The sequence below is a fragment of the Glycine soja genome, chromosome 13 (genome assembly GCF_004193775.1).
Source record: "Glycine soja cultivar W05 chromosome 13, ASM419377v2, whole genome shotgun sequence".
Lineage (NCBI taxonomy): Eukaryota > Viridiplantae > Streptophyta > Magnoliopsida > Fabales > Fabaceae > Glycine > Glycine soja.
In genome coordinates, this window is record NC_041014.1 from 1,436,544 (window position 1) to 1,508,632 (window position 72,089).

Sequence of the window (72,089 nt, forward strand, 5' to 3'; positions counted from 1 at the left end):
AGCCCACTTCGAGCACTCAAAGAATTCCTCACTGGACCCCAACCAGTTAAAGATCTAATTCTATACCTAGCAATATCGGAACATGCTATAAGTTTGGTGATCATGATAGAAGAAGAAAAACATCAAAATCTTGTTTGTTACATCAGTCGAGTCCTAAAGAATGCAAAGACTCGATATCAAATGATAGAAAATTTAGTCTTGGCACTATTAACATTTTCTAAAAAAACTAAGACCATATTTTCAAAGTCATCAAATTGTTGTTCGAACCGACCACCCCATCCAAACAATTATGAAGAAACCAGAACTCAAAGGATGAATGATGGCCTAGTCGATCAAATTGTCCAAGTTTGGGCTAAAATATGAATCAAGGGGGTCAATGAAGTCTCAGTGCCTAGTAAAATTTGTAATCAAACTAACAAGCAATACAAAATTGGAATTCAAGTGGTGGAAGCTCTGTGTAGATGGCTCATCCAATACAAAAGGGAGTGGGGCTGGAGTCATCCTAGAAAGCCCAAATGAAGTAATTCTAGAGCAATCCTAGAGGTTTAAGTTCGAGACGACAAACAACTAAGCCAAGCACAAAGCCCTTTTAGGTGGCATTGGAAATATGAGCTAAGTTCCTTAAGTGTTGGAGTGACTCCAATCTCGTCAAAGGTCAGTTGAATGAAGAATATCAAACCGAAGATCCACACATGACGAGATACTACCATATGGCTACTTGGCTCAAAAAGGATTTTTCCAAATTCAAGCTTTAACATGTTGGTAGAGAGAATAACAAGAGTGTCGACTTGCTATCAAAGTTGGCTAGTACAAAGAAGAAAAGCCAACATAGAACATTCTTCCAAGAGACAATCTTAGAACCAAGTCTATACAAGGTTGTGGTGAGTGTAACTCTTGTTAATCGAAAATGGATGACTGAGATTTGGGACTTCCAAGAAAGGCTCACTCCCAAAATCTCTAACAACAAAAAGAAGGCTAAAAAAAACTTCCAACTATTATGTGATAGATGGAGGAGACCTATACAGAAGAGGCTTCACTACCCCCCTTTTGAAGTGTTTAACCCAAGATCAATCTGAATATGTAATGAATGAGATGCATAGAGGGATATATGGAATGCACTTAGGATCATGATCAATGAAAACCCAAGTCCTCATAGGCAGGTACTATTGGCTGACAATGAGAAGAAATTATGCAGAATATGTGAAGAAGTGCAAAGAATGCCAAAAAGTTGGCAACATTTCTCATCTCTCTACCAAAGAGTTGCATAGTATAGTGGAGCCATGGCCCTTTTCCATTTGGGGAGTATATATACTTGGATCTTTTTCGCTATTAAAGGGACAAGTGAAATATCTCCTAATAGGCATTGACTATATCACAAAGTGGATACAAGCCAAGCCCATAACCACCATCTCGGAAACTAGTTTCAAAAATTCATTTGGAATAGCATTGTGCACTGATTTGACATTCCTAACACCTTGATCTCTCACAATGGAACACGATTTGTTGACAAAGGAGTTGAGAAATTCCATGAAAGTTTGAGGATCAAACACAGAAACTTTAGTAGAACACCCACAAAGCAATGGGCAACTTGAAGAAACCAATAAAGTCATACTCAGAGAGTTAAAAAAGCGAGATAGAAAGGCCAAAGGCAACTGGGCCAAGGAGCTTCCTACCATTCTATGAGCCTATCATTGCTCTCTATAGTAAACAACAAGTGAAATCCCTTTTTGACTCATACAAATCAGATGCAATGATCCCAATAGAAGTTGGTGAATCTTCTCTTATAAATATGAACTTCATAGAAGAAGGTAAGAATGAAATGCTTAAGGAAGCACTTGATTTGGCTTAAGAAACCATCAAAGAAGCCCATATAAGAGTTGAGTTGTACTAGAGAAGGGCTGAAAAAAGATATAATAGTCGAGTCAAACCAAGAAATTTCCTAATAGATGATTTAGTGCTAAGGAAATATGGAGAAGCCCAAAAGGAGCCTAGAGAAGGAAAACTTGCCACAAACTGGAAAGGACCTTTTAGAGTTACCAAAGCAATCGAAAACAGTGCCCATCGACTAGAGCACTTAACTGTCAAGGCAATTCCAAAGACATGGAATGTCACTCATCTCAAGTTTTATTACAATTAAACTTGTAAGTGGTGATGTACTCTTTTTCCTACTCTAACATTTTTCCCTAAAGAGATTTTTTGTTAGAGAGCTTTCAATGAGGCACACCCAATTTCCACATTGAGTAGAAGCATTATTTCCATCATTGATTAATGGCTTTGTAGATCCAAGTAGAACTAACAGTTCCTCCGACTAAATACCCAATTCGAAGCATAGATAAGACCGAATAAATATTTGGCTTACTAACTATAGACCGACAGTTGTAGTCAGCTAAACATAAACCGTAGATAACTAAGAAGTTTGGCTAAAAGAAGACAAAAATGTTAAGTTACTCAGCTAAAATTAGACTTAAGATAACTGAATTCAATTGGCTAAAAATAAACCAAAATGAACTAAGTTATTTGGCTAAAAATAAGCTAAAACTTATAAAAAAATATAGGTTGAATATAAACCAACAAAACGGTTGGATCAAGTGGCCTCAGAATAATTAAGAAGGGGGGCTGAATTAATTATTCCTAAACCTTTACTAATTAAAAATTACTCTTCTAAGGCTTTTACTAAATTGTTAAGAGAATGAGGAGTAGAAGAGAAACTTAACAGAAAGTAAAAGCGGAAATTAAATGCACAGCGGAAAGTAAAAGAGTAAGGAAGAAGGAGACAAACACACAAGAGTTTTTATACTGGTTCGGCAACAACCCGTGCCTACATCGAGTCCCCAAGCGACCTGCGATCCTTGAGATTTCTTTCAACCTTGTAAAAATCCTTTTACAAGCAAAGATCCACAAGGGATGTACCCTCCCTTGTTCTCTTTGAACCTAGTGGATGAACCCTCCACTAGAACTGATCCACAAGAGATGTACCCTCTCTTGTTCTCAGTCAGCAACCCAAGTAGATGTACCCTTTACTTGTACCACAAAGTATGTACCCTCCAATGTGTTAAGACAAAGATCTTAGGCGGTTAAACCTTCGATACTTTGTGAATGAGGATACAAAAGAATTCTCAGGCGGTTAGTCCTTTGAACACTTTTGTATTAGGGAAAGGGAAGAATCAAAAGAATTCTCAGACTGTGTCGTTTTGAATTCTTTGACAAGGGAGAAGGGAGACACAAAAGAATTCAGGCGGTTAGTCCTTTGTTCTTTTGGTAAAGGGAGAAGAGAGACACAAAAAGAATTCAGGCGGTTAGTCCTTGGCGAATTCTTTTTGGCAAAGGGAGAAGAGAATGAAAAGATGAATAGCACAAGTTTTCAAGGTTTAGAAAACCAGAAAACTTCAGAAAGCTTTTGGTACAAAGAAGAAGAAGAAGTTCAAAGAGATTCAAGGCTTGTAAAGGATTGTAAGAGATTGATTGGAAAAGTATTCAAGATGCTTGAAATGCAAAACAAAGCCTTGCTTTTATAGACTCTTCATGTCTGGTCAAGACAATCATTAGAAGAGTTATGACTTTTAGAAAAACTTAAAAACCAATTTGAAAAAGTCAAAAACTATTTGAAGAGTTACATCTTTTGATTTTATTCAGAAACAATCACTGGTAATCGATTACCAAATCAGTGTAATCGATTACACAAAGCTTTTATGTGAAAGGATGTGACTCTTCACATTTGAATTTGAATTTCAACGTTCAAAGGCATTAGTAATTGATTACCAAAACATTGTAATCGATTACAACTTTTTGAAATTAATTGGAACGTTGTAAATTCAATTTGAAAACTTTTTCAAAACAATTTTGCTATTGGTAATCGATTACAACAATCTGGCAGAGAGTAAAAACTATTTGGTAAACATGTTTTGAGAAAAATCATGTGCTACTCAATTTTTGAGAAAAACTTTTCATACTTATCTTGATTAAGCCTTCTCTTGATTCTTGAATCTTGAGTCTTGAGTCTTGAATCTTGATCTTGATTCTTGACTCTAAACTTTCTTCTTGAGTCTTGAATTCTTCTTGATTCTTATCTTGAACTCTTGAATTGTTCTTGATTCACTTGATTTGTTCTTTGATTGATCTTTGATTCACTTGAGTTGTTCTTTGATTGATCTTTGAGCTTTTTGTCATCACCTTTGTCATCATCTTTTTTTATCATCATTGTTATCATCAAAACACCTTTGAATCACCTTTGATTCACCATGAAGCTTTGCTTCTACAAAAACTAAGTTTTTCGACTTAAAGATATAAAACAACTATTAAAAAATAATGCTCAAATGAAATTAAAATTAAAAGCTTAGACCAAATGCAAAATAAAAGCAATTTGGCTACAAATTAAGTGATTATGTTGTGAATAATTCCTTAGAGAATGAAAATTGAACACAATACAATATAAATACTCGAAGGTGTACCCTATCTGATGGGTCGAGTCCTAAGCCTTTACAAAATGAAAGATAAAGCAAGTCAAGCCAAATTAGCTAGTTCCTTTGCATGCATATCAACTTCGCCGACTATTAAGGTTTTATTTCAAGTTAGATTCAACTTATAGGTCAAGTGTAACCCAATCATAATTTAGTAACTGAACTATCACCCAGGTCGCTCCCAAAGGAATAAATGAGGGATTTCATATAATTATTTAACTAAGATCTAGGTTTTTGTATTTATCTTGTGATTGTCATGAAATAAATAACATAAAATAAATTGCAATAAAAATTAAATGACAATAAAATAATTAAGTGAAGATAGAAAAACTAGACTTGGATAGTGACATCAATCTTAATGAATGAATGTTTAGGTTTGCACTTGGGATTCGCTCGATCCACCGTAACTTCACAATTCTTTACTCATCTCTATTGCTCATCCCCAATTCACTGATGTATTCTACCCAGCTCTTGCATGGTCGCAGATTCTAAACTACTTGCCCCATACACAATCCCTTGAACATACCGACACAAGCAATCAACAATAATGGTCAAGCATTAGCTAGACTTAACCAAGATGTGGAAGCAATGCCTTCCAAGATTATTTTCATGATGCCAAAGAATCAAGAGTTAAGCAAATTCCAAAGTTTCAAGAATCAAGATTCAAGATTCAGGAATCAAGTTTCAAGAATCAAGATTCAAGAATAATCAAGACCAAGATTTAAGACTCGAGATTCAAGAATCAAGAGAAGACTCAATCAAGATAAGTACTAAAAAGGTTTTTCAAAACATTGAGTAGCACAAGAAGTTTTCACAAAATCATTACCAAAGAGTTTTACTCTCTGGTAATCGATTACCAGAAGGAAGTAATCGATTACCAGTAGCCAGCATTATTTTCAAAACTGATTTACAAAGCTGTAATCGATTACCATAATCATGTAATCAATTACCAATGTTTTAAAACGTTAGATTTCAAATTTCAAGAGTCACAACTAGTGATAAAACAGTTTTAAATCATTTTAAACTTGTGTAATCGATTACACAATACTTGTAATCGATTACCAGAGTTTCTAAACATTTTAATTTTCAAAATTTAAACATGAAGAGTCACATCTATTGATGTGTAATCGATTACACCTTGATGGTAATCGATTACCAGTGACTGATTTCGAAAAATAAATTTCCAAAAGTCACAATTCTTAAAGTGACTTGTTTCTGAAGATTTTTTCAAAAGTCACAACTTTTTAAATGATTAGTTTTCAAAAGAGTCACAATTTTTAAAAGGTGACTAGTTTTAAAGAAATTGCCAAGAGTCACTAACTTTAACTTGAGTCATCAAGAGATTATAAATATGTGACCATGACATGAATTTCATAACATCTTTCAACGCTTTTCTACAAAACTTTCTAACTCATTTCTCTTCATCTTTCAACAAGTTTTCAACAAGTTTTTTTTATAGAACTTTCTAATTCATCTCTCAACTTCTTTCTAAGAGTTTTTGTTTAAAACTTTCTCTTCCATGAAAAGTTCATTGTTCAAAAACTTGTGCTATTCTTCTTCATTCACTTCTTCCTTTGCCAAAAGAATAGAAGGACTAACCGCCTGAATTCTTTTGTGTCTCTCTTCTCTCTTTCCAAGAGAATTCAAAGGACTAATCGCCTGAGAATTCTTTTGATTTTTCCCTTCCCCTTAAACAAAAGATCTCAAAGGACTAACCGCCTGAGATATCTTTTGTTTCCCCTTACAAAGATTCAAAGGACTAACCGCCTGAGAATTCGTTGTCCCAACACATTGGAGGGTACATCCTTTGTGGTACAAGTAGAGGGTACATCTACTTGGGGGTTGTTATACTGAGAACAAGAGAGGGTACATCTCTTGTGGATCAGTTCAAGTGAAGGGTATATCCACTTGGTTATTCAAAGAGAACAAGGGAGGGTACATCCCTTGTGGATCTTTGGCTTGTAAAGGATTTTACAAGGTTGAAAGAAATCTTAAGAACCGTTGGTTGCTTGGGGACTGGATATAGGCACGGATTGTGGCTGAACCAGTATAAATCTTGTGTTTGTCTTCTTCTTCCCTACACTCTTTAATTTTTGTTGTGTACTTTTAATTGCCGCTTTTACTTTTGGTTAAATTTTTGTTTCTGTTCTTTACTTTCTTAACTTTGTAGTAAAAGCCTAGTTGAATCTAGTAACATTAAGAAGGATAATTTTTTAACTTCTCAAAACACATTAATAATTAATTCAACCCCTCCCCCCCTTCTTAATTATTCCGAGGCCACTTGATCCAACACAAGATTCATGTTCAAGTTTCAACAAGACTCACCAAAGTGCAAGTCAATTCCTGAAATCATCTATAAGATGACCAATCAAATAAAAGCATTAAGTACAAAAACAAATAAAGAACTTAGGATGAAGTATTGAATTGATAGAATTAAAGCAAAACAAGGTTCATCATTTCTTCTCCTATGTGGAAGGAATTGTACTCATAAAATAATACGATGAATCATAGAGTGTATAATGGAATAATGGAGGTGTTTAGTAGGTGCAAGTCTAAAATATAATTCTAAGAATTGCTCAAGACTTCTACATGTTACAATGAATACCTAGCCTCTTATCTATAGAATTATAGCTCGGTTTAATTAAGGAGATAATCACAAAAAATTACAAACAAGTAATATCTCTAATTAATTCAAGTAATTATCTTCTTCTTCAGTTGATTTATTCTTGAAAAATATCTGGCTCTTGATTTTCCTAGCTTTTATCTTCAATTTTCGAAATTTCCCCTTCCAGAATTTTCTCTTAATCGTAGGCCTCTCGAGCTCTTGCCAGAATGACCTTTTTTTGCTAAAAGATCATTAAAAATAACTAAAACATAAAATTCTACCTAAGACAAAGTAAAAACTGAATATGAAGTTAATTTGATTCAAAACAAGGCCTAAAGTTAACTAAAATGTCAAATAAACGTTACAAAATGCATATGAAAAATCTGGTAAATTTGACGTTTATCATCGACTAATTCTCGTTGACGAGTAACATCCTTGTTAACATCAAAGAGGGAAGTGTCGGTGTGGCGTCCCTAAATAATGACTGGTTTAATAGTAATGATTTAAATATAAAAAACCATGGGAATTTCTTTTTCTTTTTCATTTCTTTCTCTTTTTCACAGTAATTAAGTTCAGAAGGAAAATCATCACTATAGAGTCCTGAATGGCCAGTTCACAACTCTATTCGGAGTCATTTCTTTCTGATCACTCATAACCTCTAAACTATTTTGCTTTTTCAAAAGGAAAAGTATGTCAGCCCTTACTTTAGGTCGTCACGTGAAAATAATAAAATAAGATACGGTCGGTGAACTCTCTTTAAAATAAAGTTTGTTAACACATTCTTTTCAAATAACAAGATTAAACATAAGTACATTCATCATCTAAAGCTGTCCAAAATATGGGAGTTTTGCAAAATACATAGTGACATCCAGAGCAAAGGTATCCACTGTGGTGGCTTCAGCCACATGTATACAATCATCAAATTCTTATACAATAGGTCTACCCATAAAAAAACCAAAAGAGTAAACCTAACAGTCTGTACTAGATACACCCACCCCCAAAAAGTATATAAACCTAATCTAAGGAGTCGTCTGCTATGATGAAGAGTCTCCACTAGTCACTATCCCTCCAGGGCCGCTCTCCTCCGTAGAGTCTGCCTCAGATGCTGACATGACGTCCTCTGGAGAATCCACATCAGGAAGTGGGTCCTCATCACCCTCTGGAAAGTCAATGGCATCCACAGCAGGCTCAGGAGGTAACTCCTCTGGGTCCTCCTCAGGGTCTTCTTCAAATGACGACACCTCTATCACTTGGACGGGCTCCACTAGTCGATATGGAGTAGGTGTAGGTAATATCCACTCCACAGTGCACTGAAGCGTGCGTGCGGGTTCCTCTGGATGTACCAATGAAGTAGCCGTGAGTCGAATCCTGCCACGGAATCGACACCTCGCATTGCCTTCGAGGGTCTCCCAAACTCCCTCTAGGCACTCCATCTCCACTCGGTCATGGATTAATTGCGCTGCCATCGCGATCTACAAGAAATAAAAGAAAGGGGGTAGACTCTTTCACGAGAGATCTAACTACGGTAGCAACACAATGCGTCCCATAACCACTACATGCAATTAAAAGGTGTGCCTCAAGGCTTTTCTTCTCTGGTAATCGATTACACAGCATTGGTAATCGATTACCAGAGGCCAAACTCGAGTTACACAGCTTCAGAACATGGAAACCTGCACTATACACTGTGTAATCGATTACACATGACTGGTAATCGATTACCAGTGGCCTGTTACTCTGTGTAATCAATTACATAGCATTGGTAATCGATTACCAGAGGCCACCTGATTATCCCATTTCCATTTCTAAGCTTGGTAATCGATTACCAGAGGCCATCTCAACTTCCTGACCCCATTTTTAGGCCTTGTAATCAATTACACACCCTTGGTAATCGATTACCCGAGACCATCTTAACTTCCTGTCTTCATTTTTAAGCCTTGTAATTGATTACACACCCTTGGTAATTGATTACCAGAGTTCATATTCCAAATATCACTCAAGATCCATAGTTGGCCAGCCACCACACAAGCCTCCTTGCTTTGTGGTCTTTGTTCTTTTATCGGTTGACTGCCAGGAGCTCGCCTGTTTAGGTACGTCACAGGTTCTCACTGACTGACTATGCCCGGGTTGGGTCGGGATTGGTCAAGCTTGGTTTTGGGAAATAGCACCCCACCTGACGTCCCCAAGGTCTCCTGACCCCCGCGACATATCTCCAGGTACCACTCTGTGGTCAACGAATAAAAGTAGGAAGACTGACTCTTCCACACTTTCTCACTTCAAGCTTGTAGGATTATGGGGTACCCGTCATATGTGGTACTAGGTGGCGATCGGGCGATGGTGCAAGTCGACTCTCCACATCCACAAATCACACATAAATCCACCATCCCCAGTTGTCCACCTTCAACTAAGCTCACGTACTCCCACGTAGCCCTTATCCTCGTTCCTCTCAACAACGGGTTCCCATCAATCCCACCAAGCTTCCACAACATCCAAGAAATTCAATATCCGAACATCATGAACTATCCAAAACCAAGAAAAACAGGGCAGAGGCAGAAAACTCTGCCCAAAACACATTCCAATACCACACCTTTCCTTACTCAGATACCCCAGTAACATTCTCTTCGTTCCGATTCGTTCACCGTTGGATCGACTCGAAAATTTTACTGGAGGTCCCTAATACATAAATATACATTTTTACCATTGGGATCTGCTAGAAAATGTCCAGAACCCAATATGTACTACCCTTTCCACCACCAGCAATACACAACATTTTCTGCACAAGCACAATTTTCTGCTGCACAAACTTTGACAGCTTTTTGTTGTACAAATTGGGCAGATTTCGAAATCACTCTTGCCCTCATCCAATTTTGCCCAAATTGGATCCTACAAGTCCTAAATCATGTATAAACCACATCTAAACCAAAGGCATGCTTTAGACCAAAGCAATTCAAAATCTAGGTATCTAAAACCCCTCAATTTAGTGGATTTTCAAGGTTTGAGAAGTGAAAATGAGAATGGGGTAATTTTGGAGCAAACTCTCATCTCACACAAGTCTATAACATTAATCTAAACTTGCTCAAACTGGTTTTACAACTAAAACTCCACCGAATCAAAATTTGACCCCTCAACACCCAATTTACCCTAGAAATGGCTCTTGTTTTCACTTTGGTCACTCATTTTCCTCATTTGTTCAGTCCAAGCTTTCCCACAAGTCCTAAATGACATTTTACACTAGGAGTAACTCACTTTAACCTCCAATTACCACTAAATCCAGATTTAGCTTTTCAAACCCTCAAAGCCATACACTTTTCCATTCATATCACTACCATTCTCACTTTTAACCCTAGGTTAACACTACCCTTCATCTTTATCAGCTTTCTATCAGAAATTTCAGCACACAAACATCACAAAACATCATCATAAAACCCTAAAACAGAATGGGTAAGCTTGACTCACATCAAACATGACAAGTTTAGCATGCTTTCAACAAATTTCTTCACAAATAACTACCATAAGGCATAAACCTAGTAAAACTACCCATCATATCTCCCAAACACCCCATACCCACGAAATCATGTGAGAAAGAAGTCTACCCAAACCTGAAATTTGAAGTACCACAACGTAGAGGTGCGCTTCACGACTCCAAAAATGGCTTCCTTTTGCGATTTGGAGCAGAAATGGTGAGCAAAGTTTGGAGCTTTGATGGAGGCTTCAATGGTGGAGGAGAAAGGGAGAAAAAGCAACGTGAGAATGAGGGAGAAAAGCTTCTGAATTCTTTTGGCTGAGTGAGGAGAGAGAACGTGGCTTTTTAGTTTAAAAAGGCTTCCTCTTTTCTTTTTTTTTTAAAAAGGTATGCCACATGTCTCCATTTGAGTGGAGCAAAAAGGGACCCACTTTTTCTCTTGATGTGACTCATACTCAGTCACAAGAAGAGAAAAATCTGACCTTTTGAAATGCTAAAATCCTGCCTCGGTTTGCATGTCGTTTCTCTGGTTCCAGTCCCTCGCATTTCTCTGCACCCGTCGGGGCCAGTTTTCAAAAGTAAGCAATATATATATATCAAAACACTCAGAATGAAACCCCGAGCGTGGTTCAGAGGTTGGTTTTGTTAAATTTTAAGTTGCACGCAAAATGATAATTTTTAGACTAATTAATTGAGAATTAATCTATAACTATCCAGTTATGGATTTCTCTTCGTTAATTAGCCTAACCCACGTATCTTTCCCCCAATATACCTACTTCTACCAGGAGTATATATATATACACTGAATAATACTTATATATATAATTATTCAAAATGCATCGTTTACAAAATTCCGGGTAGAAATTTCCAGGATGTCACAGTCGGCATCTTTGAAAAAGTACTTAACCTGGTGGAGACTCATGTCAAACCCAACTTCGTGGGTCTTCGGCATCTCGGCTTCGGCTTCACCGAGATCAATCTTCATTCTTCAATATTTTTTGGACCTTTTTAGCATTCACCTTGAAAATAGTGAATTCCTTGTTAAGGCGCTCGATCTCTTCTTGGAGAGAGCCTTAGTGAATGCTTAGCAGTAGCAAGCTAGGTCTTTAATGCCTCCTCTCTGGATTCAGCCTCTTTTAACTTGGTTTTTTTTATCCACAAGAGACTTTCGAGATTTCTCTGTTGACCTCAGCACATCTCATTAGAACGTGTGGCTTTAACCAAGGCTTTTTCAACCTTGGCACAATCAGACTGTGCCCTCTGACACTCGACATTTGCCCTTTCAAACTCATCGCCCCAGAATTTGGTGAAACAAGCAATGTAATCCATTGGCGTGCAAGGAACAACCTCCCTTAACATGTCTCAGTCAAATTGACTAAGCATGGATGATTGAATAAGAGCCTAAGGGTTAAAATCCTTGACCCACAAATAAGGCACTCTTCTTTTCATAGACAAGAAGGCGTTGAGACTCTCAATGACAGAAGGAGTGGCAACCGGCATCAACTCCACCCTTTGCCTCTTTGAAGGCCCTCCACTCAGAGGCCCATGGCTTTCTTGGATGGAAATTCTAGTAATAACAGAAGGAGGAGGAGGAGGAACCTAGTCATCTTGAGGATTCTATTTATGCTTCTCTTTGTCTTTATCCTTCTAAGCTTTCTCGGCCTTAGCCCTTTCAACCTTCTCAGCTTGAGCTTTCTTGATAAATCGATAGTCAAATTTTCCCATTACCTCTAAAACAAAAAGAAAGGCAGGGTTAGAATAATAAACAAAAGAAAAGTAATAATAAAGAGGTTGAACGAAAGACTCACAATCCAAATCCAAGTCTACATTCGGATTCTTGGAAAAGGGAAGATCCACCAAGGCTTTGCAGTGAAGGCCTTTAGGAAACTTATAAAGAATGACCATGTCCTCTTGATCTGAATCGAACATGTAAACAACAAGCTTTTTAATGAACTTTGTAGGTGACAAAGTCCATTAGAAGGGAAACCTATGAACCTTCTACCAAGTAAAATAAATAGGTAAGGACTCGAGTCTAAGATTTACTCGAAAGAAATGACCCTTGAAATTCTTATAAGAGGTGGTGTAGGGTCCGACGACTTCCTTAGTGAAGATGACAATAAAGGAGATCTAACCACCCTTTTTGTTTTCCTTTATAGTATAATGATGAAGGAACTTGGGGGTAGTCAGAACAATAGAAAAAAAAATTGCACAAAACCCTGAAGGCACATATGGTCGCCCAGGCATTCAGATGCAACTAAGTAGGAGTGACATTTAACTCTCTCAACACATCAACCTCAAACTTATCAAAGGAATAGTGAGATTAAGTATGGAGAAGAAAGATGAATACATATACATAAAGTGAGTCTCACATGAAAAAGCATGCATGAAAACACACTCATTCTCCCAGCAAGACTTAATAAACATCATATCTGAGCAATCAATATGACAAAACTCGATCAACTCAAGAAACACGATAATGGACTCATAAGTCAGGGCACTACTTTCGTAGAATCCAACTTCCTGATGAACCCAGGAGTAACCTAAAAAGAACAATGGAAAAGTGCTCCTTGGCCACACTAGGCTTTCTAGGGGGGAGGAGTGAATGGCTAACCCAGAATCACTTGGATGGTCATAGCCTCTGAGTCTAAGTCTATGACATTTTGAGGAGGATTCAGCTGAGAAGACTCGGCCTCATCCTCCACGGATAAGACACATGCCAGAGTAAGGGTGAGGCCTTTCCTCAGCAGTGATGCCACCCACAAAAGCGACGACACTTATGTTAGGGTGAGTGATGGTGCAACTAGCAACGACATCACCAACACGAATGCTAGAGACTTGATCACTAACATGGGAATCTCCACAGGTGTAAACGAGGTCATCATTGAATCTCCTTTCGAAGAGTTACAAATCAACGGTTGGGAAGAGACGTGACCTTTGGTCATCCCAACAACGTTTCAAAATTCAAAGGACACAACCATTGTGCCTTTTTTGAAAACACGTGAAAGCATTGAATGCGTTAGAAACGAACATAATGGTTGACAACATGCCACTTTGACTGTCTTGCTACTCGAACTTGGCACTAATGAACGAACCCTTTGTGCGACAGAAGTTAAGCAAAAGGATACACTTCTCGGATTTGACTATAGTCAGACCGACACTCGGCTACTAGACAAAAAAAAACAGATAAAGCTCTTACAATCAAGTTCAGAGCTTGGGGACATATGTCCTACTCAGACTCGACAAGCCTCTGTACTCGCAACCAACCAAACAGGATACTTAGATTCAGAGAATATAGAAAATTTAAATAAGGAAAAAGGAAAACTCAATCTTTATACCAAAAGATAAGAGATGGCCTCTAAAATCCAAAAACTATCTATTATTAAAGGAAAGATAAGATAAGATCATATCTTTTCCTAATTACATTATCTTTGTGTTTGGATGAAGGAATTTAAAATTCTGAGAAATTTTAAATTCTAAGAATTTCAAATATTTCAATTGAAATTCTTTTATTTTCAAAATTTCGTGTTTGGATAAAAGAAATTAAAATTGTGAGGGTGAAAGAAAATGAATGCAAAGAGAAGATATGTTTGGTGTGCTTTCAAAGAGAAGAATACTGATGCCGCATGGGGTGTCGTAGGGGAACCGGGACACGCCGATGTACACCCCCACACCTGACCACAACATTCATTCAACGACACAAGGCATGGCCTAGGCCCTCCGTGCCGACGAGCACCTCCGCCGCGTGATGGGTAGCGACGACTGCTCCCCTGACTGAGGGGGGTGCAGTTCTATGTATCCCTCTATGCCCACACCTGATCGATGCTCAGCGAGTTCAGACGGTGTTTCTTGAAGAAGAGGATCATCAGCATGAGGGAAGAGTCGCGAGTTCAAAAATGGGATTTCGAGAACTTTCAGGTGGAATAGAGGATGAAGGTTATAAAGGATGAAAAGAGGAAGGTTTTTCTATCAAGAAAAGAATTTCAATTTCTCACTTTTTAGCAAGAAATTAAAATTTCACATTTTTAGTTGTTTAAAATTCTAAAAAATTAAATTCTTTAAAAAAAACATCCAAACAATGAATTTTAGATTAAAGAAATTTAAATTCTCTGATAAATTATTTTTCTCAGTTAAAATTTTCTATCTAAACGCACTCTAAAGGGAAATTGAAATCCAAACATCCAATTTCACCTCTATAAAAAGGGTTCATCAAGGTTCAGGTAAAACTATTTCATTCTTCCCATACGCTGATACTTGTTTATTTCAATGTTAGTAACTTGAGCGCTGATACTTGTTTATTTCAATGTTAGTAACTTGAGCATCAAAGTGTCATCCCAGAATGCTCCACCATCGTTTCTGAAAGAGCTTATAGAAGATTGCTACCATGAGAAAGTTTTGTCAAATTTGATAAGAACAACTATTAAAGAGAAAAAATAGAAAAAGAAGCTTACACATAACTAATCATGACACTTGAAAAAATCTTCATATTCATGTTTACACTAATTTATATTTGGTTGGTATACATCCTGTTTGTAAGGGTTTTGTACAGTAATTTACTAATATTTCAATATATCAACATATAACATTAGAAAAATATAAATAATACTATATTAAATATGAGTAATTATCACAAACATTTTCAATAAAAAATGTATACAATTTAAATTTTTAATTTATTTTATTTTAAAAAAAGCTGAAATATAATTTTGGTTCTCCTATTTTACTTATCCTGTAATTTTGATTATCCTATTTTACCCATCCTAAAATTTTAATTCCTCAATTCTAAAATAAAAACATTTAATCTTTTAGTTTTTGAATATTAATAAATATGGTATAATATTTAATTTTGTATAACCTTAGAAATTAGGCAAAATAGGAGAACCCTAGTTAATATTTTGTCCTTTTAAACACTTATAATTAAAATGTCAAATTGAAAAAAAATTAAATTGACAAAAATATGTTAAATTCACTTATTTATTGATTGTCACTATAAATCATCATTAAAACTTGTGTCGCATAATCTTACAATAATACAACTCCTTTCTAAACTTCACTACCACTAAAAAATATATATTGATCCTTCACTCCCGCTAAAAAATACATATATTGATAAAAAAAAAAAATTATGGCCGAACAAAGACGCAAGACACGTACAAATTCCTATTTTCAATGGATCTACCGCGGTCGATGCTGAGATTTTATAGATCCTGAATGAAATAATAAATTTAGTATCTTTTATATTTAAGCATTTCTATCGCAACAGTGGTTGCAACAGATCGTAATCAGAGACACGACGATTTAAAAATATAAATATATATCATATAAAAAAAATAGACACCTCATTTCATTAAATTAAAAATGATATTTTATTATATTAAAGGAATACCAGAGGTTTAATAATCATAAAAGATGTATTATCTATCATTTAATTTATTCTAAAAATATTAGATAACATAAATATTTATATATAAAATACTTATCACAACGCACAGATAAATTTAACTATTCTTACATAAGGTGAATATTTTAAGATTTAAAAGAGAGAAATTTATATTTTTAAATCAAATCCCATCCCAATTGAGTTTTATTAGATTTGCTTAAACCTATAAGGAACCATCACATTTTTTTATAACTTTATACTTATATATTTTTAAAATAATTTTATATTTATTTCAATTTAATTTTATATTTTTCTCTAAAAAAATTATCTAATTGGATTGCTATCAACCATCATCAATAAAATATCATTTAATATTAAAATTTACATATATTTTTGTTCTTTATTAATATACTAACATTTAATTTTATTTCCCTTATAATTTTAATTTTTACTTATGTTTCTTATTTTGTTAAAACAACAATTTAAATGTTTTTAAAGAATATTTTAAATCTATTATCATAAATCTAATACATATTTATGTCAAGGTGAGGTGAAAATTAATTAGATATAAACTTATGAAAATAATACATTAAAAAAATAACATGACAATCCCTTTAAATCATGTCCCATCTTAATTTAAACAAAAAGATATATGTGAAATAAAATAATAAGTTCAACTTAATTATAAAAATAATATCAAATAAATATAGAAAACTTAATATGCAATCATATAAATTTTTTAAATTGTTTGGATCCTTTCCGTCATAGATCCCGTGCCGTTACTCTTCTAGCTCAGTTGATTCAATATTTCGTGAGATTGTTATAAACTCTAATATCGGAGTTCCTCCCCTCTTTGCATCCAAAAACTTCCTTTATCTCACATTATATTTTTTGAAAAAAAATAACAAAAAATCTTTAAAATATCTTACTATAAATGGTCATTTTCATTAGCCATTTAGAGAGAATAAAAACAGATGGCCACAATTTAAGTACAACACACTAACTAGGTGCGTATATCAATAATCTTGAAAACTACTACCAAACTCTTCAACAGGTGGGGTCATATAGAAAAAACTATAAAGAAAAAAGTAAATTTTAACAAACATAATTCTATAAGTTAACTTTAAAATTAAAATCTTTATCTATTTTTAAAAAAAAATGACAGTACCCACACCATACATCATTTGGATCAATTAGCGTCTAGGTATTACAAATCTATGGAAGCATCTTATGACCACGGCTGAGTACTAAAAGTCTCAGTATTAATTTTAATTTTCTCATGTCAGCTTATTATCTCATTCGTAAGAACACAATCACAATATATCTCACTTCAATATATCTTTGCTACTATAGTAAATTGTAAACCCCTGACCTTAATCCTTCAATAATTTGAGGAAAGACAATATAAAAATCTCACATGAATCAATAAAAACTAAAAGAAATCAATAAATAACTAATGCATCCAATGCTTAAGGACTAACATTTTTTTATTTTATTACTTTCAGGAACTAAATATGAATTTTTTTTATCATCAAGGACTAATATTCCTCAACTAAATTTCTCAATGACTAATTAGGATAATATTAAAACTTACCTCTTCCATTAATATATCATCAGAATATATACAAACGAAAGACTTGGCAAGACTCAATGATATTGAATCAAATGACATTGATGCATAAAATATCCTTGAGTCATTCAAATGAATTGTGCAGAAGTCAAAGAATTGGGAGGAAAGTCCACCAGTAGCCCAGTACAACCACTGAAAGAGGACTATAATATAAGCCCGAACTACTCTAATCTATTTAACTACTTCCATGATAAATTCAGACAGAAAAGCTTCTAATTAGACCACTATTTAGACCTTAGTCCTGGAATTCACCTTTCTCAGCAGGTTTTTAATTTCAGAATCCAGTTTGGCTCTCATGCGGGGGGAAAGACTACTCCCTGAATTCTCCAAGGTTGATGTCATCATCTGCAAGTTCTGCTTAATGAACTGAAGGGAAGGAGGTGTCTCACCAGGCATTGCCATGGACCCAGTTGGTGGGGTAGGGGTGACACCAGGCACTGCCATCGACCCAGTTGGCTGGGTTGGCATCACGCCAGGTATTGTTATGGACCCAATTGGTTGGGTAGGGGTAACACCAGGCATTGCCATAGACATGGTTGGTCGAGTAGAGGTCATCAAACCAGGCATTGCCATAAACCCAGTTGGTTGAGCAGTGGTCACAAGTTGCTCCACAGGTGGACAGGCTGCAGAAAGATGATGGAGCTTGAAATCAACGAGAGTACAACCAAAGGCAAATTTGTTGTTCTGCTCTATACTATGAAATGCAACTGCAGCATCTGCACTTCTTACAAAAACAACTTGAGCACTACCATTGTCTCTTAACAACTGAGTTTCAGACGCCTTCAAGGGACCAAACCGGCAAAACGTTGTCATTAAATCTTCTTTTGATGGGATGTAAGCTACAGGGGAAAATTTTAGGAGAAGACAGGTTCCAAGTGATTCTCCATTGCTATCCGGTCTATTGCAAGAAGTAGTTTTGGTAGATCTTGAACATACAGATACGCTTCTTGACTGCTCCAATTTAAATTCAGGTGAAACGAAATGTACAGTATCAAATTCTGTGCTGATTGAATTGCATTCAGCACCAGTACCGTTCAAATCAGGTATCTCTACAGCAACTTTAGTATTGAGAGGCTTTTCTGCTGCCTTCTCTATGCTATTCTTCAGCCCTGTTTTCCCTATAGCAAGTTTAGTATTGAGAGGCTTTTCTGCTGGCTTCTCCATGCTATTATTCAACCCTTTTTTCTCTACAGCAAGTTTAGTATTAAGATGCACTCCTGCTGCTTTCCCCATGCTATTGAGAGGCACTCCAACAGCAGGTTTAGTATTGAGATGCACTCGTGTTGCTTTCCCCATGCTATTCTTCAACCATGTTTTATTTACCATGACAGTACCAACCTCAGCCTTAGTACTTACCAACAAGCTATGATCAGTAATACTCCCAACATGTCCTTCTTGGGAAACATGTGACTCCAGATTTGAAGCTAATAAAACCAGTTCTTCCTTATTTTGACTTCTATTTCTCTCAGGAATATCGACAGGTATAGGTGGGGATGTAAACTGCAAATCTATTACTAGTGAACTGCAGTTAAGCCTTTTTGCATCTGCATACACTGAATTAATTTGAGCACTTTGATGCTCTTGTGCCTCTATCTTTTCCCTCTGTTTATGCACGGCCTTTCCTTCAGAAGCAAGGCAACACAGATTTTGTGAAGCTTGAGGAGTTGAGCTGTATTTGCTGCTGTTCCCAATTAAATTTATCTCAACATTTTGCGGTTGATGCACTGAAGTTACTTCTTCCACCTTCCTCTTTTGTTTCAGTTTTCTCCCAGGCTTCTGAGAGTCACTATTAGAAGTGCTTACATTCACATCTGATAGGCCAGAGAGTGATTTTCTCTTACACCTAACTGCATTTTCAATTTTATTGTTCTTTCTCTTCTTACTTTTGGTATCCAGTAAATCATTACACACAGATTTCCCCAGTTTTTCTTCTTTTTCATTAACCTGGGAAGTAGCAAGTTCAGCCTCATCATGGTAGTTTGATACTCTGTATCTGCAAAAGAACCGCTCAACTAAATCAAAACTCTTATTCCCAACTGGAAACATACAATCAACGGCAGTAGAATAAAGTCCTGAAAGTAGTTCTTCTGCAGATGAATTCATGAATTTGTTATGGCTGGACATAGTATTACAGCTGATGAACTTTTTGTACCAGCTATTTCGGAACCTCTTGCTACCCAATTTAGCATACGAAGAAGATCCATTTAAAGGATTAGTAGTGACACTTGAAGCCCCTGCTTTCTGAGAAGGACATGGTGTCTTCAAATCATCTGTTTCAGCTGGCAAATCCTTTTGTTTTGGTCCAATGTATGGGTAAGACAGGTACTTACTTTTTCTTCGATCTCTGGAATCAAAGCCAGCTATGAAGGGAAAAATATTGCACAAACAGATCAATAATTTGCAGCTAACCAATGGAAACCACAAGGTCATGCTTGTGTATTAACTATATTAAACAGTAGCCAATGAATTCACAAACATTCCGCAAATTATAAGATGAAGATGAAGATGAAGAAGCTACTAAGGATACCAGCATACTATGAAGCAACGTAAATAATACATAAACATAATCCCTCTTACACTTCTACTGTTCTACACATGAATCAAGCACCTATGGGGAAGTAATTGCATGGATTAATCTAACATCTATAAAAAAAATTCAGACATATGCCAAACAAGAATAAAAGACATACACCAAATGTCCACTTTGAAACATCATAGTTTCATGCTGATCAAATGATCATATATCAGAATCATAAAATCTATAGAAGATATCTAAGCTCCAAATTAAAGATGTGAGCACAAAATAATCTCACTCACAAATTTTACATTGGAAGGTATGCTAGGTGTAAAACTGTTTCTCAATGTAAACTAAGAAACCATTCCTCATTTTTCCCCTATTGGAGCTTATCTAACTGCAGGATGGATTGCTCAAATTTAAGCACAACTTGTATAAGAAAGTTGATTGTGAATAAAAAAAATTAGTATTTTAATGGTGAAAAGAATTAAATAAAAATATAAAAAAGGATAAAAATGTGGGTTGCCTAAAAGTGACGTGACACAGTGACATAGTGACATAGTGGGAACACCCATTTTGGACTCACTTAAGAGCCCAAAGTAGGTTGCTTACATCACCATTGGAGATGCTCTTAGTAATTTAAGAACCTATAAAAAGGTAGAAAACCAGATTTCCATACAGAACAAAACTACAAAAGGAAATATTCACAATCACCACACATAACATAACAGAGTGCATAAATGAGATTATAAGTTCAAAACCAATATCTTACAGCCTCCAAGCTTCTCCGGGGCTTCTTCAGTCACGATGGTGTCTTCAGTCATTTTTGTCTCATCAACAGAATTAGTGTCTTCTCTTCCTAAGGTCAAAACCACATCCATTGCCACTTTTGAATAAAATAAACTACCTAATACAACACATGCAAAGCAAAGACGCAAACAGGATTAGCAAACTACTTGCTAAGAAACAAAATTTGCAGGAAAATCAAATCAAGATTTTGAATGGCTTCCACATAACAGAAAAATCTCTTACCAATTCTCTCCATGAATCAATTTTGGCAGCCACTCATGCCTGCATGACAGAAAATTTTACTTACACTAATCCTCACACTAAAGGAAAGGGAAAAAAAGGTATATCTCATCAATTTAAGAGCCGACACCAATTATTCACAAAAGTAGATAACTGGCAACATACAAACAGTATTTTTAATATTTGCAATAAAACTCTAGATCTTTATGAAAAAAGATAAGAAATAGAAAAGAAAGTCACAAAAAATACTTTTAAACATTTGCAATAAATGATTTAGCGTAACAAGAACACTGCATGTAACTAGATTGACCAAAAAGATCAACGTAACCCCCTTTCAGCACATTTTTCAAGAAAATTAAAAAACAAACTCCGTTACATAAGTCTTCTTGAAAGAAAAAAAAAATTATCAACAACTTAAATTGCAAAACCTCAATCGTTACTAACACAACAATTTAATAAGTTTGTAACATCTGCACATACAAGAAAGAGAAGAAAGAAAGTCAAAGTTTATTTTTTAGACGAAAAATCGGGCATAGATAAGTTAAACCCTTTTCGTAGAAAATTCCATTGACCATAATAAACACCCCGCACATCTTACCAATTTGCTTCTTCAAATACAAAAAGGGTTTGAGCATTTTAAGGTTTGAAGGAATAGAATGATTTTCGAGGAATTGAATGGCGGAAAAGAAACAAATCGAGACACAAGACAAAGAACAAGACCGCAAATGTGAATCGTGAATTTTAAGGTTTTGAGGATTTTAAGGTTTGGAGAGAGAGAGCATTCTCTGAGTGAGAAATTACGAAGAAGAAGAGAAAAAAGGGAAAGGGGAAAAAGAGTGTTACCTGCTCTGAGTAACTGAGAAACAATGCGAGTGAGAGAGTGAGTGAACGGTAGAAAGTGCGGAATAGAAACAGTGAGAGAGGGATTTTTGTTGGTTACACTTAAAATTAGAGATTAGGGCTGCACCTTCTTTAGTACTTTATCTAGTAAATTGTATTTATCTAGGAGTGCTTATATATTATTATCTCTCAAGATATGATCTTATCCCTCGTTGATTCTAATTAAATGTAGGAGATGAGTTCTTTCTTTTTATTAATTTTAAATTTGAATTTGGGACACTTTAAGGAAAAAAAAAATAGTCATTGTTATAAATAATTTATTTGTGTGTGCTTTTATAATTTTTATTTATACTTTTAAATTTTCCGATTATCTTCTGTATCTATGTATTAAAAAAGAATATATATAATTTTCATTTTCTCTCAACTCTTTCTCTTCTTTACTTTTTCTTATATTTTCTATTTCGAGTTATATTTTATTTAACATGTTATTGACACTATTATCTTTATTTCATAGGTTATTGATAATTGGTATTACAACTTACAAGAAAAAATCATGTAAAGAATTTTATTAGAAAAAATTGTTCTTTTAAATTCATATTTTAAAGTTAGATTTTTTTTCTCTCTCTAATTTTGTTATTCATACTATGAGTTTGGTAAAATATTTATGTTCTATTTACATAATTGTGAATTTGATCATTTAAAAGTTTTGAATACTCTATCAAAGAAGAAAAAATTTAGAATAATTTTCTGACCCGAATGAGAAAATAATGCAAAAGTGAAAATGAAAAAAAAAATTCTTGCTCGAAGTGAGAAAATAATATCGCAATAGTTGAAACTCTGTCACGACCTACCCTTGAGCCCTGACCGGCACACAGACTATGACTTCCCTAATCTGGTCAGCCTATCCTATACACAACAACTTGTAAAAGAACACACAATATATAGATCTAGACAAATCCATATACATATATCTCGTTTCATCCATTTAATAACAAAGTTGATTATAAATACTAATCATCAAGCGTCTCAAAATATCATAAGCACATCTTCATCATGTCTATCAGAGAGAATCATTTAAATTTCAAAATACAGGAATTCTCTCTAAATCTCTTACTACCTTGGCCCCTATAGCTGTATTATACTGGAGTTACAACCAAAAATATCCATCAGACACAATGGGGACCTACCAAAAAGATAATCAAGTTCCTGGATGTGTCAGCAAATCTCAGGAAATCGGTTACTTCACTACTGTGTATTTGAGAAAAGAAATGAAATAAGGGGTAAGTAACAAGGACTTAATGAGAGCATAATATACTAAGCGGACAAGAAAGAGAGCACCATTTAACATGAGTCTTTCTATCCCAAGAGATGTTATAATGACATTAAATAAATAATGAACAAAAATACGCTTGCTTTTAGAAATCAATATACGCAAAGAATATAAATTTCAGAACTTCTCATAACCTGGTATCCAAAATAATTACTTTAAAATCAAGCATTCATTCTACTATGTGCACATAGACCACATTATCTCTTCGTTGTGGTGAAAAGTAATTATATAACTACGACATTTAGCTCGTAGGTTGCATTATCTCTTCGTTGCAGTGAACGGAACTTATAAATATACTATGAGTAATTGGCTCATAGGCTACACTATCTCTTCGTTGTAACAAACGACATATATTATTATACTATGAGAAATCAACTTATAGGCTACATTATCTATTCGTTGTAGCAAACAACAATATAATTATACTATGAGAATTCAACTCATAGGCTACATTATCTCTTCGTTGTAGCAAACAGAAATATAATTATACTATGAGAATTCAACTCATAGGCTACATTATCTCTTCGTTGTAGCAAACGGAAATATAATTATACTATGAGAATTCAACTCGTAGGCTACATTATCTCTTCGTTGTAGCAAACGGCAATATAATTATACTATGAAAATTCAACTCAAACTATATTATCTCTTCGTTGTAGCAAACGGAAATATAATTATATTATGAGAATTCAACTCATAAACTACGTTATCTCTTCGTTGTAGCAAACGGCAATATAATTATACTATGAGAATTCAACTCATAGGCTACATTATCTCTTCGTTATAGCAAACGACAATATAATTATACTATGAGAATTCAACTCATACATTATCTCTTCGTTGTAGCAAACGGAAATATCATTCATGAACTCACCATAAATAAAATTAAACAAACAATTCAACATTCATCCTCATGTATATCATCAAAATCTCAAAATAAATTTCAAAGCTCACAAAAAAAAAATATATTCTGAAGTAAACCTGCTTCTCCAAGATGAACTTTAAAAACATCGCTAAGTATATTAGCTACTCACCTAAACGACGCAATCAACGTCTTCCACTGCTGTTAGGAAGGTTAACCTCCGCATTTTCCATAGGATCTAAGCATTTAAAATAATAGAACAAGGGATTAGACAAAATTCCCAATTTTAGCAAACCTAGGGTTTTGAGAAAACCACAATAATCATTAATACTTAGCTTCTAACCCTTTTTCACCCAACCCATAACTAATCAGTGTTATAACATACTCATCTAACACAATGGGTTATTAAATTTTACATTAAAGAAGTCAAATAGAAAAACCAAGGAAATGGGTAGTGTTTTCCGTTTTCTCCAGCCACCTTCTTGTGTGTAGAAAGACACAAGGATACAAAAGCTTGAAAATTTCGGAATAATGGAATGAGATGAGTGAAAGATTGAGAGATAAGGTTTTGGGAAAAAAGAGATAGGGTTAAGAGGGGGTGGACTGCTGCAAGAAGAAAAAGAAGCTCTGGAAATGGGGGAGGGGGTCTCGGGGTCCAAAACTGGAGCGGGGGTGGTCTCGGGTAAATTAAAAGGGGGGGGGGGGTGTATTAGTTTATTATTATATTATTATTTTTCTTTTTCTCCCCTTTTAGTTAAACGGGGCGTTTCAGAAACCTATAGATTTTATTACAATTTGATCTTACGAAAGAGAAAGTCATATTCTTTTGAATTCACATTAAGGCAAGACTATTCTTTTCTCCCTAATCATATTATTGATAACTATGATGTGGACGGTTATATTGTTCACATAAATGTAAATTTTATTTAGATATAATGTGTCTTGAAGACACTATCACATAAAAAAATTTAAAAATATTTTTTGTAAAAAAGCCTGAAGACCTTATCAAAGAAAGAAATTTAAATATTTTTTTCTCCCACTAGAAGTGGAAAAACAATGCAAAAATTGAAAAAGGGAGAATTTTCGTTCTTGAAGAATGAGAATAAAAAAGATTGATTCTTTCTCATTAGAAATGAGAAAATATTGCAAAAAGTAAAAAAGAAAGAATTTTTAATTCTTGAAAAAACAAGGACAGGCAAAATTGATTCTTTCTCACTAGAAGTGGAAAAATGTGTAAGAAAAAAAAATTGATTCTCGAAGAATGTGACATTTAGCTGTTTACTAAAATATCAATTTGTGTATATTAATTTATTTCCATTTCTACATGATATCCTAACATGATTAGTTTGGCCTATAGTATTTCTATATGGGCATTTGAATCACATAATATATGGGCATTTGAATCACATAATATAAGGTAATATGTTATTATTAATATTTTATCTGTTTGATATATGCTCTAATTTAGGTAATTACATTTGATAAATAGTATTAGAATATTACATATGATTATTGGATATATGCAATCTAAATAATTATATACATATTAATTAATAATTTTAAAATAGAAAGCAAAGATAATTGCTTATGATATTTATTATCATATTTATATTGATTAATATTATTATTGTGGGTGAACATATTATGCGTATGTACACATCAAAAAAATATATTATATATATGTTATATTGTGAATATGTATATGTAACATTCATAATTACTAGTTGATTGATATTGTGTGGAAAAAAAATCCAGGAATAAGAATATCAAGGAATAACAACTTTAAAAATATTTGAAGTTTTGTCTAAAGTGGATGTTGCAAATATATATTTTTATCAAATAATTATTTGAATAGTTTATTTCTATTATATAACTTTTATTCATTATTGTTATAAATCAATCAACATTGATTACTCATCATTTAAATGTTTTATAAGATTACTTTTGGATTATTTTATCATCACACTTATTCTCACATTATGATTTGATTCATGTTTTTGTTTGAAGATATATTATTTCACTTAAAAGATTTGTAAATTTAAGGAACCAATAATGTATGTATGTATATATGAATTTCATATACGTATTTCTAAACTATTTTATTAAAGAATAAATTATAATTTTGATTTTCCTATAATTTCATATACGCAATTTTGGTACAAGTTATTATTTTGTATGTATCATTAGTCAAGAGTTATTATTTTTTTCTCAAATTATAAAAAAACTTATAAATTAAAAAAATATTTAATATATAAATCTTATTGTATGTGGTGTGCCTTTTATGGTGAACAATACCAAGAAAAATAATTTAAAAAATAGTTCGAGATATATTTTGTATGTCTCGCTAATAGTATAATGACTTACAAGGTAAGAAGTCAATGTTAAATTTGTATTGCATGTTTATCAGTACAATTGAAAAACATACTATTATAACTCGCAACCATGTGAATCATTTAGATATTTCATGGTTTTAATTAATGCATCAACTAAATGGTCACATGTTTCATTGCTAACTTGCAACCAAATATTTGTATATTGTTGGCTCAATAAATCCAAGTTAGAGCTCATTTTCAAATTATCCAATTAAAAGATTTTTTCTTGATAATGGTTGATGAAGCTCCATTTGGAGCTTGTAGGCCTTGGATCTTCTTCATCAATGGAGTCCTTTGCTTCTTGAAGCTCAATGGCAGCGGAAGGGAGAAGGAAGAAAGATGATTGGAGATGCCACTTCAAAGAGAAAATGAGTCAAGAAGAAGCTCACCACCATAGGAAGCCATGGATAAGAGCTTGAAGGTAGGAGATGAGTGGAGGGAGAGGAAGAGAAGGAGCATGAAATTTTGTGCCTCAAATGAGGTCTGAACTTTGAAGTGTAATTCTCAAATGATCAAAGTTGAAAAAATGCACACACATAGTCTCTATTTATAGCCTAAGTGTCACACAAAATTGGAGGGAAATTTGAATTTCTATTCAAATTTCACTTGAATTTGAAATTGAATTTGTGGAGCCAGAATTTCACTAATTCTGATTAGTAAATTTTAGCTATGTTTGAGCCCACTAATCCAAGATCAAGTCCAAGATTCTCTACTAAGTGTGCTTAGATGTCATGAGGCTTGTAAAGCATGAAGGACATGCACAAAGTGTGACTATATGATGTGGCAATGGGGTGTAGCAATCAAATGCTCACCTCCCCCTTTAAAATTTAATTGGATTGGGCTTCTCCCAATTCAATTAAATTTATTTCCCAACACACACATCAAATATTCACGTAATGCATGTGAAATTACAAAACTACCCTTAATGGTGTTGTTACAACTTGTATGAAATTTTTTATACTTAATCACTCTAGTAGATATGAGTACTTTTGAGTGGATATGAGTACTTTTGCTACTTAATCACTCTTGTTACAACTTGTCCAAGATTCTCCACTTATTCACCTATAGTGGATATGAGTACTTTTGATACTTAATCACTCTAGTAGCACATGAAGGACTTAGTTTACATCTAATGGATGTTGTTACAACTTGTATGAAATTTTCCTAAGAATCTAAGGCTGATGAGGATTTGGCAGATTTGACATAATGACTCCTCCTAATTTTGTTTAAATTTTCAATCCATGTGGATAGGGCATTCAAAGATTCTTTCTGAGCACGCTCGAGTTGCCTTCTCTTCTCGAGTGAACCCTTTAATTCTTGTACAATCTGACGAGCAGAAAGATAAAGGAAATCCTAGTTTTGTTCATTGGTCTCTTTGTTTTTTCGAAGCTCAACTAGCTTCTCTCAAACAACTTTGAATTCGTCTTGGATTGGTTTAAGTTTGGCCAAAAGATCTTCCTCTTTCTTGACCCAATCATGTTTAGATTTTTTAACCTCATGATATGACCTTTGTTTATAGCCTAAGTGTCACACAAAATTGGAGGGAAATTTGAATTTCTATTCAAATTTCACTTGAATTTGAACTTGAATTTGTGGAGCCAAATTTTGGAGCCAAAATTTCACTAATTATGATTAGTGAATTTTAGTTATGGTTCAACCCACTAATCCAAGATCAAGTCCAACATTCTCCACTAAGTGTGATTAGGTGTCATGAGGCATGTAAAGCATGAAGAACATGCACAAAGTGTGATTATATGATGTGACAATGGGGTGTAGCAATCAAATGCTCATCTCCCCCTCTAAAATTTAATTGGATTGGGATTCAACTAATTCAATTAAATTTATTTCCCTACACACACATCAAATATTCACTTAATGCATGTGAAATTACAAAACCCCTAATACAAAAACTATTCTAGGTGCCCTAAAATACAAAGACTAAAAAATTATACATTTCTAGGGTACCCTACCTACATTATGGAGCCCTAAATACAAGGCTAAAAAATAATGAAACCTTAATCTAATATGTACAAAGATAGGTGGGCTCATACTTAGCCCATGGGCCCGAAATCTACCCTAAGGCTCATGAGAACCCTAAGGCCTTCTCTCGCATCTCTGACCCAATATTCTTGGAGTCTTCTATCTAATTCCCTTGGGGGGTAGGATTGCATCAACAAGGGTACAAAGATTAACCCAATCCTTTAAAAAAACTAATCAATCGTTGCGTAAGGCGCAAGAGTAACAAGAGAAATGACAAAGGAAATTATCCACGATCACAATTCTGTAGCGCCTCAGCTTTACTTCTCTTCTCCTTTTTCTTCTGTGTTTTTTCCTTTGTTTTCTTTTTCTGAACCCCTTAAACTCTCCCCCTACATGGCTATTTAAAGAAAAAGTCATTTGGATGGGCGAGCTGTGGGCGAGCTGGAGCTTGCCCTGGTGAGTAGCTTGCTTAGGGTCAGAAACCTCTAGGAAATGACCATTTTGCCCCTTCCTTGTGGCTTTTGTTTCTGGAACTGACAAACAACCTGTGCGACCCCTTGGCCTTACGCTATAACCGGTGCCAAACATCGTAATTCAATTAGCAATATCAAAACATCATATCCGAATGATAAAAACATTATACTCGAATGAAATTAGGGTCTGAAAGTTGCCCCTATTTACTTATCTTTTGTTGAAAATAATAGATAAGTAAAAATAATGACACTAATTTCATTTGAGCGATCTGGCTATTCAAAACCGGACGCCAGAGAAAACAAAAAAAGAAACCAAAAAAACAAAAGGACATTAAAGTCCTGTAACACCAAACAGAGGACCTTGAAATCCTATAAAACATAAAATGGTGGACATTGGAGTCCTATAGGACATAAAAGCAGAGGACATTGATATTGAAGTCTTTGAAAAGCATAAAATTAGAAGACATTGAAGTCTTGTAAAGCATAAAACAGAAGACATTGAAATCTTTGAAAAGCATAAAGACAAAGGACATTGAGTCCTATGGAAAGATAAAGACAGAGGGCATTGAGTCCCATGGAAGATAAAGACAAAGGACATTGAGTCCCATGGAAGATAAAGACAGAGGACATTGAGTCTTATGAAAACATAAAGACAGAGGATGTTAAGTCTTATGAAAACATAAAGACAGAGGATGTTGAGTCCTATGAAAACATAAAGATAGAGGACGTTGAGTCCTATGAAAACATAAAGACAGAGGACGTTGAGTCCAAGGAAACATAAAGGTAGAGGATGTTGAGTCCAAGGAAACATAAAGGTAGAAGACGTTGAGTCCTATGAAACATAAAGGCGAGGACATTGAGTCTTTGAAAGGGTCACTCATATAAGAAGGCAAGATGTTGACTCTTTGAAAGGGTCACTCATCCCAAACTCAAAAGATAGGACATTGGATTTTGGAAACTGACATATAAAGAAAAATCTATGCACTTATAGCCTGATATGGTGCATGAGTTATGGAATGCAGAGGGGTGCAAATTTCGTCTTGAAATGCAGTAAAATGTAGGCTTTGTATCAAGCAATGCAATGCAAAAGATTTTGAATCATGAAAATGATGCAATGCTCATGACATTCTTTCCCTCTTTGTTGATTTTTTTTGCTTTTTTTTTTTTGTGAAAAACACAAATTGACTGTCGCTTTCTGAAATACGTGATAATTCATGCAATCTCATCCTATCTTTTGCAAATCCCTTCGGAGACTCCCTCAGAGTGTATATTTTGTTTGACTTAATCACTTGACAATTTTGGATGACGGCAGTGGAGCCATTTGACTTTTTAATCAATCAACTGAAATATTGATCCTAGGGTTCGTCCCTTTTTGTTTAAAAACTTTGATTATTCTGCACAACAAGAAAATATAAGGCTTTGGGACTGATTGCATGCGCCATTGAAGGATGGCAATTGATTGTTATACTTTGGTATATGACCAAGTGAAACTTTCTTGATTTAAGGTCATAAAGTGGTGCCAAGGGTCTGTCGATCCCATTGAAACTTGATAACATGGGCTAATCACGAAAGAATTTATATAAGAAGGCTACCCTTGGATTTCAAAGGAATTCTAAGGAGTTTGCATGAGAGACTAACATTAGATGTACCCTACTATCACAATTGTCTTTGGGTATCTCCCATGAGCTCCTGGTCGAATGAGTTTTCTTCTCAAACGTGCAAGTGCAAACCTCGGGGTTTTTTTGGCAATCACAAGCGTGTGTGGGTTCTATTCCAAAATCCTAACTCAAAAGCAAAATTAGTCTTTCCTTGATCCACATGAACTTTATTGGGCTTGTAACGTGGTCAGGGGTAAGAAGGCAATGAAAGAAAGGATTAGAGAGGCTCAAAGAGTGTTTAAGGGTTATATTGAGTACGAACCTCGAGAGCGTTGCTTGTACTTTTATTCATTTAAACTTTTTAGGTTAGGCTTTACTTCATTTGTCTTATACATTAATCCTTATTGCACTTTTGTGCCTTGTAAAATTTGGAGGACTCTTGTCTTCTCTTTTTCTCTTCTTTTTTTTTGCTTCCCTCGCCTTTGGCGGATTTGCTTTCTGCCCCCCATTTTTTTACATCATTGTTTCCCAACCTAAAGCTTGGTAAACCTCATGCATGTGTTGTTTGCATTTCTCTTTTTGCCAGTTTAGTGGTGGTTCCTACTTAGGGTTTTTTGTTGTTGTTGTTGTTGTTGTTGTTTTTAAAAGAAAAGAAACATGATTTGGCTCGGGAGGGGTAACAAGGGATAAATTAGTGTTTGGGATGAATAAACACGGCCATTTGTCATTTCAAATCTTGACTAGAGACTTTTACAGTTTGGATTTTGGAACAAAACCTTTGATAACACACCCCTGATTGTTTTTCCTTTTTTATTTCCTTAATTTTGGCCTAGGCCACCCTTTTGGGTTTTCAACCTATTGGGTGAGGACTTCTTATCTACCCCTAGGTTCGCTTGAAGCTTATGCATGGTGCCTGCATTGCCCCAGTGTAGGGTTCAGAGGTATATGTTGTTGTCGTTTATCATGACCTTGTAGCAAGAAGAAACAAAAGAAACTATGCAGGTTCTTGAAAAAGAATTTTCAAGGACAAGAAATATTTAAAGGATTTTCAATTGACAGATTAAGTTAAATGACTCTTGTTCTTCACAACTCATTTTTTCTCTCGAGAAAGACAACTTTTAAGAATGATAAGATGAGGTCACATGAATGTCTATACTTCTTATTTTTGATTCGGAAACACAGTCAATCAAATGTTTATTCAGCTTTACTCATCACTTACGACACCCCCACCAAACGTGTAGAATGTGCAATTTTTGATTGGGCGGACTTGGAGATCAACTCAAGAGCATAGGTCACTTGAGCAAACAAACCAATGGCGTACATTCACATTCCAGTAAGTTAAATAAGCAAAGATATAATTATGAGAGAATGAAAGACAACAACATCAAATTCATCCATATTAATTGTGACTGTTGTTTACAATAATAGCATAAACCTGAAAATCCTAATGAGTCATTGGAAACATCTAACAACAACCTTCAAATTTCCCCAAACATCATGCATAGTATCACTTGACGACATCAGAATTCACAAGCGATTCTTCTTCTCAAATCTCAGCCAGCCTGTATCGATCAGACTTTGCACCTTATGTTTTAGGGTCATACAATGCTCAATGGAATGCCCTGGAACTCCCCCATGATAAGCACATGTCACATTGGAATTGTATCCTCTAGGAAATTGAGGTTGAGGAATATTTGATGGGCTTATGACTACCATTGCATTATCGAACAGATACGAGAGTAAGTTAGTATACAAGATTGAAATTAGGGTGAATTCTACAAGCTTCTTTTCTGGAAAGCTCCTTCTCTGGTTGGTGTTTTGATTGGTATTAGGGGTGGTGTTTGGTCTTGGATGTGCAGTTGGTGGATTTTATGGCTGATCTAGGGGTGGCCTTTGTGGATGATTGAGCGTTCTTGGTTGGTAGGATGGTGAGTAATGGGAAGGACTAATATTGGCTGAGTATTGATATTGTTGGGGAGGATATTAGTACATGGGATTTAAAGGGGCTAGTGGGAAATTTGGCCATGTAGGAACAACAATCACAACATTGGTTTCTCCCTCCTTCTTATTCCCTCCACTCATCCCAAGTCTTTTATTATTATAACTCGCATTAGCAGCATAATCAAATTTCCCTATTCTCTGACCCACTTCGATCCTTTCGCCAACAAACAATAAATATGCAAAACTTGAAGGCATGTAACCTACCATCTTCTCATAGTAAAACACCGGCAATGTGTCCACTATCATTGTTATCACTCTCTCTCCATCATCGGGGGCCCTACTTGAGCTGCCAGATCTTTCCACCTTTGAGCGTATTCTTTGAAAGATTCATTGTCTTTCTTGCACATATTCTATAGTTGCATTCTATCTAGAGCAACATCAAAGTTATACTGATACTGCCTAATGAAAGCAGTCATTAGGTTCTTCCAGGAATGCACCAAGGAAGGTTTCAGGTTAGTATACCAAGTAATAGCTGCCCTAGCAAGACTCTCCTGGAAGAAATGCATCAACAACTTTTCATCTTTTGCATACGCGCCCATCTTCCTACAATACATTTTCAGATGATTCTTTGGGCAAGTGGTTCCCTTGTACTTATCAAAATCTGACACCTTGAACTTTGGAGGAATAACCATGTTGAGTACCAAGCACAAGTCTGCTATGTCAGCAAAGGCATAATTTCCTCCTCCTTCAATGGCCCTCAGCCTTTCCTCTATGTGATCAAAGTATTTCCTTCTCAACTATAGCAGGAGGCCCTCCTCCCATCGCAAAATGTAAGGGTTGGGGTGGTGATTGATACTGAGGCCCCTTGGAGTGTTTGGCACGGGGACACTAGAAAAGGAATGCCTTTTAGTGGAATATTCGGGGTGGGGCCCGAAATCAGCCAGAGTGTGGTCTTGGGGAGCTTCATGTGTTTCCCTTATGGGTTGAGAAACATGGGCATGATCAGGTTGGGGTTGTTGATTCTCAATGAGTATGGGTGCAAAATTGTTGACATTCTCACTAGAGCGTATACAACATTAGGTGGTGTATAATTGGGAGGCAAACCATATGGTGGAAGGGAATGCTTGCTTTGAACCTGGACATAATGAGGCCCGAGGCCCACATGCATTTTCTGCTGCCTCACCTCTTTGACCTACTACATCTGAGACTGGATGACCCACTTGATTGAAACCGGACAGGTGAATTGGGTCCATCTTAGTAGCAGTACTCGCAACAAAAATTGTAGTAGTGTTAACCTCCATCATCTTCCTTATGCTCATCATTACTTCCATCATCATTGTCATCTGCTCCTTCATGGCCTCTATGTTGGCCTTCATCTGTTCATGTACCTCTTCTATCTCACTCATTATTCTGGCCTTGGCACGCATCTGGTAATGGTGTTGTAAAGCGTGATCTTTCTCTTTGATTACAATGATTATGATTCGAATTCAAGGAAATAATGCAATGAGCAATGCAACCAATATGGAAAGACAAACAAGCATGAATGCATGTGAATGATACGTTGCTGAAGTATTGTGAATTTTACATAGGATATTCAGTAGAACATAGGGTCGAATCAATTCTAATTTCATTAAAAAAAACATTGTTCATCTCGTCAAAGTCAAAAAGAAACTAGAAATAAAACATGGACACATCAGCGATTCCTAATTATGTGGGTCATTAGTTCGACCATGTGTTGGCAGTAATTGAAAAGACTATGAACTTCATCGGGAGTAGAGTATGTGTTAGCCACCGTCTTGGCTTTGGCTAACAGCTTTGGAAGCTCTTGACTTTCATTCAGAGTGAGAGCAAACCCATCCATCCACTTCATGCCTTCTTCATGCAATAACTCTCACCTCTTCCCTTGCCTCTCTTTCAACCTGCAAGGCTGACACCTTCGCCTGTTCATCTCTCAGCACCTGCCTATGACTAGCAGCTAGGTTCACCTTTTCTTTATATTGATCAATGATTATCAACATATTCTTTTCTGTCTTGCTCAATTGCTCTTTCAAACTTTCATTTGACCTCTGACAATTCCTTAGCTCATCCTTTAACATTACATTCTCCATCGTTGATTTATCTCTCTCGGCCTTTCTAAGCTTGAGTTCATTACTACTACCTAACAAAGCCCCTTGGGACTTGTTTCTATTTGACTCTTCCTTTTTGGCTTTCTTCGTTTCCTACTCTAACGCTTGCACCATGGACATGTTGATATCTTTCAGCCTATCACATTCTTTCCTAACTCTAGTGACAACCACTTTCAGCTTCTCTTTCGCCACTTTTGTCTTTTCCAACTCTGCCTTCAAGACTTACACCTCTTCACTTTCCTCGAACACCTTTGTCTTTTTTCCATTTAGACCCTCTAGCTTTTTGACCCAAGCAATCCCTTGCACTCTAGATTTCAGCCATTTGTGATAACCACCTATGACATCATTGCTTCTTCCTCTAAGCTCCTTATCTTTTCTTTCCACTTTATTCCATGCCTTACGGATCTTTTGAAGTATCTATGTATTAGCTTCATTGAATCCTTATGCGATGAAAGACATGATGGTTTCCTCTGATGGCACACCTCTCATAGGATACCCTAAGTGTCTTATGGCCAACATAGGGTTATAATTAATGCAACCCCTCATCCCTATCAAAGGGACATTTAAAAATCCTTCACATGAGCACAATACTCCTATCACCCCTTCTTTCCACTGTGGGAACCAACTAATGGATGACCCCGTCACATCTGCCAAGAGCTCTTCCCAAACACATGCGATGACCTTGTAAAGGATAGACAAATCTACTTTCGTAATTAAGGACGTGGGATACCAACCATGCATAAAAAGCAGGCGTACAACAGACAATTCTCACACTACTCTTCTCACATCTTAAGTCGAATGTATCATACACATCTACCAACACAGTAATGACTGGGCTTTCCTTGTTGTGGTGATAAGCAAGAAAGACGTCAATCGCTGCTAGATCTACAAGTTCGTCTATATTCGGAAATAGTACCACCCCGAACACTAGTAGTGATAATAATCCATGAATGATACCCACCCTCCTTGGCTTGCCAGGGTTTCGGCCTTCTCTTCTAAGCACTTCCTTGGTACTCCCACTACTCCATTCCTACTCTGCTATACTTGATCTAACTCTCATTCTGAGATCTTGATTACTCCTGCCACTTTCGCCATAGAAGGGTAGTACCAGAAAAGAGGTATGGCTTCCTTCCTCTTATTGGGCACCCTAAGATCCCCTCAAACTCTTCTAAGGTCGGTGCCAACTGAAAGTCCCAAAAAGTGAAGCATTTGAGCGTTTGGTCATAGTATTGGGTAAGAGTTGCAATGACTTCAATTGGCACTTCTATCATTGCCAGATCCTAAATCTTTCCATATACCTTATTGAAAGACTGACGTTGAACCTGATCCATCCATTCCAACTTTCGCAAGCTGGCTACTTCTAGATTTTTGACCTTGACTTGACAAACCTTTTCTTAAAATAATGTGCTTGGTTCGACCCCATGTTCGCAAGAATAGAAATTTGATTGCCAATACTTTAGCACCCTATCATAGAGGAGATATGATGAATGATTTGAGCATAGTTATGCTATGCATGACAAACATATTTAGTAAACTGACACAAGATGCCCGAAAGACCACCATTTCTTATTAACAAATGCATTAGGTACCATGTTCATGTGATTTTCAATCACCTTCGGGAGAAAGAATTGTATAACCCCAACATGGTTTGTTTATAGCCATTACCATGGTACCCAACACATGAAACTAAAAACGCATTGTAAACTTTCACACTTCATTGTGACTTTTGGCGAGGAAGAAGGGGATGCAAGGCATAAGCAACTATATGGCATGATTATGCATAACATGTGAATGATGATAACCGGATGTATACAATTGGATGAACAAAAACATGCTAAATGAATATGCATGACAATGCAATGCATGATATAATAAATGATATATGCAGGAATGATATTTCCATTGTGATGCCAAGCATGATGCAATCAAGGAAATCAAACATGATGAGTTTGCTCTGTGTCCCTAATTCAGGAACCTAATAGAAAGATCCAAAAGTCCACTGTCTAGTGACAACTCCCAAGGGTATTTTCATGTAACCTTACTGGCCTCTAGAGATATCATCCTCTTAGGTAATACATTGTGGCAATAGGGACTATCAGTGATAATGCATCACTAAAAGAGGAAAACTCTAAATAAGGTTTCATTATTATCAAGCGAGCAGAGACCCAACATGATCACAGATCGACCTCCACTCCCTTATGGCTAATACAGACCCAGGGCCCAATATCTCAACGTGTGTGCAAAAAGGTGTAGGTGTCATGTGTGAACGGAGTAACCTAAGAATTACCCAACCATACCTGCCAAACAAACAAAAAATTCCCAGGCAAATACAACAAGTACATCTCATATCATCTACCTCAGGATTCAATGACATAATTTATTTCTAACTACAAAGGTAATATATACAAAGATACACCCCAATAACTAACGTGACAAAGGTTATATACAAGTATGAACAAACAAAGAATAAAAAATATGAAGTTGAAGAAAAACCAAAAAGAGAATTGTAGCGGAATGAAACAATTATAACGCGAGCACAACATAAGGATAAAAGAGAAAAAGGAAAATAAATAAAGAACAAGTCACGATAAAATTACATACTCAATCAAATGACTTAACTCTCTAAGGCGTCCCCAGTAGAGTTTATGTTTTGATGAATTGATTAAAGTTAATAGTTATTATAGAGTTTATGTTTTGATGAATGGTCAAGTTTTAGTTTCAGATTGTTTTCTCAAATGAATAGTTATTATAAAATTTAAGTTTTTATCTAATGAATGTAAAAGTTTCAAGTAAATCTTACTTATATATAGATAGATATAGATATAATAAATAAAGATATAAAAAACTATAGATAGATAGATTAATGGTGCAATTAAAAATATCATATTAATTACAAATTTATGGTGAAATAGTTAAATAATAAATTTATTTATTCACTCTTTTACTTATTATTATTTTAAAAAACATATGAAAGTCTTTAAACACAAATATATTGTGATTCTTCTTATTTTTTTTTTCCACTTCACGGCTTGACCACCCTACAAGTTAAATGGTATATATAAAGGCTAAAATAAAATTTTGGTTTCTTATCTATTTTTTTGTTTAAATTTAGTCTCTTAGGTTTAAATTTTTTTACTTTGACCCGTTAAAAAGTATTTTGTTAGTGTATCCTCCGGAGCAATAAAACCAGATTGATCCTTGAGTTATGTTATATCACACTAACTTGGTGAACTTACTAATTCATTCCAATTTGTGAGAGAGATATCAAGTTAGGCAAAATTGACTTTATCATAACCAAAAGTTGACAGAAAGACCAATTGGTCAAATTCATTAAAAAAATATAAATAAGAGATCAAAATTCTATTTTAGCTCATATAACATTATTTTTTTATCATGATTTTTCTTCTTTTGTTTATATTTTAAAATTTCTCCCTTTCTTCCAAATAAATCATTGACATTGTCAAACAACCTCTAAGTTAAAATAAATGTATGTTGCAATCTCGTATTAATTTTTATAAACAAATATATTTGTTTATTATTATTTTTTAAAATTTTAAAATTTATTTTTCAAAATAATAAAAATATTGCTCTTCACACTTAATTAATTTATTCCATGCATCAGAGGGGAACATGCTTCAACTGGTGAGAGAAAATTTTTCTAATGTTAAGTGTCTCACAAAGTTTGATACTGAGTACTGGGATGTCAGTTTTATGACTCTTTGCAGCAAGAAGGGATCCCTCAACTGACTGCACAAAAATGACCCCATTCAAGATCACTCTTAAAACAAAAACTATAATATAATATATCCATCATTAAATTAGTGTCATAATAATAATAATAATAATAATAATAATAATAATAATAATAATAATAATAATAATAATAATAATAATAATAATAATAATAATACTTGACCATAAATAATATAAATAATACTTCTTAACGATAAATAATATATTTATAATTAAAGAATAATTCTCAAAAATTGATTAATGCTAATACATAAATTGATTCATTAAATAATTATTCTAATAGTTTTCACCACCACCACATTGGTGCATGGTCACACATTAGATCATTATAACTTTTTTCACATATTAATTAAATAATAAAAAATCACTATCTGATATAGGTAAAATCCATTATATATGTTCTTCCAAATTTAAGTTTTTTTGTGTGAGCCTCGTATTTTAAAAACATTATAGAATAGGAGGTATGTAGACCATAACTTAGATAAACTTTAATGTTAATTACATAGTTATAGTAATAAAACTTTGATATTCTTATTATCAACACAATTTTTGTTACATTCAATATTATATACTTTTTAATTGTATAATTTATATTTTAATTTTCATTCTTAATTTTTTATAATAAATATTTCCTTTTAAAATGATAGAATAAATCAAGTTATTAGTATTATTTTATCGATAACAAATAAAATCTTATTTTTGTTCCAAAGTATTTGTCAATTCTCATTCTATTTTTAATAGTTTTTTAATTGTCCATTTTTCCCCTTTATTACATGAATAAAGTTTTTGAAAAAAAAATATGAAAATTATTTTCCTTTTTTATTCATTTTTATTAATTTTTGTAATTTTATCGCAATACTTTTGCATAATCTAATTTAGTGAATCTTAATCTTATCATCAATATGTTAGGAATTTTATTTTGTATTTTTTATCTTATATTAAAGAATCATTTCTATTTTTCTTTCAATGGAACTAGAAAAACTTTTTAAATTTTACATACTTTACATGTGACATGAAAACTTGATAAGCGATGAAAATAGCCCGTGACTTGCCCTAGATCACATATAGTATAAAAAAGATCAAAAGAAAAATTTAATAAATATTTTAATGATAAAAGATGAATAAATATAAAATCTAGAAGTTAGAATTGCTTCAAAAAAATGCTACTAAAAAAAGTATCTCAAAAAATATTATAAGTTACTAAAAAATACTTTTTTACTGAACACTACTACTGAGGTCAAACAAGTTTTATAACTAATATAAAAAAGTTAAACTCAAACTGAAATGACATGTCAAATATAGCCTTTATCTAAAAGTTAGTTGAAATGACACGTCAAATGCAACACCCTAAAATATCGCTAATTATAAATCGATGTTTAATTGTATTTTTTGTGTTATTTGATTATATGATTGACTTGAATGAGTTGAGGTATGGTATAAATTAGTCATGTGTGATTTGCTTCATGTGGATATTGAGTTATGTGGAGTTTTATTGACCTAAGTTGAAAATACGATTATAAATACGTTCTTCAACGTAAAAAATACGATTTTTTCACTCTCCTCCTCTCTAAACACCCACCCAAACCCTAACACCTTCTTCTCCACCACCCACAACCACCGATGGCCACCACGAGCCACCGTTGCTTGCCGCCAAACCACCACACCAAGAGGAACATTTTAATCGAAGCGGAATCCTTAGAATCCACCTCAAGGATTCGGTGGAGAAAAATCTCTCAATCCTTTCTTTTGTAACTTCTCTGAGAACCTTGCATTTGGACTGACGAACGTAAATGAGAGAGGTCTCTTAGCGATGCAAAGAGGAACTAACGTAGAGCTCACGATAGGTGAGGGGAGTTTATTATAATTTACAGCTTTTGATACCATAGTTGGGGTTAAGGAACCTAACTATGGGGATGTATGCATGTCCCTGTTGCATGCTGGTTTTCAAGAAAAATAATGTTTTGATTAATGGGATGCGATATGTCTGTTATTGAAAAATGACATTATTGTTTTTATTAGACTTGTGTTGTCTGAAGACCTATGGAGTGTGAATTTCATACATGAACTGTATATGTATGTATATGCGGAATGTGATTTACTAATGATATTGTTATTGATGATATTAACTGATATGAGATGATGTTATTATTGATGATTATGTTGATATGAGATGATGTTGTTATTTATTACTATGTTGATACGAGATGATGTTGTTATTATTGATAATGTTATTGAGATGAGATGATGATGATGTTGAGAATGATATTGAGATGAGATGATGTCGATGTTGAGAATGACATTGAGATGAGACAATGTTGATGTTAATAATGACATTGAGATGAGATGTTGATGATGTTGAAAATATCATTGTGATGATGTATGTTGTGTATGTACATGGGGGGTGCAGTGACCATGTTGGATATCCCTGGTGGGGAAATAGAGTGGTTAAAGAGTTTTAAGCATCTCTAGGGGGGATGGCTTAGAATCTTTAATTATCCACTGTCAGTGCATTGATGAAGCCTATGTTTCATACTTCATATTGCATGAAAATAGTATAAACTTTGTCATTAAGTACTTGTAGTTTCTCATGAGGAGGAATACTTGTACTTGGGGGCATGTCACTCGATTTGGAACTCCCTTAAAATTCAGGCTGATCACCGTGGAGGGAGGGGGAGTTGCCTGTGCATGATAGGGTGACCTCAACACTTACTACCTAGTTTTTCTAAGTGAGAGTGTCGTGTGGACACACTTAGGCTATTTCCTTAATGAATGGTACCACATTGCATTTGAGAGTTGAGGTGAGGTGTATGCATCATATTAAGCATGATTGATTAAAATTATGGATGGATGATGACTACTTGTTGAGTGTATGTCGGACTAATGGATGTTTGTGTATGCTTATGGTATTTGTTAATGTTTTCTTACTAATTATGGTTATTTGATTTTTGTATTAATTTCTTTTATAATAAACTCACCCTCACAATTTTTGTACCGTGTGGTTGGTACCTGTGATGATCGTAAATCTTTGTTTGTGGGAGTAGAATGACAACAGTAAAGTACGTGAAGTGAGGTTCTTTTGTGGAGTCGCTAAGCCGACGTGATGACATTAAAATTATTTTGGGAGAGAGTTGTGCTTTTGTTAATTAACTCCTCCGTAGTTGGTTCCATAATTCTTTTTTTTAATTGAGAATGTAAATCACAAATTTAATTATATGTATGAACTAATTTACTTTCCATTATGTGAATGATGTGTACTAAGTTATTATACCTATATACATTATATATGTATTCATTTAAGTAATAGTGTGTTGTTTGGTGAATGTATATCGTCAAAAATTTACTTTCATTTTTTATAAGAAAATTAATGGACTTTTCAATTAAAAATTGAAATTTTTGTGATTTAGAGTAGTGATATCATAGCGACGAGGCATGTCGTTACATCAAATGTATCCAAAAAAGATTATAGATAAAAATAAATAAAAATGTTTAAATGCTTAATATAGAAAAATTAAAAACCTACAATGAAATAGTGTACACTCTACCACATAAGATGTGATTAAATAATGTCATTTTCATTCTAGATAGGTTAAGCAAAGCCATTCTTAGTACATGGAGGAAAATAACATAATAAATCACTAATTTATTCCTAAAGTATCACTCTTTCACCTAAAAAGTCCTTAAACAAATAAAATAATATAAGAAATTCCTAAATATCGAATATCCTTCAATTTAGTTGTTCCCATGTTGATATATTTTACTAACATTAAGGGACTAATTTGAAAAAAAAAATATAGCACTTAAAAAAACTATGTAGCATGATTTCTAATACTTTAGGGACTACATATATAATTTAATTAGTTTATGAACTATTTAAGAGAGAGGTTAATACTTCATAGACCAAATTGATAGATTATTCAGAGGAACAAAATATTTAGTTATATAATTATTTACTTAACTTTAATTCTATATAAGAAAATGAAACATAGATGACGAAATTCACGCATAATCACAGGTGAATATTTGTTGTTAAGGAAATTAGAAAAAGAAAGACAGAGGAAAAATTCTAATTAGATCAGAAGATGGCGTTGGCCACTACCACTCCTCCGCAAGACCATCCTGCTCGTGTTTATGCCGATGGCATTTATGATCTCTTTCACTTTGGCCATGCACGCTCCCTTGAACAAGCTAAGAAATCGTATGTTTGTGTTATATTATATTTATGAATGTATGTCGTTTTAATTTATTTTTATTGTGTGTGTGTTTTCCATTTTAATTTATGTTTTATTTTTTATTCCAATGCATAACTTTTGTTTCTTCTTTGGAGTTGTAGATTTCCAAACACGTACCTTTTGGTTGGATGTTGCAGCGATGCAGTGACCCACAAGTACAAAGGCAAAACTGTTATGACAGAGGACGAACGTTATGAGTCCCTCCGCCATTGCAAGTATCATATCACTGTTACTTTTATTTTCTAAATTATCAATATCATAGATGAGACAAGAAAATGCATGTTACATAAACATTTTAAAAACAACATTGAAAAAAAATAATGATAATTCTATAAAATCTCCATCAAATGTGATGTCTGTTGAGTTAATCGAAGAACATACGAGAAACAATGTAAAAAAAATGGAATTGAAAAATAGAATCGGTTCACCAACCCAAATAAATTACACATGTACAACTAAATAAATAACAAATGAATGGAAATCACTACATAATTGGGGTGTGATGTAATTGTGGGTATGTTGTTACAACTGCATCATTGAGTCTACACCACATGATGCAATTCACAATTTATTTTGATATGTTTGCTGAGCTTATAATATATTGGATTGGCTGCAAGATGGAGGGCAAATTGATTGTCATAGTACATGATGGCAAGAGTGAAGTGGTAATCAAGTTCATGTTTTCATTGGTAAAGGGAAATCTTCTTTTGAGAAGTTTTGAGTGCATTCAAAGCAGGAAATAGATACATAAGTCGGAGTGGAGGAAGTTGTTTTCAAGATATAGCTACTTGATTAAGTGTAAGGAAAAATGTTATCATGAAATAAAACATGTCTTGAAATATAAGTTTCTCTATTTTGCAAGACAAAAATGTCCTTTCGTTATAGGTTTGAATCATAAGAAAATTCAATTTTGAGAATCTAACTTGTTTGCATGTTACAAGAGTGTTTTTGCAAGTCACATACATCCAAATGTTTTGATGTTTGAAATTTGGTTGCATACTTTTTTTTTCATATGATGAGCGGTTAAGAAAAATTGAAGACAAATACCTATTTATGAGATATACAACATTGACAATAACATGATTCCAAAAACAATTAAAAATAACAACCTATAAAATAAGGCTCTATCTACAGCTAAAATGCATTTCTCTCCACAGCACCATTTTGTTGTGGAGTTTCACCACATGAGGTCTAATGGATAATGCTTCTTGATTTATAGAAATCAACAAGGTTAAATTCTAGTGCACGATTATACCTAAGACATTTTAAGTTCATGTCTAATGTAGATCTCAATTTAGGTAACGAACTTTTTAATGTGAGATGAGATTTCACATTTTGATTTTATAAAAAAAATGTCCAAGTATCAATAACTACACAAAAGTACTTATAACTAAAAACAAAATGCACAAAGATAAATGACACACTACATTTGTCCTTGGATTTTGTACAATAAATAGATGGATAATATTTTTGCATTAAAAGCAATTTCTCACGAGATGGGTGACCTAGATTTTGACACTAGATACTAAAATTGAGAGTTTAAATCTTTACAAAATTACATTGAGGGAGTAACATACTTTTAGACATCATTGCATATAAGCTTGACTTAAATTTAGCAACACCAATCATCTCCATAGTATGAAGGTCATGTATTTAACATGAGAAATAAAAAAAGTTAGAACAATGCAGTGAATTGGTTAGTTTGGACACAAAAATAAGGTTAAAGCTAAAACTTGGTATGTAAAGAACATCAATGTGAGAGTTTCTCAAAGAATTTTGTAGTTCTAGAGATATTAGCAATTACTTGGAAACCATCTATTAACATGACGAAAATGAGTTTTTATTTTGAAACTCTAATATGGAGTAACAAACAAGCAAACATGATTGGTTGCTAATGTATCAAGGATCTAGTTTTTTGGGTTTTTTTGTAATTGGTCAAATTTCTAATATTACCTGAAGATTTGTGAGAATTTGATTAAGATGTCATAAAAGTTATTTGATTTGTGCTTTGACTTTCTTATTGTTATAACAATATCAACATAAACTTATGTTGTTCTTGGGAGTGAAAGTGCACTTGAACCTTAATTTCCTTTCTTTTGGTGTGTATCATTTTATCATTATCAAACATATCATCAAGCTTTGTGGTGTAGTTGTTAATTTCATAAGGCATCGTTTCTTCTAATTTGTGGAACGGGATTATAGAATCAATTCACTAGCCCAACTTATTGCACAAGTGTAAAATTGAATAAATAAAAAAAGAAATATCAATTCCCATAAACTTCCTAACCAACTAATGATTTGTATGACATTTTTTACGATAATTCTTTCACCATGAGCAGATGGGTGGATGAAGTCATTCCAGATGCACCATGGGTTATCAATCAAGAGTTTCTTGACAAGCACAAAATAGACTATGTTGCTCATGATTCTCTGCCGTAAGCTTAACTTAATTTTTTTTTCCTATAATCCAATTGAGATTAATCTTTACTTATCTTTTCACAAACTTTCTATCTTATGTGCATTAAGTTTACAATATTGAAATAGTATTAAATATATGTTTCTAATTAGCATTATAATATTTTAAATAAGTAGTCCATGCATTAATAATTTTAGAAGTTTTTAATATGTTATTTAATTAGAAATTGACATGTATGGTAAGGCTACAATTTTATAATTACTATTTTTTTTATACGCCTATATTGATCATAGCTTCTTGCTTAAGCATTTAAATGCTTAATTTAACGTTAGGGGTTGTTAATGAATTCTTGACAGATATGCTGATACTAGTGGTGTTGCAAATGATGTTTATGAATTTGTATGTATCAGAATTTCCTTCCTTCAACATCAAATTTCTTTTTTTTTAAAAAAAAATTGTTACAATTTTCTTTTCCTACTTATGTAACAAGTTGTATGATTTTCTATGCAGGTTAAGGCTGTTGGAAAATTTAAGGAAACACAACGGACTGAAGGTATTTCTACATCAGACGTGATCATGAGGATTGTTAAAGATTATAATCAATATGTGCTACGAAACTTGGATCGTGGGTACTCAAGAAAAGATCTCGGTGTGAGCTATGTGAAGGTATAATTTTGGTATAAATGTTTTTGATGATCTTATTATTTTTTAAATACGGCCCATTATCAAGTGAGTTTTTTCATGAAGGAGCCAATGTTTTGTTGTTTCTTTGGATATAAACAGGAAAAACGACTAAAGGTGAATAGGAGGTTGAAAACTTTCCAAGAGAAAGTAAAAGAGCATCAAGAGAAGGTTGGTGTAAAGGTCTTTTAAGTTAATGAGTCATATCATTTAATTAAGATGAGGGTGAATGCAATATATATGATGGGATGAAGGAAGAGGTAGTGGAGTAAGAGAAGATTACAGAGGTGGAATGAGAAAAAAATGTCCATAAAAATGGTGATTTTGTCAAAGTGGAAGTAAATTATTTTTGCACTTTGGTTTTAGTTTCTCCCGAATAATACTTTAAATGAGCAAATATGCTTCAATTATTAGGTTTTAGCACCTTTTCCTATAATAAAGGTAACACATTTTGTTTTTGCATGCAATGAAGGTTTATGAAACAATTAACTCTAAACAATTTTAATAATTATCTATTTATACTTAAAAAGTATTGTATCAGAACTTAGGTATGTTACATATGGACATTCATTCACATATATGCTTTATGTTGGCTTATTTATTTTAAAATTACCTATTGTGGATTTGAATTATAATGGATATACACATTTTTCGTTGCTCAAATACAGATTCAAACTGTAGCAAAGAATGTTGGTATGCATCAAAATGAATGGGTAGAAAATGTTGATCGTTTTGTTGTTGGATTTCTAGAAATGTTTGAAGAAGGTTGTCATAAGATGGTGAGCTAATTTATTCATAAACATGTTATTTATGCAAACAAGTCACTAGTTAATTAGCTTTTCATTATTTTTGTTTTTGTTTTCACTTTTTGTCACTCTTTGGGTATATATCAGGGGACTGCAATTAGAGATCAAATTCAAAAGAAGTTAATAGGTGAACAATCAAGTGATGTATCATTTCTTCTTCAAAATGGCAAGGACAATGAGGATGAAGAGTATTATTATTATGAGGGTGATGATAGTGATGAAGAATATTTTGATGATGATGAGCTTAATCCCTTGAGTAATGTGAAAGACCAAATAAAAAAGTAGGCATACTTCAGTGTAATTGTTGGGTTCTTGTCAAAATGTGGAGAGTAAGTTTTAGTGACACTTCTATAAAATTCCATGCTTAGTCTTGATTTAAGAAAGAAGAGGGCTTCCATTTTGCTAGGGTGGTCAAAACTTTCAGCATTTGGTGTGTAGGCATACTTTAAAAATGTTGTTTTATACATGCTTTGATAATAGAACATGATCTAAATTTTTGTTTTTGATTTTTGGATGGTGAAAATACAGTCATCACCTTTTCATTTGTTGCTCAATCCATTCACTTTTTCTCTATGTATGTTTTCATGGGATCCTAAAGGTTTAAAATACACTCATTTTCTTGTTGCATGGTGTTGGCCACGTCTCAAGTTAGGTGTGCGAAATATTGCTAAGTTGTGTTTGGTAGTTTCGATTTTAAATTTGATTTTTGTTGAATAACAATTAAAGTCCGTTTGGTTTGGAAATAGTGAGAGGAAATAGTATTTGGACTAGTACAATTTTGATGCATCATTTCTTCCTGGCTTTGCTTTTGTATCCCCCAAATAAAAATGTAGTTGTGTATCCAAACAAACCTTATTCATGATAAACCATTTATCTAGAGAAACAAAACAGTTGGTCATCTTATGGATAAAATAGTCTAATCCATTAGTATACATGTAGCCTCTATATATTTATATAAAGAAAAATACTTGCAACATACTTTTTAACACATTTTATATTATCGGACAAGATCTATTGAAAAAGCACAAAATTATATAGGTCATATTCCCTTTTTTTTAAGAATATAGGTCATACTCCTTATTTATTGAACCTCACTCATAACTTTTTATAACTTTTTAGTTTATAAATGTTAACCAATATCAAAGAATGTATTGGTAGCACAAATGTATTCTTATTAGTTGACTTCTTAAGCACTCTCTTAAACCGATGTTACTAAACCGATAGTTTATGGATGAACTCATGGGTATCTTAATCCTTTTAAAATAAGACTAAATTGCAATTTTGGTCTCCTATAATTCCTAATTTGCAATTTTGATTACCTTATTTTTAAATTATTGATTTTGGTCCCATAATTTTTATAAGGCATAAATATGTTTTAGGTCATTAATAACTTAATGAATTCTTTTTAGGATTCCTAATAATTTTTTTTGTTGTGTTGGATCCCTGATATATCAAAAAATTTGTTTTGCATCCATGTCATCAATTAAGTGATGATGTGCTAGTTAAAAATTTTAAAACGCGGTATTTGATGGTAAAACTACTGCTATTTATTTTGAATTTTCAATTACAATTTCTGACAATTAAAAATCACTTGAATCAGTTAAAACAAAACAAAAAAAAACTCTAGTTTTTATGAACCTTTAAATTAGTTCAATATTATATCAATGGTTAATATTTTATTTTTCTTTTTATCTTTTTTCGCCTCTGTTTCTAGATTTTTCCTTCTCTGTCTCTTTTTCTCTCTTATTTTCTTCCCTTGTTTTCAAATCTGAAATACCCATTTCATCATTTTTCTTCATATCTAAAATACCCCTTTCATGTCTCCAGTCATCTCTCCATCTCCCCCATCCAAACTAGTTGCATCACAAAGTCTTTCACCACCAAAGCTTTCTAATATGAGTGGTGGTTGTCGTAATCATCATCGCTCTATCGATATACCACCATTGAAGCTTCAGAGTCAATCTTACATCGCCACCACTGTCCTTGTGCCGCTTTGACAACAACGTGCATAACCAACCCACCACCAGTCAAAACAAAAGTCGGTGACCCAACCTTTACCATCAAATCTGAAATAACAAATACTACCTCTGGCCCAATATATAAGCAACATAGTACAAATCATCAAGACCAAGGAAAGTGGTGGTCACATTTAATACTATCATAAATTTATATTTTATTCCAAAAGTGCTCTTAAGTTTAAGTGTTTTAAGTGATGGTCTCATTTAATGTTAATTCTCATAGTCCAATGAATGAGTGTTTAATAAATAGAGTTAACAATAAATTAAGGATATAAAAGACATTTAACTCTGAATAAATTTGAAAACTGTTCATTCTTGCTTATAATTAGGACCAAAGAAAAATACCATTTGTTGCTTATATATAAGACTAGAGGTAGTATCACACTAGAAGAGGGTGTTGAATAGTGTGTTAGAGAAAACTGAAAGCTTTTTGTAAAGGATATGATTTACATAAACACATATGTTTAAACACTGGACTCTGAATGTATTGTCCAATGAGTGCAAAAACCAATATGTTTAAAACCAAATGTGGATTGTGCCCAATGCTAGTAAACAGAGTTTTCACAAAGGTTTTCAAGTGCAGACTTGTGTGACAAAGTGTATCAAAACCAACACAAGAGAATCCCAACCAAATAGCTTAGGAGAGACATAGAAATACTTAGGTTTATACTGGTTCACTTAAATAGAGTTGGATCCAATTCTCTTTTACAAACCAGTAAAGGATTCCATTAATCAAAACTTGATTACAATAAATATTTTGTCCTGCCACTCCTAGCTACCACAATATTCTCTAGGCCATTTCTGGCATATGCCTTAGGCTCCCTCAGAATCTATGAGCATCCAAGTATTGTTTAATATTAAGTCACTCCTAACTTTCACAAACAACAAAAGTTTGAATTAGATATGCAGATTCAAATCACTCAATAGAATGGATAAACACATAAGCTCGAATACCATGAATTAAATTTTTGAAGAAAAGTATAAACAACCTAAGCCCAAAAAATATCGTCCAATGAACTTTCCGAAATATCACTTCAAAATCACTTGCTCATTTTTCTCTTTGTTTTCTTGTTTCGAATAACAGAGCTCGAGTCGCTTTTTATAGATTTCAATGAAGAGATCTGTTATGAGATTTGTGCTTGTCTTGATATGACCATTGACTGATAGCTAGAGGTTTGCAACATGTTATGTTCTTGATGAGAGAGAAGGAATAAAAGTACAAACAACAATCATGTGCTCCTTTCTCTATGGCGCTAACAACTTTGAAGAATATTCCTTCAGATTTCTTCTATTCTCTTATATTTTGTCCTTTCATACTTCAAATTCAAATTTTAGCAATTCAAAATAGGAGAGGGAAAAGGAATTTGTGAAAGTCAAGTTTGTGCACTTCCCTTTTTAGCTAACATATATTCACTTCATGGTCAGACACCACATATTCTTAATATAAGATAATTTGTGTGAGTGAATAAGTCCATTGAACGCAAATAAAAGACACAATGTATGGACACTGGTTTTCATAATGTTTGGACGCATGTTGATAACAGAGCATTGGATGTCAAATATAAATTTATACAAAACAATCTCTAGTGAGTGAATGGACGATAACTAGTAAATAGCATAGGATAAATGTTTGTTACCATGTGTGCTCATATTAAGTAAGTCTTGTTCGCTAAAGAATAAATCATTAGTCCACCAATATTTTATATCTTTCTAATCATCAAAACTTAGGGTATGGATGGATTGTCTAACTATAGCATAGTGGACCATCTAGACTTAACAGTCTTCCCTTTTTTTATGATGACAAACCATATAAATTTTGATTGAGATAAGACATAATCATGTGATGTATGAGAGATAGTAAGTTGTCACAACCTACCCTTCGACGGGAAGATGAGGCGAAAAGCCAAAGGAGTCTCTTCCAAAGAGGAAAACGCGCGGGAGTTGCCACCAATGTTTATTAAAGGAAAACGTTAGAAAAACCAAAAAGAAAGGTCTGTGGATTTTGAAAATAAGGGTTCGGGATTTGTTTACGCATAGGGAAGGTATTAGCACCCCACGCGCACGCCATAAGGGGTGGCAACCTTTAATCGAGTTTGCATAACATGACTTCAAAATCGTTTATTTTTCTCTTTTTATATTTTTTATTTTTTTGGGGTCGACAAGGGTGTTGCCCTTCCTCCCACATATCCTCAGGTGTGATGAGGAATTCAGACCTACATAGTTCTTTGAGTCTGAATGTTTGTGTGTTAAATTGATTTTATGTTTTTTGAAAGATTTATTTTAATTGCAAACAAAGAGTCGTTTAAGGCGTTGGACCTTGAAACGATGTTTTAAACTTTGAAAAGCAGTGAGAATCGTTAAGGCGTTGGACCTTGAAACGATCTTTTAAATTTGAAAAGCGGAGAGAATCGTTAAGGCGTTGGACCTTGAAACGATCTCAAGTGATATTTGATAAAAAGAAGACATTGTAGTTTTTGAAATGTAAATAAAGACATTGTAGTCTTTTGAAAGCGTAAATGAATGAAGACATTGAAGCCTTTGAAATGTAAATGAAGACATTGTAGTCTTTTGAAAGTGCAAATGACTGAAGACATTGAAGTCTTTGAAATGTAAATGAAGATATTGTAGCCTTTTGAAGGCATAAATGGCTGAAGACATTGAAGTCTTTGAAATGTAAATGAAGACATTGTAGTCTTTTGAAAGCATAAATGACTGAAGACATTGAAGTCTTTGAAATGTAAATAAAGGCTTTGCAATCTTTTGAAAGTGTAAATGATTAAAGACATTGAAATCTTTGAAATGTAAATGAAGACAATGTAGTCTTTTGAAAGCGTAAATGATTGAAGACATTGAAGTCTTTTAAATGTAAATGAAGACATTGTAGTCTTTTGAAAGCGTAAATGACTGAAGATATTGAAGTTTTTGAAATATAAATTATAAATGACAGAGGACTTTGAGTCCTATGAAAGCATAAAGATAGAAGACTTTGAGTCCTATGAAAGATAAAGACTGAAGACTTTGAGTCCTATAAAAGATAAATGCGAGGAATTTGAGTTCCATGAAAGATAAAAGCGAGGAATTTGAGTCCTATGAAATATAAAAGCGAAGACTTTGAGTCCTGTGAAAGATAAGGGTGAGGACTTTGAGTCCTATGAAAGATAAAGGCGAAGGACATTGAGTCCTATGAAACAAGCCAATATGCACTAATACCAAAAGGCTCAACCTTATGAGAAAGCAAGAGATTCACTCTTTGAGAGGGCCTCTCATCCTAAACTTAAAAGATAGGACATTAGATTTGGGGAACTGGTATATAAGGAGAAATCTACACACATATAGCCTAATATGAACATGATTTTAGGGATGTAGATGCATGCAGCCTTCATCTTGAAATGCTAGTAATGCAAAAGGTTTTGAATCATGAAAATTGGGTAATGCTCATGACATTCTTTCCTATTTTTGTGATTTTGATTTTGATTTGATTTCTTTTGCTTTTTTTTCTTTTTGTGGAAGACACAGAATGACTATCTCTTTCTGAAAGACGTGATAACTCATGAGACCTCATCCTATCTTTTTGCAAATCTCTTTGGGGACTCCCTCAGAGTGTATGTTTTGTTTGATTTAGTCACTTGACAATTTTGGAGTGACGACAATGGAGCCGTTTGACATTTAATCAATCAACTGAAATATTGATCCTAGGGTTTTCCTCTTTCTTTTTAAAAACTTCGATTATTCTGCACAACAAGAAAACATAAGGCTTTGGGATCGATCGTACACCCCATTGAAGGATGGCAATGGATTGTCACACTTTGGTATGTGACCAAGTGAAACTCCCCCGATTTAAGATCATAGAGTGATGCCAAGGGTTTGTCGATCCTACTGAAACTTGATAACATGGGTTGATCCTGAAAGAATTTATACAACAAAAGGCACCCTTGGATTCAAAAGGAATCCTAAGAAGTCTATATGAGCGACTAACATCAAATGTATCACTACTATCATAATTTTCTTTGGGCATCTTCCATGAGCTCTGGTCGAATAGGTTTTCTTCTCAAATGTGCAAGTGCAAAACCTCGAGGATTCTCTTCATATATATATATATATATATATATATATATATATATATATATATATATATATATATATTTCAACAATCACAAGCGTGTGTGAGTTTCATTCCAGAATCTCAACTTAAAAGCAAAATTAGTCAATCCTTGATCCACATGGGCTTTATTGGGCATGTAATGTGGTCAAGGGTAAGGGGGTTATGAAAGAAAGGATTAGAGAGGCTCAAAGAGTGTTTGAGGGTTATATTGAGTAAGAACCTTGAGAGTCCTTCTTGTACTTTGGTTCCTTTCAACTCTTGGGTCGGACTCTACTCCTTTTGTCTTATACATTAATCCTTATAGCACTTTTGTGCCTTCCTTGTAAAATCAGGAGATCTTTTGTCTCTCTTTTTCTTCACTCGCCTTTGGTGGATTTTATTTTCTTTTTCCTTTCATTGATGCCCAACTTCATGCATGTGTTGTTTGCATTGCTCTTCCCGCCGGTTTAGCGGTGGTTCCTACTCAGGGTTCCTATTTTGTTTTTGTTGTGTTTTTTTTTGTTCTTAGAAAACAAATATACTTTGGCTCGGAGGGGGTAGCAAGGGATAAATTAGTGTTTGGGATGTTGAAACACGGTCATGGGTCATTTTAAATCTTGACTAGATACTTTTAGTTTGTATTTTGGGACAAAACCTTAATAACACGCCCCTGATTTTTTATTTTTTTTATTTTTTACTACCCTAATTTTTTCCTAAGTCGCCCTTTCGGGTTCCCGACCTACTGGGTAAGAACTTCTAATCTGCCCCTAGGTTTGCTTGAGGCTCATGCATGGTGCCTCTCATTGCCCTAGTGTAGGGCTCTGAGGTATCTATTGTTGTCTTTTCTCATGACCTTGTAGCAAGGAAAAATGAAAGAAACTGTGCAAGTTCTTGAAAATGAATTTTCAAGGACGAGAAATATTTAAAGGATTTTCAATTGACAAATTAAGCCGAACGACTCTTGTTCTTGAAAACTCACTTTTCTCTAAAAAAAGAAAACTTTTAAGAATGAGGTCACATGAATGTATGTACTTCTTATTTTGATTTGAAACACAGTCAATCAAACGTTTTTTCTTCTTTTTTACTTTACTCGTCATTTACGGCACCCTCACCAAATGTATAGAATGAGCAATTTATAATTGAACAAACTTGGAGATCAACTTAAGAGCGTAGGTCACTTGAGCAAACAAACCAACAACTTACATTCACATTCCAGTGAAAGTTAAATAAGCAAAGATGTAATTGTGAAAGAATGAGAGACAAGGACATCAAATTTATCCATATTATTAGCATTGTGACTGTTGTTTACAGTAATGGCATAGACTTGAAAATCCCAATGAGTCATTAGAGACATCTAACAACAACCTTCAAAATGCCCTACACATAATGTCGCTTCACAATGTCAGAATTCAAAAGCAATTGTCCTCCTCGAATTTTAGCCAGCCTACATCAATTGGACTTTGCACCTTATGTTTCAGGGTCATACAATGCTCAATAGAATGCCTTGGAACTCCTCCATGATAAGCACAAGTTGCATTCGAGTTGTATCCTTGGGAAAATGGAGGTTGAGGAACCTTTGCTGGGATTATGGCTACCATTGCATTATTAAGTAGATATGGGAGTAAGTTAGCATACGATACTGAAATTGGGGTGAATTCTATAGGTTTCTTTTCTGGAAAATTCCTTCCTTGGTTGGTGTTTTGGTTCGTGTTAAGGGTGGTGTTTGGTATTGGATGTGCTGCAGATGGATTTTGTGGCTGATTTAGGGGTGGCCTTTGTGGATGAATGGGTGTTCTTGGCTGATAGGGTGTTGGGTAATGAGAAGGACTAATATTGGCTGAGTGTTGACATTGTTGAGTTGGTGGGAAATTTGGCCATGTAGGGACGGCAGTCACAGCATGGGTTCCTCCCTCCTTCTTATTCTCTCCATTTGCCTCAGGCTTCACATTCATCAAAGCAGGATAATCCAATTTGCCTCTTCTCAAACCCACTTCGATCCTTTCACCGGCGAAAACCAAATCAGCAAAGCTTGAAGGCATGTAACCCACCATTTTCTCATAGTAGAACACCGATAATGTGTCTACTATCATTGTTATCATCTCCCTCTCCATCATTGGGGGCGCTACTTGAGCTGCCAGATCACTCCACCTTTGCGCGTATTCTTTGAAAGATTCATGCTCCTTCTTACACATGTTTTGTAGCTACATTCTATCTAGAGCCATATCAGAATTGTACTGATACTGCCTAATGAAGGCAACTATTAGGTCTTTCCAAGAACGGACTCGAGGATGTTCCAGATTATTATACCAGGTGACGGCTGCCCCAATAAGACTTTCTTGGAAGAAATGCATCAACAATTTTTCATCTTTCGAGTATGCCATCATTTTCCTGGTATACATCTTCAGGTGATTCTTGGGGCAAGTAGTCCCCTTGTACTTATCGAAATCTGGCACCTTGAACTTCGGAGGGATAACAATGTCGGGCACTAGGCACAGTCTTCCATGTCAGCAAAGGCATAATCCCCGCCTCCTTCAATAGCCCTCAGCCTTTCCTCTAAATGATCAAATTTCTCCCTTTCCACCATGGCAGGAGGCAGCCTTTCCAATGCAAAATGCAAGGGTTTTGGTTGTGGGCGATACTGAAGGCCCCCCAAAGTGTTTGGTAGGGGTATGCCACCAAATACCTGTCCCTCAGTGGCATATTTGAGGTGAGGCTCAAAGTCGGCTACAGTGTGGCGGGGTACTTCATGTGTCTCCCCCATGGGTTGAGAGACATGTGCATGATCAAATTGTGGTTGTTTGCTCTCAATGGGCATGGGTGTGGAGTTGTCGACATTCTCATTGGGAATGTATGCAACATTGGGTGGCGTATAGTTGGGAGGCAAGCCATATGGTGGGAAGGAATGCTTATTTTGAGCCTGCACAAAATGGGGGCCGCCTGCACTTCCCAACGCTTTGCCTCCCTGACCTACCATATCCAAGGATGGATGATTTACTTGAATAAAGCCAGGTGGGTGAGTCGGGTCCACTTTTGGTACTTGTGGCAACAACTGTAGTCGTATTGACCTCCATCATCCTTCTCATACTCATCATGGCTTCCATCATTGGGGTCATTTTCTCTTTCATGGCCTCCATGTCAGCCTTCATCTGCTCTTGCACCTTCTCTATTTCACTCATTACTCTAGCTCTGGCACGCGTTTAGTAAGGGCACCGTAAAGTGCATTCTTTCCTTTTGATTACAATGATTATGGTTCTGATTTCAAGGAAAGAATGCAATGAGAAATGCATCAAATGTGAAAAGAAAAAAAAAGCATGGATGTATATGAATGATATATTGTTGAAGTATTGCAAGTTTTACACAGGACATTCAGTTGAACATAGGGTCGAATCAATTCAGATTTTCATTAAAGCAACATGGTTCATCACATCTTGTCATAGCCAAAGTGAAACTGGAAATAAAACATGGACATCAACAGTCCTCAATTTTGTAAATTATTTAGGTCAATCATGTGTTGGCAGTAGCCAAAGAAACTATGTAAACTCGATCCATCTTCTGCCCCAACTTTTGCAAGTTGGTTACTTCCATACTTGACCTTGACTCGATGAAAATCTTTTCTTAAAATCATGTGCTTGGTTCGACCCCATAAACCAAGGAATAGAAATTTTGATTGTCAATACTTCGATAACATATCATACAGATGAATGACTAGGGCATACTCATGCTATGCATGACAAATGTAATTATGAGATTGACATGAGACGCCCGAAGAACCATCATTTCCTCGTTAACAATGCATTAGGTACCATGTTCACATGATTTTCAATCATTTTTTTTTAATAGAAATGAGTGTATAATCCCAACATGGTTTGTTTATAGCTGTCATCATTGTACCCAACACATGTAACTAAGAATGTGGTGTAAACTTCATTCTTCATGGTGACTTTCTTTTGTTCTTTCTTTCATTTTTTTGTTCTTTTTTGTTCCTTTTTGTGTGAGGGAAATTCAAGGCATGAGCAACTATGTGTCAAGATCAAGCATGAGTGAACATAACATGCGAACGATGAAAATAAAAAGTATGCAATTGGCAGAACAAAAGCATGATGAATGAAGATGTATGACAATGCAATGACTTATGAAAATGCAATGCAATGCATGAATATGATAAATGATAAATGCAGGAATGATATGTCCATTACGATGCCATGAAGAGATGCATGATGCGATCAAGGAACAAGCTAGAGTGAGTTTGCTATGTGCTCCCTAATTCAGGGACCTAATGGAAAGGATCCAAAAGTCCACTTCTAGTGATAACTCCCAAGGGTACTTTCATGTAACTTTACTGGCTTCTAGAGATATCATCCTCTTAGCTAATACATTGAGGCGATAGGAACTATCAACGACAATGCATCACCAAAAGAGGAAAAATCTAGATGAGGCTTCACTATTATCAAGCGAGTCGGAGACCCAGCATGACCACAGATTGACCTCCACTCCTTATGGCTCACATAGACCTGGGTATAGGGCCTAATATCTCAACATGTGTGCAAAGGTGTAGGTGCCATGGGTGCATATAACAAAAATATTTATAGCTACGAATGTAATTGATAAGCAGGCACACACCAAACACAACAACATTGTGGAAGCAAAGCTTCATGATTAATCAACAATGATTCAAAGGTGTTTTGATGATAACAATGATGACAACAAAAGATGATGACAAAGGTGATGAACAAAAAGCTCAAAAGATCAAAGAACAACTCAAGTGAATCAAGAACAAGTCAAGATTCAAGAATCAAGAAGAATTCAAGACTCAAGAAGAAAGCCTACAATCAAGAATCAAGATTCAAGATTCAAGATCTCAAGAATCAAGATCAAGATTCAAGACTCAAGATTCAAGAATGAAGAAAGGACTCAATCAAGATAAGTATTAAAAAGTTTTTCAAAACTTTGAATAGCACATGAGTTTTTGACAAAAAAACCTTTACCCAAGAGTTTTTACTCTCTGGTAATCGATTACCATATTGTTGTAATCGATTACCAGTAGAAAAATGAGTTTGAAAATGTTTTCAAACTGAATTTACAACGTTCCAAATATTTTCAAAAGGCTGTAATCGATTACAATGCTTTGGTAATCGATTACAACAAAAGGCTGTAATCGATTACAATGCTTTGGTAATCGATTACCAGTGCCCTTGAACATTGAAATTCAAATTTAAATGTGAAGAGTCACATTGCTTCATTCAAAAGCTTTGTGTAATTGATTACACATATTTGGTAATCGATTACCAGTGTTTGTTTCTGAAAAATCTAAAGATGTAACTCTTCAAAAAGGTTTTGACTCTTTCAAATGGGTTTTAAGTTTTTTTTTAAAAGATATAACTCTTCTGAATGGCTTTCTTGACCAGACATGAAGAGTCTATAAAAGCTAGACTTTGTTTTGCATTTTGAATCAATCATTCCAAGTCTTTCTAACAATCTCTTACAATCCTTTACAAGCCTTGAATCTCTTTGAACTTCTTCTTCTTCTTTGTACCAAAAGTTTTCTGAAGTTTTCTGGTTTTTCCAAACCTTGAAAACTTGTGCTATTCACCCTTTTCATTCTCTTCTCCCTTTGCCAAAAAGAATTCGCCAAGGACTAATCGCCTGAATTCTTTTTGTGTCTCTCTTCTCCCTTTTCCCAAAGAAGGAAGAACTAACCGCCTGAATTCTTTTGTGTCTCCCTTCTCCCTTTTCCAAAAGAAGGAAGGACTAACCGCCTGAATTCTTTTGTGTCTCCCTTCTCCCTTGTCAAAGAATTAAAAAAAGTCTGAGAATTCTTTTGATTCTTCCCATTCCCTAATACAAAAGCGTTCAAAGGTTTAACCGCATGAGAATTCTTTTGTATCCCCATTCACAAAGTATCAAAGGTGTAACAGCCTGAGATCTTTGTCTTAACACATTGGAGGGTACATCCTTTGTGGCATAAGTAGAGGGTACATCTACTTGGGTTTGACTGAGAACAAGAGAGGGTACATCTCTTGTGGATCAATTGTAGTGGAGGGTACATCCACTAGGTCCAAAGAGAACAAGGGAGGGTACATCCCTTGTGGATCTTTGCTTGTAAAAGGTTTTTTACAAGGTTGAAAGAAATCCCAAGGACCGCAGGTTGCTTGGGGACTGGAGGTAGGCACGGGTTTGTGCTGAACCAGTATAAAAATCCTTGTGTGTTTGTTTCCTTCTTCCCTACTCTTTTACTTTCCGCTGTGCATTTAATTTCCTCTTTTACTTTCTGTTAAGTTTCTCTTCTACTCCTCTTTCTCTTAACAATTTAGTAAAAGCCTTAAAAGAGTAATTTTTAATTAGTAAAGGTTTAGGAATAATTAATTCAACCCCCCCTTCTTAATTATTCTGAGGCCACTCGATCCAACAAGTGGTATCAGAGCAGGTTTCTTGTACAATGGCCTCTTTAGATTCTTTGTCTTTCAAAAGCATTTTCAGGAACAGATTACTCAAAGATGATGATGGAGACCAAGTCAACATATGTCTCATGAACAAATCTGATGAGAATAATAAAGAAGATTCCATAAGGAAGAAATGGTACATAGATAGTGGATGTTCCAAACACATGACCGGTGATGTATCAAAATTCATAACTATTTCCCCTAAGAAAAGTGGACATGCTACATACGGTGACAACAACAAGAGCAAAATTATTGGAGTTGGTAAAATAGGTACGAATTCTTCTACTCCTATTGAAAATGTGTTGCTTGTAGAAGGTTTGAAACATAGTTTATTAAGTGTTAGTCAATTATGTGATAAAGGATATAAAGTATCTTTTGATTCTGAAAAATGTGTTATTAAGCATAAGCATGACAAAGATATTGAACATATAGGTTTTAGAGAAAATAATGTCTACATGATTGATCTAAAACAAAAATCTATAAATGATAGATGTTTATTAAGTAAAGACTGTGATCCGTGGTTATGGCATAAGAGAATTGCTCATATTAACATGGATCATCTAAATAGGTTAATTTCAAAAGATCTAGTTATTGGATTGCCTAGATTAAAATTTGAAAAAGATAAGTTATGCGATGCATGCCAAAAAGGTAAACAAACAAAAGTATCCTTTAAATCTAAAAATATTGTTTCTACCACTCAACCATTGCAACTATTAAACATGGATTTGTTTGGACCATCTAGGGTCATGAGTTTTGGTGGTAGTTACTATGCATTAGTAATTGTTGATGATTATTCTAGATATACTTGGACTTTATTTCTTACTCATAAGAATGACGCATTTCATGCATTTAGAAGACTTGCCAAAGTTATTCAAAACAAAAAGAATCTCAAAATCATCTCCATCAGAAGTGATCATGGAGGTGAATTTGAAAACAATGATTTTGAAATGTTTTGTGATAAGTATGGTATAGAACACAATTTTTCTGCACCCAGGACACCCCAACAAAATGGAGTAGTAGAAAGAAAAAATAGAGCCCTAGAAGAAATTGCTAGAACTCTTTTAAATGACACACCTCTTCCAAAATACTTTTGGGCAGAAGCGGTTAACACCGCATGTTATATTATGAACAGAGCCTTAATTAGACCTATTCTTAAGAAAACTCCATATGAACTTTTTAACAATAGAAAACCAAATGTTGCACATTTACATGTTTTTGGATGTAAATGTTTTGTTCTAAACAATGGTAAAGAAAGTCTAGGAAAGTTTGATGCCAAGGCAGATGAGGGTATCTTCATTGGATATTCCTTACATAGTAAAGCATTTAGAATATACAGCAAAAGAACTATGACAATTGAGGAATCAATACATGTTACTTTTGATGAAACTAACATTACCTCCCAGAGAAAGGAGTTTGTTGATGATATTACAGATACTTTGGAAGATACTCAAAATGAAGAAAGAAATCTGAAAAGAAAGAGAGATGATGAAGACAAGGATGATCAAGATGACACAACACAAGAAAATGATAATCTTCCTAAAGAATGGAAAACTTCAAGAAATCATCCTCTTGATAACATCATCGGCGATATCTCAAAAGGGGTAACAACTAGACATTCTCTTAAAGATTTATGCAATAATATGGCATTTGTTTCAGTAATAGAACCTAAAAACTTTAAAGAAGCTATTATAGATGATCATTGGATAGTAGCTATGCAAGAAGAATTAAATCAATTTGAAAGAAATGATGTATGGGAATTAGTAGAAAAACCTTCAGATTATCCAATCATAGGAACTAAATGGGTATTTAGAAATAAATTGGATGAAAATGGTATAGTAATTAGGAATAAAGCTAGACTTGTAGCAAAAGGATATAACCAAGAAGAAGGTATAGACTACGAAGAAACTTTTGCACCTGTAGCTAGATTAGAAGCAATTAGGATGTTATTAGCATATGCATCTATTATGAATTTTAAACTATATCAAATGGATGTCAAAAGTGCTTTCTTAAATGGTCTGATTCAGGAGGAGGTATATGTGGAACAACCTCCTGGGTTTGAAGATTCACAAAAACTAGACCATGTCTATAGATTAAAGAAGGCATTTTATGGCCTAAATCAAGCACCTAGGGCTTGGTATGAAAGATTAAGTAAATTCCTTTTAGAAAAGAATTTTACTAGAGGGAAAGTAGATACTACCTTATTCATAAAAAAGAAGGATAATGATATCTTGTTAGTACAAATTTATGTTGATGATATAATCTTTGGATCTACTAATGAATCTTTGTGCAAGGAGTTTTCTATTGATATGCAAAGTGAGTTTGAGATGTCTATGATGGGTGAGTTAAATTACTTTCTTGGATTACAAATCAAACAAACAAATGATGGGATCTTCGTCAATCAAGCAAAGTATTGCAAAGAACTCATTAAGAGATTTGGAATGGAAAACTCAAAACACTTGGCCACTCCTATGAATACAAATTGTTATCTTGATAAAGATGAATCTGGACAACCTGTTGATCCGAAGCAATACAGAGGTATGATTGGATCTCTACTTTACTTATCTGCAAGTAGGCCAGATATTATGTTTAGTGTATGCATGTGTGCCAGATTTCAATCAAATCCAAAGTTTCCACATTTATTGGTAGTAAAAAGAATCATAAGATATCTATTAGGCACAGTTAATTTAGGATTATGGTATCCTAAGAATTCTTTATGTAACCTAGTAGGATACTCAGATTCAGACTTTGCTGGATCAAAAACAGATAGGAAGAGTACTAGTGGTACATGTCAATTCATAGGGTCTGCACTTGTTTCTTGGAATAGCAAGAAACAAAATAGTGTAGCTTTATCCACAGCGGAAGCAGAATATATTTCTGCTGGTAGTTGTTGTGCACAAATTTTGTGGATGAAACAACAACTATCTGACTATGGAATAGTATTAGATCATATTCCCATAAAATGTGACAACACAAGTGCCATAAACATATCTAAGAATCCAGTTCTTCATTCTAGAACCAAGCATATAGAAATTAGGCATCATTTCATTAGAGATCATGTTTTAAAAGGTGATGTTGTTTTAGAATTTGTAGATACTAAAAATCAACTTGCAGATATCTTTACGAAACCACTAAGTAAAGATACTTTTTATAACATAAGAAGAGAATTAGGACTAATAGATGTTAATGACTTATCAAAATAAATCTCTATATTACTATGGTGTTTGAACAATTATTAAGTATGTTATTTGACTATGTGGAGTTTATAATCTATCTATGCATGGTTGTTTGCTTCATGGTTTCATGGTTCTTGCTTCTTGCTTCTTGATTTGGTTGTTTTTTTATGAACATTGTATGGAGTTTTAAATTAAATTTATTTAATACGCATTTTGGCTTTTTGTTGATGCCAAAGGGGGAGAGAAATGGGATTAAATCAAGAATTCACATGAGTAATCAAATTTATTTTTAAGATAAGCATAAATTCAAAAACAAAGGGGGAGCATTTATAAGAGTGATCGACTAGGAAAAAGTGTGCATGTGTTTCTTGATTTCAGAAGTTGTCATCATCAAAAAGGGGGAGAATGTGGAAGCAAAGCTTCATGATTAATCAACAATGATTCAAAGGTGTTTTGATGATAACAATGATGACAACAAAAGATGATGACAAAGGTGATGAACAAAAAGCTCAAAAGATCAAAGAACAACTCAAGTGAATCAAGAACAAGTCAAGAGTTCAAGAATCAAGAAGAATTCAAGACTCAAGAAGAAAGCCTACAATCAAGAATCAAGATTCAAGATTCAAGATCTCAAGAATCAAGATCAAGATTCAAGACTCAAGATTCAAGAATGAAGAAAGGACTCAATCAAGATAAGTATTAAAAAGTTTTTCAAAACTTTGAATAGCACATGAGTTTTTGACAAAAAACCTTTACCAAAGAGTTTTTACTCTCTGGCAATCGATTACCATATTGTTGTAATCGATTACCAGTAGCAAAATGAGTTTGAAAATGTTTTCAAACTGAATTTACAACGTTCCAAATATTTTCAAAAGGCTGTAATCGATTACAATGCTTTGGTAATCGATTACCAGTGCCCTTGAACGTTGAAATTCAAATTTAAATGTGAAGAGTCACATTGTTTCATTCAAAAGATTTGTGTAATCGATTACACATATTTGGTAATCGATTACCAGTGTTTGTTTCTGAAAAATCTAAAGATGTAACTCTTCAAAAAGGTTTTGACTCTTTCAAATGGGTTTTAAGTTTTTTTAAAAAAGATATAACTCTTCTGAATGGCTTTCTTGACCAGACATGAAGAGTCTATAAAAGCAAGGCTTTGTTTTGCATTTTGAATCAATCATTCCAAGTCTTTCTAACAATCTCTTACAATCCTTTACAAGCCTTGAATCTCTTTGAACTTCTTCTTCTTTGTACCAAAAGTTTTCTGAAGTTTTCTGGTTTTTCCAAACCTTGAAAACTTGTGCTATTCATCCTTTTCATTCTCTTCTCCTTTTTCCAAAAAGAATTCGCCAAGGACTAATCACCTGAATTCTTTTTGTGTCTCTCTTCTCCCTTTTCCAAAAGAAGGAAGGACTAACCGCCTGAATTCTTTTGTGTCTCCCTTCTCCCTTTTCCAAAAGAAGGAAGGACTAACTGCCTGAATTGTTTTGTGTCTCCCTTCTCGCTTGTCAAAGAATTCAGAACGACACAGTCTGAGAATTCTTTTGATTTTTCCCATTCCCTAATACAAAAGCGTTCAAAGGTTTAACCGCATGAGAATTCTTTTGTATCCCCATTCACAAAGTATCAAAGGTGTAACAGCCTGAGATCTTTGTCTTAACACATTGGAGGATACATCCTTTGTGGCACAAGTAGAGGGTACATCTACTTGGGTTTGATTGAGAACAAGAGAGGGTACATCTCTTGTGGATCAGTTCTAGTAGAGGGTACATCCACTAGGTTCAAAGAGAACAAGGGAGGGTACATCCCTTGTGGATCTTTGCTTGTAAAAGGTTTTTTACAAGGTTGAAAGAAATCCCAAGGACCGCAGGTTGCTTGGGGACTGGAGGTAGGCACGGGTTTGTGCTGAACCAGTATAAAAATCCTTGTGTGTTTGTTTCCTTCTTCCCTACTCTTTTACTTTCCGCTGTGCATTTAATTTCCGCTTTTACTTTCTGTTAAGTTTCTCTTCTACTCCTCTTTCTCATAACAATTTAGTAAAAGCCTTAAAAGAGTAATTTTTAATTAGTAAAGGTTTAGGAATAATTAATTCAACCCCCCCCTTCTTAATTATTATAAGGCCACTTGATCCAACAAACATAGCAAAGGTTATATACAAATATGGACAAAACAAAAGGTAAAAGGGAAAAGATAACATAAATAAAGAGGAAGTCACGATAAAAACATTGCACATTGATTGAATGGCCTAACTCTCTAGCAAGTCCCTAGTTGAGTCGCCAACTATCGCAACCTACCCTTTAAGGAGAGGGCGAGGCAAGATGAAAATGCATCTTCCAAAAAAGGAGAATGCGCGGGATTCGCCACCAACGTTTATTCAAGGAAAATGTTAGAAAAATCAAAAAGGGATCTGTGAATTTTTAAAATAAGGGTTCAGGAGTTGTTTACGCATGGGGAAAGTATTAGAACCTCATGCGCCCGTCCAAAGGGACAACAACCTTTAATCGAGTGTGTGGAACATGACTTCAGAATTATTTACTTTTCCTTTTTTTTATATTTTTTTCTTATTTTTTTGGGGTCGACAAGGGTGTTGCCCTTGCTCCTACGTATCCTCAGATGCGATGAGGAATTCAGACCTACGTAGTTCTTTAAAGTCTGAATGTTTGTGTGTTAAATTGGTTTTTATGTTTTTGAAAGATTCATTTTAATTGTGAACAAAAAGTTGTTTAAGGCGTTGGACCTTGAAACGATATTTTAAATTTTGAAAAGCGGAGAGAATCATTGAGGCATTGGACCTTGAAATGATCTTTTAAATTTGAAAAGTTGAGAGAATTGTTAAGGTGTTGGACCTTGAAACGATCTCAAGTGATATTTGATAAAAGGAAATTAGTTATGAGATCTTTTAAATTTGAAAAGCTAAGAGAATTGTTAAGGCGTTGAACCTTGAAACGATATCAAGTGATATTTGATAAAAATAAATTAGTTATGAGTTGGTCTTATCTTGATTTTGTTTATTAACTTTCAATCTCTTTAAAGACAACTTTACAACATTAGTGATTGGTTAAGATTGAACTTTACAAAGAAAAACGAGATCGCCGATGATAGATGGAGAAGATGGATGTGCACATAACAAGGGGAATCCCTAAGGGTACATAGATCACATTCAAATCTTAAAAACAAAACTAACCAATGGTCGCACGAAGAACACCGAATGAGGAACAACGTAGAGATTGATCACGATCACGATTCAGTAGCATCTCAGCCTCGTTTCCTCTTCTTTCTTCTTCTTCTTTCTCTCTTCTCTCAATTCCTTCACCTTCTGAACCTTGGAACCCTTCCTCAGTCTCCCTAGCACGCCTATTTATAGGAAAATGGGCACTTGAGGCAAAGGCAGCTCGCCTGAAACTTAGTGCTAATGCAATGTGCTCGCCTAGGCGAGCTGGACCTTGCCCAGACAAGTTGGTTTCTTCACCATGAAGTTATTTGGTGGCCCAGGCGAGCCAGAGGATAGCCTAGGAGAGCTAGGGTCCAGGAAAACAAAGAAAAGACCTTTTTGCCCCCCCTTTTTTGGTATTTTTTGCATTCTTGATCAAAACACTGAATGATCCTCTGTTTCACATTGTAACTGACATTCAACACTGTAAGTCAACTAACAAGGATCAAAAGATCAACAAACGATAGTCCCCAGACGAAATTAGGGTATGACAATGACGAATTTTGATGATTGGATGGTGATGAGAACTTTTGATAGTTAATGTTTGAATTCACATTATGATGTTTGGTTATTGATCTATGATATTATGGTCTGCTGGTATTTATTGATGTGCATGTATAAGATAAGTTTTAACAAACAAGTTAGGTTATAAACTGATGGTTATTATATGCCTTGTTGTTGAAGTATATAAAACTTTATTTCCTTTTTCCTTGATTGGAATTTACTTATGTTATGCGTATGGATGGATCTAATTTATGGTTATTATGCAATTGACTTGTAAAAAGGAAATGTGCTTGATAGAGAGGTGATGGGAGCCCTAATTAGGTTGTTAGAAAAAGAAAAGGTTATACACTCTTTCCATTCTAGGTAATAATGAAGTGAGACCCTAGTGAGTGATCAAAGGTTAGAGAATGATGTCTAGGCGATAAAAGGAGAATAGAGGCCTTAGAGGTGGTCAAGGTGATCAAAGGACAATAGAGGCCTTAGAGGTGGTCAAGGTGATAAACTTTAGGTTCCTAAGTGAAGGTCAAGGTGTGGTCCATGGAGATAGAAATGATAAGGAGATGGGATAATAATTGCACTTAAGAAACCAAAAGGAGAAACCACGAAAGTTAAGAAAATAATCTCTAGAATAGAGAGTTAACCTAGAGTCCTTAGAGGACTCACTAAGATATTATGCCTCATTCTTTTAAGCTTCATGTTTTTACAGGAAATGGCTAGGAGCATTTTTTATGATAATTCAACTCCTAAGCACTTCTAGGCTAAAGCAGTGAATATTATTTGTTATTTACAAGACAGGATTTACATTAGACCTTTTCTAAAAGGAACTCCCTTCCAATTGTGGAAGGGGCGGAAATCCAAGTGTGATTATGGGATATTGCTTCGATATTCTCAAACGTCCAAGGATTTCAAAGTTTTTTGCAAAATGTGTTTATTTTGTTTTTCATCCTTAAAACTCTTCAAAAAAAATATTTTGAATAGTAAAAAACCATTATCTAAAGCACTTTAAAAACGAAAATAAAGCATACACATTTTGTAAGAACTAAAACAAAAAAATAATTACAATGACAAAAATGAAAAAAAAAACTAAATTGTTGGGACAAAAAAAGTATTTAAGTGAAAATTAAACTAAAATTACAAAAAATTTAACCTTTGATCGTAATACTTTTGATTAATAATTTACAACTCAAAAATTGAATAAAAATTAAAATAAAAATCAATAAGTTAGATTAAAACAATCCCAAAAATTGTGAAAGAGTTTTTGAGTTATAGATTAAAACTCTCACAGAAATTGTCGAATACCACAAATTTCTAGACATAGACCTACTTTTAATTCTAAAACTGGTTTTATTTTAAGGTAAATACGAAGATAATGATTAGAAAAATAAAAATAAAAAACATTTTAAAAGAAATTTCTTATATCATAAATTAAAATACTTATTTTTAGGTAGTTAAAGTTATTTGATAAATAATATTTAATGCTTCCTAATCACTTAACAATTTGAAAACGGATAGAATTGTCTAAACAAAATATATTTAACAATTTATTGGTTAGCAAGAGTTTTATTTTAAGAATAAATTTAAACCTGATTAAAAATATTAATTATTATTTTTATATACTTAATATTTAATACATTAAATACTTTTATATTTTTATTAAATATGTTTAACAAAATATTAAAATCATTGCAAAAAGATATAACATTGTTCATCCTATTTTAACATCTAATTAAGGAAAGTGTTGAAATGGAATTATATGCTAACTTGTCACTCTTATAATATTTTATTTCAACTAACCTAATGTAAAAATGAATTATTTTAACTAATCAAATTTATTAATATGTTTTCTAATAATATAATATAGGTTAACTTAGTTCTCTAATTTATTTTTTAGGTTCGATTTAGTTCTCTAATTTTTTTGAGATACAATTTGGTCATGCAATTTAATTTAAATCGGACCAACGATGTTAAGAAACTTATTTTGTGATCACTTAAAATTACTTAGTGATGATTTTAGACCACAACTAAATACACAATTAAAGGGTATGACCACTCAAATTAATTTAGATGATGGGACTTAATTGAAATAATTTTAAAAATAAAAGGACCAAATTAAATCCAAAAAATTAGAGGACTAAATCAAACCAATTTTAAAAATTAGAGGACGAAATTGAATAAAAAAAACTAAATCCAAATTTAAAAATAAATTAGAGGAAAAAATTAATTTAACCTATAATATAAATGACCTACTTTTTTAATTAAGAGGTTACGTTGTGCTCAACCGTGCGCTACTAACGCTTTTAATTAAGGTTAAAGAGAATTAAATACTTCGTTGAATAAAAAGACAGTTCAATCTTAAGGTTAAAAATAAAAATGATTAACAGATAATACAATGTGATAGATAACTAAGATAAATATTTTTTAAGCATTGATGCATTTACTTTAAAAAAGAAACGACATTTTAGGAGTTTTATCATTATCATCAATGAGAAAAAGAAAAAAAAAACTCACGTTAATTTCTTTAAAAAATTGCCTTCTTGGATACCATTTAAAAAAATTTGTATTTCCATCTAATTCTTAATTTTATTTATATTTATTTTTTATATCATATTTTTTAATTAATTAAATCATTTCTTGATAATATATCTTTTTCTTAATCATCCGATGCATCATGAGAAAGACATTCACTCGAATTAATCCAAAATTCGATTGGAGGTAAGTAAAGTCTCACAAAGAATTATTTTTGTCAAGGATTGAACTCGAGTATTACTAATAAAACACTTTCTCGGTGGTATTTTGTGTGAGTTTTTGTGTCATTTTGCATGTATTTTCTTGGTAGAAGTCATGTTTGGACACTAGTTTTGTATTACATAAGTACAGTCGTTCAATTGAGTGAAAGAGTTGGAAATTACACAAACTAGTCTTTTGCCCGTGCTGACGCCCGGGCTCATACTCCTATTTCAATATTACCAACACATGTGCAACAAAATATGTAGGACTTGTAAGTATAACAATTTGGTAAGCATAATTGTTTATAAGTTTGCAAATACTTCTTTGTATACCACATTAATGGTAGTATTTTTTGCAATGCCTTGTTTATCATGAATAAGAATACGTAGCCCTTTTTTACTTTGCACTCGTGAAAGTGCAACATATAGTTGGTCATGACAAAATACTGGGTTTGGCAAATACAATCCAACATGTGCCAAGGAATGTCCTTGAGACTTGTTTATAGTCATTGCAAATGAAACAATGAATGGAAACTGTCTTCTAATTAATTTGAATGGCCATGAAGAATCGGAAGGAGACATATTCATTCTTGATATGTATGTCCTATGACCTACATTGTGTCCAGTTATTACCTCTGCTTCAACTACATTGGTTCCAAGTTTGGTGACAATTAGCTGAGTTCCATTGCATAAACCATCTGCCTGGTCCAAATTTCAGAGTAGTATGATGGGAGTACCAATCTTGATTCTTAGCTTGTGATTAGGTATCCCTGATGTTTTCAAGGTGTTAAGAAACTCAGGTGTTAGTACTCCAAAAGTAGGATTGAGTAGTTCGTCAGATTTGTTAACACTATCAGCACTACAATACTCTTTCTCGTCACCAAGAATCAAAGACAGGACATAGTCATTTATTTTGTCAACAACATCTTTTGTAGAGGCTAGGATAGCTCTCTTTTGCAAGAAATCTGCGTTGTTGTAGTTTTGTAATAAATCTGGATATGTTGTATCAATAATTTCTTGGATAGGATCCTCAAAATCCATTATAAGAAACTCATCTGGGATGGTGATTTCGCAATGTCCATCGTTAGGTTGGCCAAGTTTGCCATCACCTATGTCTAGTAACCAATCAGAAAACTGTTTGAGTTCATGAGTGCTGCTATGGTTAGAAGGATTGGATTGCAAGCGCATATTTTTTTGTCAATTTTAGAATTTGACAATCATTCCAAATGTATGATGCATTTAGAGATGCATGGACAATATCAGAGCGACTCCCTCTTGGAACAACAGGTAATATTTGTTGAAAATCACCACCAAAAACGATAACCTTTCCCCCAAAAGGTCTGTCGTTGTGCATGATGTCTTTTAAGATTTTGTCAAGTGCCTCAAAACTAAATTTGTGACACATTGGAGCTTCGTCCCAAATTATTAACTTTGTCCTCTGCAACAATTCAGCCAAGTCACTCCCCTGATGAATATTGCATGTTGAATTTTGTGTTGCAGGCACAGGTATGGAAAACTTAGAATGTGTTGTTCTACCTCCGGGCAATAATAATGAAGCAATCCCACTGGAAGCAATAGTTAAAACAATGCCTCCATTAGAGCGCATAGCAGATGATAAAGTTTTCCACATAAATTTCTTGCCAGTCCCACCATATCCATAGAGAAAATAAACTCCCCCTAATTGACTTGCAACAACACACATAATATTATCAAAAATAGAAGCCTGCTCATCTGAAATTAGTAATGTAAAAATCATAATTAATAGTATGGATTGCTGGGAATGAATATTTTGTGAGTTAAAACTGAAATGGGGTGTACGTACCTGTCATTGAGTGATAGCATCTGTTAAATTCGACAGCCAAAACTTCCATATCATAAGTCATTTCATTGTAGATGAGCTTATTTTGGTGTGGGTTGGCAGCATAGCCTATAGGATATGGCATTTAAGGGAAATCTCGTAGACTTTTCCTATTGGCTTGTAGCATGTTTTCAATTTGAGTCAAACAAAGATGCATTGTTTCTTTGTCAGTGACTTGAATGCCTATGAATAGTAAAATAATCACATTGTTAGCAAGTACATTGTTTCCTATGAATTGTATATAGTTATTTAGGATTTACGAAATTACCTTGACTTGTATGATTAAATACAATATCATCTGCCATCCATCGCCAAGTTTGTTGCCACACATATTCTGGTCTCTCCATTGTATTCATAAATAGCAGGTTGACAAATAACTTTCGAAGGAAGTGTGGAGTTCCCCAAGTGTTAGCCTCTCGCAAAGCACCAACAAATTCTTGATCACTTCCTAGGAAACCTTTTGCAAAGCATGCTTCTCTAAAAGTATGGTAGACAACATTGTCTACTGTTCTGATATCTTTGTAAGATTGTGAGCCTTTAGCGGAGGAAAAAATCATCCTCATGTAAAACAACTCTCCAGTTGAAGGGGTACCCATATCAGCCTCCCTATTGTATTTCCTTGTTTTCTTGGCTGCCAGCATCTCTTGTGTGCAACATAAACGAATTTGGACACATATTCAGGATAAGTAAGATCCCTTTCGTCATGGTATATTTTATTTGAATGCATCCAAGTTGTAAACATTGATTCTTTGATGGTACTCTTAGATAGTACTGTCCCAATTTGTTGGTTGTCTGTCCAGTAAACTAGCTGTTGATTTTCAAGGTGGAAATAGAGATGCTCAACTGCTGGTGCACGTCCATGCATAGGGAATGCAAAAATCTTTCAACATGCTTCAGGGGGCAAAACATACCTAGAGGATGATTAGTAAAACATAAACACATAAGAAGTAGGTCAATTGATGTAATAATAAAGGGTGTGTTGTGTATAGGTCAATGTTATGCATTTAATGAACATATGGTTGATATTATAATTTCTATCAAGTAATGTTGAAGTTGAAAGATAAAGACAAAAATGTCCTGAATTAAATATAATAATTTATACCCTTCCAGAGAACACCATAATATATGAGATAAAGACAAAAACACAAAAATATGGAAGTTGAACATATAAAAAGCAAAAGAAGACTATCCAAACAATGAAAACCATAAACGAAGGGTGTGTTGTGTGTAGATGAATGTTATGCATTTAAGAAGATATGTTTGACACATACCGGCAATCAAGATACTGTTTAATTTCGTTGTCAACCTGATGTTGTCTACCGTTTTGGTTCTGCACATTAACAGTAGATGTTGTAATTCGATCAGAACCTTTGTTGATGTACTTAAACAGGTATTTGATGGATGTGCTCTGATTGCACCATTCGACATTCATGTGTGTCCTGTATTTGAGTAGCAATTGTAGACTGTATGGTACAACAAAGCGATTATCAAGTTCAATACCATGCTTCTGAACCGTATGCCCGTCATTTGTTCTCATGTATACTGGAAATCCATCTTGGTCTACAATTGTGGCTTCGTTGAATTTCTTAGGGAAA

General features: G+C 34.1%; 2 protein-coding genes and 1 pseudogene across 4 annotated transcripts; 1 reads left to right on the plus strand and 2 right to left on the minus strand.

Moving 5' to 3' along the window:
- Positions 1–17,477: 17,477 nt before the first annotated feature.
- Positions 17,478–22,045, minus strand: LOC114382423 (serine/threonine-protein kinase ATM-like). 3 transcript variants are annotated; one of them, XM_028341826.1, is made up of 4 exons: positions 21,917–22,045; positions 21,077–21,115; positions 20,817–20,951; positions 17,478–19,889 (listed from the first exon to the last, which is right to left on the minus strand). In XM_028341826.1, the coding sequence occupies exons 2-4, from the start codon at positions 21,087–21,089 to the stop codon at positions 17,758–17,760; spliced, it is 2,280 nt and encodes a 759-aa protein (XP_028197627.1). In that variant the 5' UTR covers positions 21,090–21,115; positions 21,917–22,045; the 3' UTR covers positions 17,478–17,757. The 3 variants fall into 3 exon arrangements, with proteins under 3 accessions (XP_028197627.1, XP_028197629.1, XP_028197628.1); XM_028341828.1 differs by having other exon boundaries at positions 17,478–19,873; positions 21,917–22,033; XM_028341827.1 differs by lacking the exon at positions 21,917–22,045 and adding an exon at positions 21,672–21,890.
- A 20,382-nt stretch (positions 22,046–42,427) lies between these two features.
- Positions 42,428–46,845, plus strand: LOC114382668 (choline-phosphate cytidylyltransferase 2-like). Its single transcript, XM_028342237.1, has 8 exons — positions 42,428–42,543; positions 42,679–42,792; positions 44,917–45,012; positions 45,350–45,392; positions 45,504–45,659; positions 45,777–45,857; positions 46,343–46,453; positions 46,568–46,845. The coding sequence occupies exons 1-8, from the start codon at positions 42,428–42,430 to the stop codon at positions 46,763–46,765; spliced, it is 915 nt and encodes a 304-aa protein (XP_028198038.1). The 3' UTR covers positions 46,766–46,845.
- Positions 46,846–68,939: 22,094 nt separating this feature from the next.
- On the minus strand, positions 68,940–71,135 carry LOC114382669 (annotated as a pseudogene).
- Positions 71,136–72,089: the final 954 nt, after the last annotated feature.

Bases quoted from the DNA above. Each gene is read 5' to 3' on its own strand.
- LOC114382423 (XM_028341826.1), bottom strand. The intron at 19,890-20,816 runs GTAAGATATTGG...TTCCCTTCATAG, and splicing joins CCCGGAGAAGCTTGGAGGCT to CTGGCTTTGATTCCAGAGAT.
- LOC114382668 (XM_028342237.1), top strand. From the start codon at position 42,428: ATGGCGTTGGCCACTACCACTCCTCCGCAAGACCATCCTGCTCGTGTT. The intron at 42,544-42,678 runs GTATGTTTGTGT...TTGGAGTTGTAG, and splicing joins CTTGAACAAGCTAAGAAATC to ATTTCCAAACACGTACCTTT. The intron at 45,013-45,349 runs GTAAGCTTAACT...AATTCTTGACAG, and splicing joins GTTGCTCATGATTCTCTGCC to ATATGCTGATACTAGTGGTG.